Source organism: Ictidomys tridecemlineatus, unplaced genomic scaffold (assembly GCF_052094955.1).
Source record: "Ictidomys tridecemlineatus isolate mIctTri1 unplaced genomic scaffold, mIctTri1.hap1 Scaffold_1223, whole genome shotgun sequence".
Lineage (NCBI taxonomy): Eukaryota > Metazoa > Chordata > Mammalia > Rodentia > Sciuridae > Ictidomys > Ictidomys tridecemlineatus.
In genome coordinates this window covers 24,403-94,529 of record NW_027521117.1, presented here as the reverse complement: position 1 = coordinate 94,529, position 70,127 = coordinate 24,403, and the positions used below count along the sequence as shown (strand labels likewise).

General features: G+C 50.2%; 2 protein-coding genes and 1 pseudogene across 3 annotated transcripts in view; all 3 read left to right on the top strand.

The window, feature by feature from the left end:
* LOC144372540 (small ribosomal subunit protein uS5m-like) overlaps positions 1-4,311 on the top strand; it is a 21,237-nt pseudogene extending 16,926 nt beyond the window's left edge.
* A 17,933-nt stretch (positions 4,312-22,244) lies between these two features.
* LOC144372539 (uncharacterized) lies at positions 22,245-47,135 on the top strand. 2 transcript variants are annotated; one of them, XM_078035872.1, is made up of 11 exons: positions 22,245-22,793; positions 23,760-23,965; positions 24,202-24,407; positions 25,481-25,595; positions 26,974-27,089; positions 27,256-27,486; positions 28,569-28,683; positions 30,970-31,070; positions 31,237-31,353; positions 32,327-32,441; positions 45,203-47,135. In XM_078035872.1, exons 1-11 carry the CDS (start codon positions 22,732-22,734, stop codon positions 45,352-45,354), a joined length of 1,536 nt encoding a protein of 511 aa, XP_077891998.1. In that variant the 5' UTR covers positions 22,245-22,731; the 3' UTR covers positions 45,355-47,135. The 2 variants fall into 2 exon arrangements, with proteins under 2 accessions (XP_077891998.1, XP_077891997.1); XM_078035871.1 differs by lacking the exon at positions 45,203-47,135 and adding an exon at positions 34,322-34,693.
* A 16,558-nt stretch (positions 47,136-63,693) lies between these two features.
* Positions 63,694-70,127, top strand: part of LOC144372538 (uncharacterized) — a 26,316-nt gene continuing 19,882 nt past the window's right edge. The window contains exon 1 of the mRNA XM_078035870.1: positions 63,694-70,127. This exon is cut by the window's right edge and continues 2,956 nt beyond it. The gene's annotated coding sequence lies outside the window, so the exon portion shown is untranslated.

The window sequence follows — 70,127 nt, the reverse complement described above, 5'->3', positions numbered from 1 at the left end:
ATTAAAATTGAAATTCTACTGAAATCATAGTTTTACTCTATAACAATGTATTTTTCCCCTATCCCTTCTTGTCATTTTAATCTCTTTGCACAAGTGCCCCAAAACATTTGCCTTTTATAAATATAGAGCATACTTAATTTTAAAAATTGAGTATATTTCATTTTATTAGAGATTTATAAAAGGTAATGTTATGTATCTCAATGTCAAGTCTGTCCAATGCCTCAGAACAGATGAGCACATCTCTGGCTTTCTTCATGGCTGGTTGTGCAGAGCAGGTGTTCTGTGGGCAGTTGAAAGAAGGGCGTGAAATGCTGTAGAGCCCAAACTGGGAGCTGGGGAGAGGCACAGGCTGGGTCAGAGTAGCTTTCCTTTTCATAAGTTTTGCTTTTTCTTTTGAAGGTTTTGCCATTGGGAAGGCCACTGAGCGGGTGGATGCTTTCAGGAAAGTACGTGCATGTTTTTCTTTGTTAACATTTAGTAGAAGATGAAAAGCTCTGTGTTCACATGGGGGCACTGCAGGCACACAGTCACGTATCACGAAGGAATCGTCAGTGTATGTGTGATAATGATATTGTAGCTAAGTCCTTATGTTTTAAGGTGCATAGGTGGAATTTTTTATAATAAAATACTTTATAAAATAGTTTTGAAACCCAGCGAGAGATTTAGGAGAATTTGTTCCTTCCTTTCTTCAGGCAAAGAACAAAGCCATCCACTATTTGCATTACATAGAGCGGTATGAAGACCATACAAGTGAGTGTGGGTCTTTTCTTGTAAGATTTGCAGAATGCCACTGTGTCCTGGTGTGTCTGTGACATGCCCAATGGGTGTCTTTGTGTTGCTCTGACTGCATTCTTACAAATGTGCAAAATGAGGAAACAGCCTGGCCTCGGGGGGTGGCAGGAGAATGAGTGGGGTCAGCGTCTGTGTGTCCTGTGGGCTGGCTTCTTAGGGCAGCACCCAGTGCTCTGTGGCTTTTGCAGACATTAAAGCCACATGCCTGACCCTCCTGTGTCTGCTTTACCCCCCAGTATTCCATGACATCTCCTTGAGATATAAGAGGACACACACATCAAGATGAAGAAATAGCCCAGAGGTAACTGGAAAGCTCTGACTCTCTGTTGAACATAAAGCAGAGAAAGCACCACAGTCCCACCCTCCCCCCTGGGGTTGTTCGCCTCTCCTTGAACTCATCCTGAGAGTGACAGATGGAAGTCCTGAATTAGGCTGAGGAAGGCCAGGCTCCTGGGGAAGAAGCCAAGGTCGGGCTGCACAGGCCCAGGCCTGTTCCTGGAGTGGCTGAGGCATGCAGAGCAGGTGGTGGTGGTCCGGTTGGATGAGTGGGCACGTGGTTCCTCCTGGAGCCTTCACCCAGCTGGACGGTGTGTTTTCCTGCCAGTCACGTGCTGTTCCTCTACAAGTGTCGTGGTGTTAGGCTTGTTATTTGGTGCTGGGGATTAAAGCAGAGCCCCACACCTGTGAAGCACGCGCTGTCACGGAGCTCCCCCAGCCCCTCACCATTGAGTACTGTTGAACTTCTATGATCTCTATTCATTGAGGCACTGGGTGAGCAGAAATGGCCTTTCTTGTCTTGTGGACAGGCCACAGGCAGTGTTGGTTATGGGGACAGTCACACCCAGTGCACTCTTGGTGCAGAATTCTTAAACATTTGGATTTGCATTTTGCTTGCAGTTCTGTAGTAAGAACCTGTTTCATTTGACTGTAGTTTTTTAAATCTCAGGAGTTCAGGTCAGGAGCTGGGCGCAGTGGTGCACACCTGTAATCCCAGTGACACTCAGAAGGCTGAGATAGGAGGATTGCAAGTTCCAGGCCAGCCTCAGCAACTTAGTGAGGCCCTAAGCAACTGAGCTACTGCCTTGTGCCTTCCTCAGTGCTGTCAAGAGGAGGAGGAGGGCCACCTTCATCAGGGTGGCCAGAGGTGGCCTCTGAGCAGGGGCAGTGTGAGTGAGATCCTGAAGGAAGAGGAGCAGAGGGGCAGGTCTGGGAGAACGTTCCAGGCTGGTGCGTGCCCCAGGTAGTGTGCCCTCCTGCACAGGCCATGTGAGGACAGTGCAGTAAGTGGGGTCGGGCACGGGGTGTGTGTGTGTGTGTGTGTGTGTGTGTGATAATGATATTGTGGGGGGAAGATCCTGCAGATGTCTTTGTTTAATTCAGAGAGCAATGGCCAGTGAGAGGTTGTGCCCCGGAGCCTTGATTTGCTGAGGATCAAACCCAGTGCCTCACACATGCCGGGCAAGCGCTCTGCTCTATAGCCCCAGCCCTGGCTTGTGTTTTTGATGCTCTTCTGGAGGAGGGATTGCCGGTGGCCAAGAGCAGGGCACGTGGCTAGAGGGGAGGAGACCACCCCAGCACTGAAGGCCATCAGGGAGGTGAGAAAGCACTCCAGGAGCCACCAATTCAGGAGACGCTGCCACTTAGGCCAGAAGGTGTTCCCAGGAGAGGGAAGTGGTGTCGCTGCCAGGGCAGCTGAGTGGTCTAGGAGGGTGAGGACAGGCGTCTCCCTTGATGGTAACCAGGCATGGACACGGGAGCTGGCCTGGGCAGAGGGCCAAGAGTTTTCAGGCACTAAAGTTTTAATGTAAGTAACATCGTGGTTTCCCCCCCCACTACGTTTAAGGTAGATATTCTGTTTAATTTTTGTACATACCATTGAATAAATGTCGTCCTAGAAGTCACACTAGCTGGGGGTGGTGAAGCCAAAATGTCATTCCCTAAACCCAGAGCCACACGAAAGACAGCATGCTGGCAGGTGCTCAGTCCATTTCCTGTCTCCTAGGATACGGCCTGCGCTGCCACAGGGCCATCATTACCATCTGCCGGCTCATTGGCATCAAGGACATGTATGCCGAGGTCTCTGGGTCCGTCAACATGCTCAACCTCACCCGGGGCCTCTTCCATGGGCTCTCCCGCCAGGTAACCTTCCCTGGGGTTTGAGCAGGTCTGGCTATGCTGCAGACCAAGGTGCTGAGGGTCTCCTAGGGGCTCCCACGGCCACCTGCTGCAGTGACCCCAGGGCTCTGCTGCCCAACCAGAGCTAATCTTGTTTCTCAACATCACCTCACCGAGTCGTTTTGAACCAAATCTCAGGTCCCATTTTATTTCATTCGTAAATATTTCAGTGTATTTCTAAAGGATCAGAATCAGAAACCTGAGAAGTGGTTTCTGATTCTGATCCTTTAGAGGATCTAAAGGATCCGTTTACTTCTATGGTAGAGCGCTTGCTAGGAACACTTAAGGCCCAGGTTTGATCCCCAGCACTGGGGAAAAAAAAATGTCATGGTACCCTTACCATTCCTAAATATCATGACTCAGTATTATCAAGTATCGAATCTGTTCATTCAAATCTATCCATTCGTCTGATTTAAAAACTTTTTTTTTTACACAGTTTTTGATTCAATCCCATTGATTTGATTCAATCCAGTTGAGAAGATGTCAGCACTTCTAAAGTTTCTCCTGTGTCTTTTAAGTCTCTCTTGGTCTGTCCCTCTCTCTTCCCCCCTTGCTGCTGTTATGTTGAAGAAGTCAGGTGTTTTGTCCCATAGTGTTTCCAGGGTTGAGCACCCGTGGAGTCCTTGATGTCCTTTCCCCCCTGGACCTCCTGTGATTTGGTTGTTAGATCTCAGGGCTCCACCAGGTTCAGGCTTGGTGCTTGGCCCGGCAAGCACGTGCTTAGGGAGTTTGGAAGGCGAGGCCTGGCGTACCCCAGTTTGGGGTGGGAAGGTGGGCTGAGGCATCCCCCTGTGACAGCCACTGTGGTTTAACCACCCAGAATCAGCTGGCACTGCTCTTTCCCCCAAGCTCTCTGGTGGGTTCTGCACTCCCACCCCCACCCCACCCCTGTGGTGGTGCCTCTCACTCCTATAGCCACAGGGACCCTCGGAGACCTAACTGCTGTTCTCACTTTGGTCTTGCCCAGGAAACCCACCAACAGCTGGCCGACAAGAAAGGTCTCCATGTGGTGGAATTCCGGGAGGAATGTGGCCCCCTGCCCATCCTGGTCGCCTCCCCCCGGGGGGCCTTGAGGAAGGATCCTGAGCCAGAAGAGGAGGTTCCCGACATCAGGCTGGACTGGGAAGAGGTGAAGGCTGCACAGGGAATGAAGCGCTCTATTTGGTCAGGTCTCAAGAGGGCCTCCACCTGACCTTCCTGCCACCTGGCTCCCCTACTGCAACACCGTGCCTGCTGCCCTAGGCGCCTGGGACTCCCCCGTCACATCTTGCTGTGTCACCTCTTTTTTCTTTTTTGAGGTAATTTCAACCTTCTTTATTTACAAATAAATAATTCTAGTTTTGATTTATTGATCACGTGATCTGTGCCAGGCAGTGTGACAGGGACATTATGTACTGACCTCAGTTCAAGACTACTTTAAATACTCCATGAAACCAGCAAAAGCAAATGGAGCAGGGAGACAGGAAAAGACCCACCCAGGGGTAATGTGCACAGGGACATGAAGGGCTGTGGTGGCTGTGCCCGACGCCCGCTCGGGCTGACCCATCCCTGGGAGGTGACCTCCTGCCCTGTCCCTCACAGCTGCACCCACCTCCAGCAGGGCCCAGGCTGCCCTGGTGGCAGGAAGTGCCTCATTGTTCCAACTTGAACATCAAGTGCCAGCAGCAGGAACCTCTTGTCACACGCTTGACACCTCTTGTGTGGTGTCTGGAGAAATGTCTCTTCACCTCTTTTTGCCCATTTGAAAAATTGAGTTATTTGTGTTTTTATCATTGAGTTGTAAAGATGCTTTAGTATTGTGGACACAGGCCCCTGTAAGGGGTGTGACCCACCATGTTCCTCCTCCGTGGGCAGATCATCATTTCCTGTTTCTTTGAATACTTTCTCTGCCCCCATCCTCCCCCAATCCTCTGCCTACCCAGGTAGGCCCTTGTCACAGTCCCCCAGTTTATTGCCTTTAAGACAATAGAGTAGTTAAAGCACAATTAATGCCAACATTTTTTTTACACATGTAGATGTGCAATGTATGATAACAACACAGAGACCAGGCAGGAGTCCTGGAAATATGCTGTCACCTGGTTCTCTCAAGGGGTCATTTGAAGGTGGACTGGTTAAGGTAAAGATGTGCACTTAAACCCTATTGTAAAGGAGTCACTAGCGTGACACAGAGCTGTAGCTATTAAGCCAGCAAAGAGAATGAGGTGCAATCTTAAAAATAACTCATTGTGCTGTTGCAGTGGCACACACCTGTAATCCTAGCTGCTCAGGAGGCTGTGCAGGAGTTTCCCAAGTTCAAGTGCAGCCTCAGCAACTTAGCAGGACCCTGTCTCAGAAAGGGCTGGGCAAACATACAATGCTCTTGATTTGTTGATTATACATATCCTTTGATTAAAGTCCAAACATAACGAGTCTTTAGAGACATTTTGTATCAGAAAAAAATAAACTTTTCTTTTGCAAGTTGCTAGATAATGTAGAAATTTGGTACAAAAAAAACAAAATGCAAAAAAATGTGTATGTATTTATAGTGAATAGGATTGCCTGAGGCGCGTAATACTTGTTTATTTAATGTGTGCCCTTGCAGACAATTTTACATGTTTGTATGACAGGACATACATGTATGTGTGAGTGTGTGTGTGTGTGTGTGTGTGTGAGAGAGAGAGAGAGAGAGAGTGTGTGAGAGTGTGTGTGTGTGTGTGAGTGAGAGAGAGAGAGAGAGAGGGGAGAGAGAGAGAGAGAGAGAGAGAGAGAGAGAGAGAGAGAGAGAGAGAGAGTATGTGTGTGTCTTTTATATACAAAAGAGGCTGAAATATCTATCCAGGCAGAATATGTGATCAGACCCAAGCCTGTGCAGGGAGTTGGGTGACCATTAACTTATGCTGATCTGATGGGTCACAAGTCCCAATGTGTATCACCCACACTTCAGTCAGCAACAGCAGCCAATCTCCCAACTGTAGCAGCATTAGTTAGTTTCCCTGCACACTCTGTGTTCCTGACATCACAGTGCTGTAAGTTGGTGGCCCTCGTTAAGCAAAGTCATATTTGCAAAATAGCATTATTTGTTTTTAAAGCTTTTAAAGACATGGTTTTCTTGGGGGGAAAAAAAAAGGCTTGGGACCCAGCTCAGTGGTGGATTGCTTGCATCGATGTGGGAAGCTATGGGTTCCATCCCCCGCACCACAGAACAAACTCAAAAAACCCTCAATCCAAGAGAAGGCAGAAAAAGAGGAGAAGGGGAACAAGGAACAGGCGGCCCCAAAGAGAAGCCTGGGAAGTTCAAAGCAGCCGTTCCTAGACCGCACTAAGTGCAAGCCCTCTGAACACCTGTGCACATCCTGTCAGCGCACTGTGCTGTGTTCTGTTGAGCTTAACTTTGTCCTCCTGGTGTTCCCCTTCAGGGTCTGTCCACTTCTGGCAGCAGGCTGGTCCCGTCTCCACCTCTCCCCGCAGTTCTCAAGTATTTTAATGTTCTGCCGTACAGTGCGTGCTCCCTGAGTATGGTACATCTTGGAGAACTGTCCCATCATCATTCAGGTGGTGTCCCTCTATATGATTGGCAGTTTTCCTTGCACGTAGTTAATATAGTCTGAGCTTCATACAGTGACTACTGCTTTCCTTCACTAGAGTTGGCCCCGTGTTTCCCTCTTCAACACTTCACTCTTAATCTACGGTGGTCCCCTCGTACCCACGGTTCAGCTCGCCAAGGTTTCAGGTACTTGTGGTCAACTGCAGTCCCAAACTGTTAAGTGGAAAATTCCAGAAATAAAAAAATTTCCTAAGTTTTAAATTATATTTCATTGTGTGTAATGCTATGAAGTCTCGCACTGTCCCCCTGAGGTATGAATCGTCCCTTTGTCCAGTGTGTCAACACTGTATACGCTCCCTGCCTGTTACTCACTCTTGGTAGCCATCTTGGTTATCAGATGGACTGTTGCAGTATTACTGCTGACACTCACATACCCCTGATTTTACTTAAAGCTTAAGGGGAGCGATGGTGGGAAGTTTATTGAATTATGTTAAAATTATTCTATTTTACTATTAGTTACCATTGTCAATCTCCTCCTGTGCCTAATTTATAACAGTCATAAGAATGTAGATATAGGGGGAAACAGTGTATATAGGGCTCAGTGCCATCTGCAGCTCAGGCATCCACTGGGAGTCTCGGGATGTATCCCTGGGTGGGGGTACTACTGTATATTTTAAGTGGACTTCTAGACACCAAAGGGTTGGAACCTGTTTTTTGAACCCCTCTGATAATCTCTGATAATTGGTACGTTTAGGCCCCTGACATATAATGTGATTATTGATCCAGTTGAAATAGCATCTGCTGTGCTTGGTACCGTTCTGTGTAATTGCCCTGGTTCTTTGTGCCTGTTTTTGTCTGTCTCTTCTTTTCCTGCCTTTTGATTCCATCTACTCACATTTCTCAGCACACCTGTTATACTTCTTTTTAAAAACCTTTTTTAGTGGTTGTAGTGTATACTGATAACTAACCCAGGTCCACTTTCGGATGACACTGCCGGGTCAAGACTGGTGTCAGTACCTCACAGCAACAAAGCATTCCTGGTGCTTCTGCCACCCCGCGTCACACTGTCATCTCACATGTACATATACAGTTCTCATCGAGGACATTTGTTAATTTTGTTCTGAACAAACTTATCCAAGAAAACTTAAGTTGTTATTCTTTTCTATGTAAGTCTCTTTCTGGCCGGGATCATGGTCCTTTTCTTTTAAAGGACTTCTTTTATCATTTCTTGCCAGGCAGCTTCCTGGTGACACAGTCCCTCCGTGGTGTGTCTGAGAGTCTCTATTTCTCTTCACTCTGAGGCTGAGTTTTCAGGACATGGCTGTAGGTTGGGGGGCTTTCACCTCAACACTTCTAAGTGTTTTGCTCCACGCTCTTCCTTGAATACTTTCTGAGCAGTTGGATATATTGTGTCTCTGTTCCCAGAGGCAGGGCTTCTTCCACTGGCCCCTTTAGGGTGTGTGTGTTTGATGGTGGTTCTGTTTTGGTGTTGGCTTGGCTTTCTCTTGGTGCTGCAGTTTGGATTCCTGGAGGCTGAGGCTGGGTGGAGTTGTTTTGTTGTTCCTTCTGCTTGAAGTTCTCTGAGCCACTTTGATTTGGTACTAATTTGGGAAGTTCTCCTCTTCCGTGGATTCCCATCTTGTCTACATGACACCTCTTATCTTCCCACAGTTCTTAGATGTTGGTTCTTTCTCTCCCTGTCTCCCTCCCCCTCAGCCTCTCGCCCTCTCCCTCTCCCTCTCCTCCTTTCCCTCTCCATCTCCCCCTCTCCCCCTCTACCTCTCCCTTCTCCTCCCCCACTCCTCTGCTTGTCTCCCTTTCTCTCTCCCTGTCTCCCTCTCCCTTGTTGCCCCCTCCTTGTCTCTCTCTCTTTCCCTCTCCCTCTCCATCTCCCTCTCCCTGTCTCCCTCATCTCCCTCTCCCTCTCCCTCTCCCTCTTCTCCCTCTCCCTCTCCCTATCTTGCTTTGCTTTCGTGTTTTGGAAGCTGAGACATTCTTTGCTCAGTGGAGTCCAGTATGTTAATGAGCTCATCAAAGCTCTTCCTCATTTGTGTCCCACCATTTTGTGTCTCCATCTCTTTCTGCCTTGTCCCCTCTGCTGGTGCCTGTTCTCTGTCTTTCCATGAGAGCCCTTGGCAGGTTAGTCGTGGTTGTTTGAGGGGTTCCTGGTCTGAGTGTCCCAGCATCCCTCCTGGTGGGAGTCTAGTGTCCGTGCTTGCTCCTCTCTCAGGCCTTTGCCTTTTAGTCTGCCTTGTAACTCTAGCACTGGGGAAGGGAGCTCGTGGAAATAGGCCTTGAGGAGTGTCCAGGAGTGGGAGGCAAGCTTTCTGTGGCCCCTCCAGCGGGTCCCTGTCTCCTGAGCCTGCATCCTGGGCTGGGAATGTCCCTAGTGCTTCTCCCTGTTGCCCTCTTAGGTGGAACAGCAGGACTCAGGGTGCTGGAGCTGGTTGCCTGCCTTCCCCCAGGTGACACAGGCTCTGGTGATTCCCAGTTGTTCAGACTCTGATAAAGCAGTTTCTCTAGAGGGCAGCCTTGTTAGGAACAGAATGCTCTGGCATATGTCAGAAAGGTCCAGAAACATGAGGAACCTGGAGACAGTCTCAGTGGGAACACTGAACTCCTGCAGCTGAAACCCACAAAGGTGGAGGGCCCCTGTGATCTGGCGGTGGTTCTGAGTTTTTCTTTTTCTTTTTTCTGTTTCTTTCTTTTTTCTTTTCTTTTTTTTTTTTTTTTTTTTTTGGTACTGGGGGTTAAACTCAGGACATCACTCTGCAGAACAAGCTCTGCCCACTGGGTTCCCTCCCTGGAGTTTTCAATATTCAACTTGCCTACTGAGCCTCCAGAAATCCATCAATTACAACCTGCCTTTGCCAAGACTAGTATACACATTTTCATAGCAGCTTTGTTTATAGACAAGAACTGGAAACAGTGTAGATGTCTATCAGCAGGTGAGTGGATGCAGACTCCCCAGGCCCACCTTATGAGACAGTTGATCACTCAAAAATAGGAAAGGGTGAGCTATTGGCACTTAACCTTGATGATGCTCAAAATAATTATGTTGAAAGAAGCCAGATTTAAAAAAAAAAATAAAACATGCTGTATGATTCCGTTTATTGAAACTTCTAGAAAGTATATAGTAACAAAAAGCAGATCAGGGGTCACCTGGAGATGTGAGGGGGGATGGTGGAGGTGTGAAGGGATTGCAGAGAGGCAGGAGGAAACTTTTAGGGTGATAGACATGTTGTTTACATTGATTGTGGTGCCCTCACAGCTGATGCATAGTATTGGAACTCAGCAGAGTGTGCTTGAAATGTGCAGGTTGCTGCCCTTCATTGAAACTGTTTTTTGAAATTAGCTACAACCAACAGGGGACAGAGAAGCCCCCAAGTGGTCTCTTCCTTTACTGAAGACTATGATGTAGAAATTGATTGCAGAAGAAATCTCTTTCCTGTCCATGCAATGTTTTGAGCTTATCAGTGCTTAACTCCTGCGTGGCTAAATCGATCCTGCTTCAAATGCTGGGCGAGATCTTCAGGGGTGTAAGTACCACGTAGGCAACATGATGCCAAAGCGAGGTCTGTGCCCCCAGATGCAGGTCCCTTCCCTCATGCATCAATCCTTTGGGGATTCCAAGGCCTTTGGAAAGAAAGTTGAGGGGTCCTGGGAGCAAAGAGGGTTGGGGATGTGCCAAGGGATGAGTAGGAGGTGCGCACTGGGAGGAGGACACTCCACACGGGCCTCCACTGTGCACCCAGTGTTCCACGAGGCTGGTTCAGAGCCAGGGCTGCAGGCCAGGCACATCTGGGAACATTGCAGGTTCAGGGGACTCTGCCGAGCCTAGAGAAGGGGATACTGGTGCTGAGCAGCATATATCAGGGAAATCGGTCGCTCCCACCTGACTGATCCCTTTCCAGGGCAGTCTTGGGGCCCTGCTGCAGGGACACCCAGTGAGGATGCTCGAGGAAACCTTTCTGTCCAGGAACGGGGTGGGGCTGGTGAGGGCTGGGGTCCTAGGGCGAGCTGGCTGCAGCTTTTTACCTGAAGTCCCCCTGTCCCGCCCCTTGATGATCCTCCTGGAGTCGGGCCCCAAGTGACTTCTCCCTTGGCAGCCTTTGGGAGGCACCGAGGAACTGTCTGGGGCCCTGTCCCTGAGGGCCACAGGGCTTTCAGTGTTTGCTGACTTGAGTCTTGGGGAGTTTGTAAGGAGGACTCCAGCCCTCCACCTCTACCCACCGACATCCAATGGATGGCTAAAGGCAGAATTAGAAGGGCAGCATCTCTGCCTCAATATATGGCCCATCCATCCCCTTTGCCTGAGTCACCTTGGATTTGTTACTGGACCCTGCTGGCTTCATCAGTGCCCACCAGCACAAGGAACAGGAAAAAAAAAAAAAAAGAAAGAAAAAGGAAAAAATCAAGAACTTTGATCAAACTGGAGAGAAGCAGCCAGAAGGCTTGGAAGAAGCCCCTGACCCACAGAAGTGGTTACAGTTTATAGAAACAAAACCCAAGTGATCTACATACGTGAATTTCCTTGGCCTGAAGAAAAGCAAAAATGGGAAAAACACAGAAAATGCCTAGGCAGATGGCCTGTGCCCAGGCCTGAGGAAGGGCAGGACCCATCTTAGCTTTCCTGGCTCCTGAGGTGGGAGTAGGGTTGCAGCCCGTCTCTATTTTCAGCAGAAGAAAGTTGCTCTTAATTCAGAATCCAGACCCCCATCCCCATGCAGTCTGTTTCATGTCCCAGGAACAAGGTCTGATTGATGTGCATCTGAGAGCCAAAGCAGGTGACACAGCTCTCCTGACAAGGCACCACCTGGCCAATCCTGGGAAGATGGACAGACCTCAACTGGTCAGGACCACCTGCTTTGGCAGCTGTGCAAAGCCCAAGCCCTTGCCCTCATTCCCCTCTCTATAAAAGCTCCAAGTCATTGTCACCCCCTGAAAACAGGCTAAGATGTGGGTCCCCTGCCTTCCCCGTGTGGCTGCACTGATAAAAGTTCCTTTCCTGCTGGGCATGGTGGTGCATGCCTGCAATCCCAGAGATTCTCGGGAGGCTGAGGCAGGAAGATCACTTGAGGTCAACCTTGGTGATTTTGTGAGACCCTCAGCAATGTAGCAAGACCCCTTCTCAAAACAAGAATAAAAAGGATTGGGGTGTGCTCAGTGGTAAGGCACCCGGGTTCAATTCCTAGTCCTTTACCTGGAGCTGAAGCTCCCTTCCTCCTTTTCTTTTGCGGGTTAAAGCTTCCCCTATGCATTCAGTGTCATTGGACTTGGAGTTATCATTGACCCAACTCAGAAGTTCCCATCTCTGGTATCTCCACCTCCTCTTGGTACTGGGGATTGGACCAGGGGCTCTGCCACTGAGCTACATCCTCAGCCCTTTTAATTCTTTATCTTAAGACAGTGCCTCAATAAGTTGCTAAACCTGGCCTCAAACCCACAATCCTCCTGCCTCAGCCTCCTGAGTCACTCTATCACAGGTGGGTGCCACTGTGCTCGGCCTGTGGTTGCATTTGGATGCAGTCCAAGCTGCTGCAGGTTTGAGGAATGTTCTGTGGGCATCTATATAACAGTACCTGGACGGGGGTGCTTTCTGCAGGGGGCGCCAGACCCTCTCGCTGTTTTTTTCTGTGGATGTCTGTCTGGCCTGTAGTGGGTTGGTCACAGGACATTCAGGAGAGATCTAGGGCACTGGGCAGTGCCCTCCATCCAGCAGGTGACCTGGCAGGAAGAGCCCTTGCAGCAGGGAAGTGGGGTGGCACTCTGTAGGTGAAAGCACAGAGCTCTCTGATGACTAGTGACTAACAATGTGAAGCAGAAACATCCCATGAACTTCATGTTCAAGTACAAAGCTGGCTAGGATGACTGGGTGGCATTGCAATCTCCTGAAGGTCCTTCTTGGATTCATACAAAAAGAGAGAGCGAGGGACTAAGGGGCAGGAAGGAAACACAACTTTTTCAAACACTGAGATCTGGAGTCCAGCTCCTGCCATGTAGTCAGTGAATGAATGGATAATAATTGTTTTTACGGGACCATGTGACCTGGGGCTGCTCGGCTTCCTGTGGGCCCTCAGCATCCCTATGTATAAAGCAGGGGCACAGACCAAGGGTGCTGTCAGCTTTCTGTTGCTGTGACAAAGCATCTGAGAGAATCCCCTTAAAAGGAAACAGGGTTTCTTTTGGCTCACGGCTGCATAGGTCTCAGTCCATGGCACCTTAGCCCTGTTGCTTTGGGCCTGTGGCAGCACAGTAGGACATCCTGGCAGCTGGAGCACATGACAGAGGAGGCTGCTCATCTCTGGGTAACTGGGAAGAGGGTGGGTAGGACTGGGCTGGGTCCCAATATCCCCCTCAAGGTCACACCCCTAATGATCTCATTCCTTCCAGGAGGCCCCACCTACTAAAGTTTCCATTATGTCCCAAGGGCCACAGGCTGGTGACCAAGCCTTTAGCACATGGGCAATGGGGACATTTGACATCCAAACCACAATACCAAGTGATCATTAGCTGGGGGCTAACCCCTGGTCTCCGGGCCAACCCCTCCCCACAGCCCAGGCCTGGGGAGATTGACTGCATTCTGCAGGACACCCACTGCAGGCAGCTGCCTCAGCCCAGGGAAGTCCTTAGCAGAGGCTCTTTTATTTCACGGGGGGTGGTACCAGTGATTGATCTCAGGGATGCTTGACCACTGAACCCCATCCCCAGCCCAATTTTGAATTTGATTTAGGCTCAGGGTCTCACTGATTTGCTTAGTGCCTTGCCATTGCTAAGGCTGATTTTGAAATTTTTGATCCTCCTGCCTCAGCCTCCCGAGGTGCAGGGATTCCAGGAGTGCACCACTGCGTTGGCCAAGGGGCTCCTTTTGGGCAGTGGGGTTTCCTTGGAGAGAAAGCTGACCCTGTCCTGGGGTCATCCCTGATTTGCCCACACAGCAAAGCTTTGTTACTTTTTCTTTTCTCTGGAGGGCAACTCAATTCATACCTAGTAAACATAGCCCCACAGGTTCTCTGATTAAGAATAGTGCAGAGCTGGGGGGCAGTGGTACATGCTTGTAATCCCAGACACTCTGGAGGCTGAGGCTGGAGGATGGCATGTTTGAAGCCAACCTTAGCCATTTAGTGAGGCTCTGAGCAACTCAGTGAGACTCTGTCTGTAATGAAGTATTTTAAAAAGGGCTGGGGATGTGGCTCAGTGGTAAAGCACCCCTTGGTTCAACCCCTGGTACCAAAAGAGAGAGAGAGAGAGAAGTGAAGAAATAAGGGAAATCAAAACTCAAGCTAAGATCTTAACCCTGCAAACGCAGCTGGTAGAGAAACGTGTTGACTTCAGGGCTATGAGGATTCACCTCACCAAGACTCAGGTAGCAAATGCTCTCCAAACCTGTCACCCTCAGGGCTGGGTGAGCTCTGCGGTAGAGCACTTGCCTAGCATGTGCAAGGCCCTGGGTTCAATGCCCGGTGCGGCAACAAAAAGAATTTCAAAACCCCATGTGATCTTCAGGTTTAGGGAGAGCAGTCAGAGCAGCTGTCTGCCCCAGAGACTGGGCCTGGGAGGATGCCAGGGGGCTCATCAAAGGTCCGGGGAATTGCCACCAGTGCGGCCAAGGTCACTCCTAGATGGCAAAATGAAACCTGTGAGCCACGTTTTCTGTGACTCTCAGGAATCCCTTCCACACCTCTGTCCTTAAAACAGGGAAGAGTAATAATGTCACTCAGTCCCTTTGTAGTGCTGGGACCACAGTGGTCTTTAGAGGAGATCTCATGGCTGCCCTGGGTCACCCCCTGCTTCACATCCCCTTGGTGACCAGTGGTCTCTTCCCACCTGAATGCTGTCCAGACCCGACTCCTGGGGTGCAAGCCTTCCCCTCCACCCTTTACCAGTGCTCACCAGCTGCCCTGGGGCATGGGAGGCTGTGACCCAGGCTTGGGTAGGGCTTCCCCCTTAGCCAGAGCCGTCCTGAGAGCCCCAGGCTGCAGCCCCAGCCTGGAAGTGGCTGCCTGGAACAGAGCAGGAGGTTGCTCCCTGTGGCCCCTCTGGCCCCTCTCTTCCTCCTGTGGAAGGAGCATGTGAGGAATGGCTTGTCCTTAACCCTGTGCAGAAGCTTCCAAAGAAACCGCTTCAAAGCCCTGGAGCAGGGGAGGGTTTTGAAAGGTTTGTGGAGCCATCTGAGAAGAAATGGCAGAACTTCAGAGATGAACAAGAGAGCAGGAGTTCCAAGCCTCTTTCGATGGAGTTTCTAGCAAAACAGGATGTTGGTTGCAGGAGCCAGATGCAAGCCAGGCTCAGATGACCCCATGGAGTACCATCAGGCGACCAATGGCCACTTGAAAACTGTATCGTAAAAGAGCTTCCAGTCCTGAAGCGCAAACTATGCCAGGGGCCTCCAGGCTAAATGACAGAAGCAGGCCCACAATGACACATGGCCTGTGACCTCACTCATGGAGAGTATAATACAGATGTACCATAGAAGTAGAAAACATTATTGTGACCAATATTTTCATAATGATGATTGTTAGGATGGCCTTTCATGTTGGTTGTGATAATTGACAGCTGTCATTTTACAAATAATGTTGATCAAACGCTCCCTCTGGGCCATGCTCTAGGCCAGCCACTCTACCTGCCTTGCCTACCTGATCCTCACAGTGTCCCCAAGAAGCCAACACAACAAACCAGAAAGCACAATGTCCCTGCTAGCAAGTGCAGGACCTAAGTCTTGAACCCAGACACAGAGACCAACCAAATTCAATGAAATATTTACTGGAATACTGGTAGAAATCTAGGAGAAGAGGCTGTGGCCTAGAAATGGGGAGGGTTGGCTTCAATCCTCAAAACCCAAAGCTGTCAAGATGGTTCAATTGACCATCCACGTTAGAAACTACTCTCCAACGAAATATGCCCCAAACATTGTCAAAACAGAGGGACCGATTGGGAGGAAATGGCAACCCAGTAGAACAGGAGGCACGAGGAGAAACACAGATGAGCACTATGCACGGGAGGAGGTCACTGGAACACAGCTGGCAAGAAGATGAACACAGGCTCAAATGATGTGTTTTATTTATTTATTTTTTACCCAAATTAAGGATGTTGATAATATGTGCTGGGAGGGGATAGGAAGATAAGCTTTTTTCATACACTTTGGAGGCACATTTAACATTATCCATGAAACTTAAAAAATGCACGAATGCTATGCTCCCTACAACACAGAAATTCAGGTCTTGGGACGTGCCCTGGGAAGCTCCCAGAAGGAAGTTCATTTCAATGCCGTGTTAAATTATAAGACGTGTACAATGCAATGGCCATTGGCAGGAAGTCTGTGGCCACAGTGAATAAGGAGGCACGTGCTGACTGCAAGTTCTTAGGACCTGTGGGTGGAAAGAAGACCCTGGACCACATGTTTCAGCTGTGGGACACAGACACAGCCCTGAACATAGGCTGGTCCAGCGGCACTGTGCATCTCTCCAGATCCACACGGTGTGGAAACCGCAGCCATCACTTGGCTTTAGGGACAGTAGCTGAGGTGATTTTCTTTTCTGAGAGATAGGGGACCACGGGTGACTCCCTAATAGACAGATGACCAGAGCCACCTCTGGGGAGAGTCTGGGCCAGGAGGTGATGGGAGAAGAGGAATTCGATCATCTGTTTCCATTTTTCTGTGATTTGGTTCAAGTGGTAAAGCCCTGCTATATATTAATTAATGGATCAAATAGGTTCATCATTGTTTTAGAGTACAATTAGGTGCCTTCAAACTTTAGGCTACATGGGCACATTTGAGAACGGTTCCAGCCATTCTCTCATCCTTTGGGTCATTCCCCTCCTATGTCCTGTGAGACATTTTCTATGTGAGGCTTGAAGAAGAAGAAGAAGAGAATATTCTGTAAAGAAAACCTTATGATCTGTGCATTATAAAATTGAATGGGTTCATTCAGAAATCAGAAGTTCTATTGAAAGCTCTTTGCATGAGGCAAATAAAACTTATTTTTAGGCATCCTGGTGAAGACAAGGTTTTATCTTTTTGTCTCATGTCTGTGTTTTTCTTTTTATTTGTTAGAATGAAATCCATAGGTTGGCAGACCATTCTATCAGATGTGTACCTAGATGACATTTCAATTACCCACTTTTACATGGTAGACATTTTGTACATGAACACTGCCTGTCTGCAACTTTTTTTAAAACAGGACTGGGCTCAGGAGCCCAAATACCAATGTTAGCTGGAACATGTTCTCCAGTTTGGCCTATCTGTCAGTATTCCCTGAGGTCATCTGTTCCATGAGCTTCGTTACTCCTGCTCCCTCACCAGCTTTCATAGAAACCACATGCTGTCTATGAGTCAGAGACACCAATCTCACAACATAGCATTCTTTGAGTATCCAAAGTCCCACTTTTCACTTCGCCATGCCTGACATTGTCGGTAATATTTATCGGCAAATGTGAGATTTTCAAAGATCCAATTCTATGTGCTCCTTTCTCAAAGAGCCTTAGGCAGGGCTATAGCATACATAAATATGAAGGAAAGGCCTAGTTTTTAAAATGTCATCCATCGAATAGTTGACACATATCTGAGATATTTTTTTATTTTGGAGGAGGTATTATTTAATAGGGAAATCCAACAGCTACATGATAGTGAAATGAGAAGTCTTGCATCCATTTTATTCTTTGTGATGATTTTGATGAGTAAGGATAAGATACTTCCTTGTTCCAATGAAGATGTTGCCCACTTCTGTGAATGGATGCACCGTGTCACCCACTACTTGCATATCTGCATGTTGTGCTTGACATTACCATCGTACTCGGCAGGTGGCAGAAAGTCAATACTGAAGTTCAGCTCTGGTGTTCTAGCAGCTGTGCTGCAGATCCTTGGTGTGCCACCTTGTGCAATCCATGCTGCTCTGTTCATGTTCCTATTGACTTCCTGGTGATGAGCATCATGGTCTCCTGGTCTTGAGAATGGCCAAGCATTTCTCTGTGAATGTGGAAGGTGGGCATGTGGAAGGCTTCAGGGAGGAGGGATCATTGATCATGTACTCTAATCCATGTGCCTGTTTAATGACCTGTTTTTCTTCTTGGGTTTTAAGGGAGACACTGCCCTCAAACACTTCTGTGCAGCTGGGAATGCAGGCTTCTGCTTCACCTTGAAGGAAGCATTCATGAATCCTTTCCAGAAGACATGAGAAGAGAGAGTGAGCCTCTGGTAACATGCAGGTTCCTTGCATTGCCCATGGGCTAGAGGAGAGAAGAGTTGCTTCATGAGATTTGATCCCCTTTTTCCTGAAAAGTTCCACACGGAGGTGAGTCCCCAGCATGTTTAGACATCATTTCAGACATCTTTGTTGATGGAAATGAATCACACCCCCTGATGATGTGGAAGAGCTGAAGATGGGTTTGCTATGAATTTTCTATTTCATTTCTCAGGGCCTGAGTCAAGCCAGCCATTGTGCTGTCAGCACATGAGCTGCTGGTCAAATGTGAGGAAGTGGTCTTGCTTTATGAAAACACCATCCTGAGTCAGTGAGCCAGAGGCAGCCTGCAGTCCCTGTTTTCCTGTAAAGGCAGATTGCTGTGGATGGCCTCTGGCCTCATAATGCAGCCCTGCTCAGAGTAGGGGATTGAGGGTCCAGGCAGATCCCAGTTCCTTTTGACCTTTATTGCCATTGGGCCACCCCAGGGTCCTTGGACTCTACCTGGTCTTCTGGCCTGGGTCAGGGGATGTGAGGTTTGGAATCCCCCTCTGTGGCAGGATCCCAGGCCCCCCAGCCACTTGAGGGCAGCACATCCTTCCCTAATTGTGTTAGAGGGGGAGGATTCTCCCGCCCATCCTCATCCATGCTCATCCCTCATTTTGTAGCTTCGCACCTTAGGACCTTTATTCATTGACTTACGCTAAGATGAGTCAATCAGCAGTCTCCCAAGGGTTTACATTGTGGTAATTGACACCGAACATCTGTTTTGTAATTAAACCATTTTGGAGGACACAGTTGAGTGGCATTAAGCATGTTCATGTTGGTGTATAGGCGTCACCACCATGCATCTCCAGAAGTCACGTGGACATACTCTTGCCATCAATGCAGAATTCTAGTGCCCTTGAGGCCCAGGAAAAGAACATTGTACTTTATCTTTTTATGAACCTGATAATTGAGAATCTGAGATAAGTGAAATCCTACAAAATTTGCCTTTCTCTGGACACGATCATTTTCAAGGGATGCAGTTCACCCCCACTCGTGGGCATATCACGTCCACTGCTAACTCTGCGGGTGTTTCAATTGCACTCTCGGTGACGGTGGTGACTGTGTGCACATGAGCTGTGTGTCCAGCTCAGATCCCAGGATCTAGGGTCTCTGGTTCCACGCAGCCTATAGGTTGCCTGTTCCTCCAGGTGTCTGCAGGCCAGTGGCACGAAGGCCCTGGGCCTGGTGGTTTCTTTAGGTGAGTGCAATACGTGTCCACAGTGTGGTGGGACATGATGGACTATAAATAGAAGCAATGCCTGGATACTCCTGGGATCTCAGTAGGCTCAGCCTGTGTGCTGAGAATTGTTGTGACCTCCTAATTAATGGAACCCCAGAATCCCAGAGAAAAGGGCAAGTCCAGAGCAGTGGAACCTCACTGTCTCTGAGAGAACTTTTGGGGTGGGGGGCCGGGATACATTGATGTGAGGACGCTGATGCAGAGTCACGTGCTCCGAATCCAGGTAGAGGTGCTCAGGAACAGCCTGGGCTGGCACGTGGGTTCCCCACCTGCACACCTGTGGAACATCTCGGGGCTCTGATTAGCACAGCAGCCTGACCACGTGAGGGCATCTGCTGTCTCTGCGTACAGTGAGCTGGGTTTTCTTCACGTCCCTCAACAATTCCACATAACACCAGCTCTGAACCCAGAGTCCTGGGCACTTAGTTGAGGCTCCATCAGCTCCCACCTCTCTCTACCTGACAGAGCCCTCCTGGCTCCCTCTGCACTCATTACATTGAAGATGAAACCCTGGAGGGTGGGACTTCCCGTCATCCAGAAGTTCCCAAACACATTCCACTGTTCCTGGAACTCAAATGTTTGGGGGGGCCACAAGCACCCTGGCATCCATGTGTGGGAACCATGGTAGTATAATCAAGAAACAGGAAGGAGAGGGGTTGGACTGATCAGTACAGATGGCAGGGCCTAGTACAGAGTGGAACGGAGAGTTCTCACCCGGGGTGATTGTTGTGATGTGCACAAATGCTCTGCTGGTGCTGGGGTGCCCGCATGGTTTCTGGGGTCTTGAAAGGCTACAGATGCCCACAGAGTGTTCTCAGATGCACAGTGGGAGGCCCGTTGCAATATGTACATGTGGAAGAAGTAGGAGACCCCCTTAGTGTGGAGGTGCCATCTAGAAGGCAGCCTCACTTCTCTGAAAAAGTTGATTGGAAAAAAAGGGTCCGTACCTGTGCCCAAAGGGCCATATATGCTCCTGGAAGTTGGTGGTGGAAATAGTTCTCCATCCATTAATCACTCCCTCACTCACTAATGTCCTTGTGTCCTTGAGAAAGGCTCTCCCTGTCCTGGTTTTCCTGAATAGAAATCCTCTTGCCTCTTGGGTGAATAGGGTTATGGGTTGTGCAGAGGGTGGTGGTTTACTGAGCATCTTAGAGACTGTCCTTTATGGAGCCTAATGATCCCAACTGGGGAATGAGGCCAGGGTCCTAACTGTGGTTAGTGTGAGGACACCATGGGTTCAGAGAGGGAAAGAAGGACAAGGGAATCTCAGATGTCCCTTCATGGCCCCTGGAGTTAGAGGACTTACCCCTTTGCACCTGGGATCAGGAGACCTCATTTCCTCGAGGACACGCACACTCAGACGTTAATCTTGAGTGTGGGTTCCTTTCTGGGGTCCAGGGCTGTTGTTAGCCACCAGGAATGACAGTGCTCTCCATGCTGAGTGGAGCCAGTTTTTGCCAGGAAAGAGCCCGTGGTCACGCCTTGTGCAAAGCACCCCACGCCAGGGGCTCCCATCCCTACATTCCTGTCCTGAAAGGAAACCACTCAGAGGCAAGGTGGGTCCAACCACCTCCCATGTGTTCACTCATCACTGTGTTCCAGCATCACCCCAGTTCACAGTCCTGATGGGATTGGATGTGGCTCAGAATGTCACCTTCATGAGCTCTACCCTGCCACAGCTGCAGTTCTGCAGTGGGAGAAACTCAAAACCTCAAAACACATGCACATGAAAGAAAAGAGCAAGAGCCAGAGCCCAAACAGGGCCACATGTGGCAAGGACAGCTGGAGTGCCTAGGTTGGGACTCAGAATTATGTCAGTGGGGTGGCATTGCTGCTGACACCAGCGTGATAACAGAGAGCCAGCCCTGCTCATTTTGCGGAGCAGTGTGTTGGGGAAGGCAGAAGAAATTGAGAGGCAGGATTGAGTTTGGCCCTAGGAGGAGGTTGGGTAAAAGGCCAGTGTGAGTTGGAGGGCCTGGGCAGATAGAGAGAGGCCAGGGCACACCCCAAAGCCTGGAGACTGCACTTGATGTCCAGGGTTGTGAAACACCACCTCCCCTCTTACTCACAACTGAGAGCAAGGGGCATTGATGAGTTCAGTTTGTGTGTGGCTGCATCCAAGGTGGCTCGGCTAGGCACCTCTGTTTCCTTGACTCAGGAGGCTGGGAGTCCAGGCTCCACTGAGGCTGGGCTGGGAGGATCGGACTCTGAGTTTATGCCTGTGTTCCTGGTAGGATCCATGTTGGCTGAGCCTCAGTGTTTTTGCAATGAGAGGATGGGTGACTGTCATGTCTTTATCACAGGACACACTTGCTAAATGGATTTGTTTGCTCTGGGGAGGAAAGAGAGAGAAGGGAGTGATGCTGGAGACAGGGATGCAGACAGGGGTCATAGACTTGGCATAACTCAGTCTTGGAGGTGATATCCCATCACCTGTACCCACTTCAATTCCCATGAATGCAGAGGCTGAGCCCCCTTGAGGTGAGGGGTGAACCGGTTCTGGGCAGCAGGATGCTGTGGTACCTCGGAGTCTCTGTGAGACCCCAACACTAGACACACTTGGCCCTTTTGAAATCTTAGGAGAAGCCTTGGGAAGTTGTATGGCAGAGGGGAGCAGCCTCTGCATCTCAGTCCCCTCCAACTTGCCATGGTGTAGAGAGGGAACTGCAGCCACGATGGGACGGACATTGGCCACGTCCCTGTGTGGGACACAGGCCTGATTGAGTTGGGGTGCATTCTTTGTCTCTGCCCTTCTTGTGATTGTCCCATCTCTACATTTGTGCTTTAGCCACCTGTGAGTCCCATCTCTGGTTTCAGAGAGAATAGAGGGTGTTATGGGCCAATAGACACAATAAACCCTAGAGATTAGATGCTACCCTACTTTCCAGAAAAGACTGGGCACACCATGAGTTGCACAATGATGGGACCAGGGTCCAAAAGCTGCTGAGAGGGAAGGACTGGTTGTGAATGCATTTTTGAAGGCTCCAAGCTGGAACTCTAGTGGCACCAAGCAGGGCAGATGCTGGTGGGGATGTTTGGGTAGTTGTTGGTGAACACCTGCGCACCTGAGATGTTTAGGCATGGAGGAGAAATCAGCAGCTCATAGGGCTTTTGAAAGTGGTCTTATGTGAAAAGAGGCTCAGGTATGGGCACAGGAAATGACATCATTGCCTTGACAATGGATCAAACAGAACATGGAACCCTGGTATCCAGGCACCCACTTAACTGACCAAGCCATCCGAGCTCATTTGGTTGGAGAAACTGGAGGGAGAAGGATGTTCTCCTGTGGTTGCAAACAATGCCGAGCCTCAGGCTCCCAGGAATCTCAGGGGGGCCAACTAGCCCTTTTGTGGATGCACTGGGTGAGGCTTCATCTTAGACGCCAGAGCCTCTGGCGATTGTCGCAGAGGAGCTCAAGAGTAACAGTGAGTAGCACAGGGCAGGTGAGCCCAGCAGGCCCTCTAGTCTGATCCCTGATGAATGGCCCAGGACTCCTATTCTGACTGTGTGTGTGTGGGTGTGTGTGGGTGTGTGTTTGTACTGATGGGAACTGTCCCATTGTGCTTTGACTCTAGTGTATTGGCACAAGTCATTTTTCTGTTTGTCACCATTTCCATTTTAAACCAACATTCTTGGTCCCAACACAGGGTGAAAATGATGAGAACACGGAGGAGCCCTTCAGGGTACAGAGCCTTGAACCTTACAGGCAGGACCAGCTTAGGAATGAGCTCCTGCCTGTCATTTGTGGGAGGAACCTACATTGCAGCGGCAACATGGGGTTAATCTCCTGGGATTCCATCCCCACCCATCAGGTGCTGGATCTCTTGTTCCCAAGGTAAGCACCAGACCACCAAGCCCAAGTGTGTAGCCCCCTCATGCCTGGGTCTTGGGGCTGCCATGTACCTCTCAGGGACCCAAAGGTTTGTGATACCTAATGAGATAGAGGACCACACTCATAGTGGAATGTCAGTCCCGAATGGGACGAGTCCTGGAGGTGCCTGCCACAGCCTTGCAAGGGGAGTGAACTCCGCTCTCAGGCAGAGAAACCATCCTGACTCCAGCTGATCCACAGAGGTCCGTGGAGCAGTCCCCACACACTGGGCACCACAGCTCAATGGTGTGCACTGAGCTCATTCCCAGGTGGACTCAGCGAGGCCAGGTGGTCTTTCTGGTGTGATATTGGCTTTGTGAAGAACGTAGATCTGTGCCAGAGGCGTCTCAAAACTCAGGCCTTGGGAAAAGCACTTTTGGGTTAATAAAGACATGTTAATTTCCATAGTGGGACAGAGCATCCTAGCTGGGACATAGCTGGACAGGGGCTTTGGACATGGCGGCTCCCACACCCAGAGATATGTGGGAATCAGCAGTTTGGGCTCATTCACTGATGAACATGGAGAAAGCACCCACTGTGTGAAGACACGTTTCCAGTCACATTTCATAATTCATTGAAAAATAGGGTGCAAATGACTGCCATTGTGTCCCTTTTCATGGGGGTCAGCCTCAAACCGCAGGTGCCATGAGTACATATCCTACATGTGACTGCATCCCTGACTCCATGGGGCATAAGTGCACGTTGTCCTCTTCAGTGACTATGGTGGACCCCTGGACCAACTTCAACATGGAATGGGCTTGGGGTCAAGAGGGTGGGCTCCTGTTTCCAGAATAGGGACCTGCAAGGTGATTTGACTTGGGAAGGCTGAGGAAAGACTGCTCTCCCCAGTGTAGGGTCAGAGGTTTTCTCTGGAGGCCGTGGTGAAGGCAAGGCCAGGGTTTTGCTGACTCCACACCTTCCTCCCCACAGTGCCTCACCTTCCTTCCTGGGGACCTGGGTGAACCTCTACTCCGAGGCTTCCCATCAGCCTCCAGGCTTTCTGAGTCTGCAGCAGCTGCTATCCATGTGGCTCCTGCTGGGAGGCTTGAACCTGGAACACCAAGCACACCACCTCCTGGCCGCAATTGAAGATGGCAAATCAAGCCAGGCAAAGCCTGAGAGCCAGGCGGACTGTGGTGAGTACCTAAGGGTATATGAGGAAAGGTCCGACTGTTGTCCCACTGCAGGGAGTCTGTATGCCTGGTGTTGGGCTGGAAATTAGGACAAGCCTTTGTCCATTCAGGAAGTGACCCCAGTCTGCAAAGAGGTCCTGTGTGGGCCAAGGGCCTGAGTTCTTCCTGGCAGCAGAGGTATTGTCTGTCTGTGGGAAGGTCAGGGCAAGGCAGTCATGTTGGCATCTTTTCTCCTCTAGCTACAAGCTCAGTTCCTGTCACGGCTCCTCAGCCAACCCCAGAGCCAGAGCCTTCTCCCAGGGAAGGGGCAGAGCCGGAGTCCAGGACATCAGGGGTCTCTACTCGATCCTCCCCAAGGCCCCAATATAACAAGCGGATGAGAGGCAGGTGCCTCATTCACGTCTACCTGGAAAAGGAAAGGACAACACAGTATAGGAGCATCCTGGTGAGTCTTCGAGCAGGGGAGTCTCCTGGGAGCCCACAGTGGGGAAGACCGAGTCCACAGCAAACACTTTGGACTAGGCCTGTCTTCTTGAACTGGAGCTTCTGGAAGGTCAGGAAGGAGAGCAGAAAGTGAGCAAGAGAGAGGCGGGAGAGCAGCAGCATGCCAGGTCTGGGTGCGAGTGGGCCTGCGTGTTTTGGGATGTGCAGGTCAGAAGTGCAGGAGTGAGTGCTGGGTTCAGAGGAGGTCAGAGAAATATTGAGGGTACAGGCCATCCTCTACTGACCTTGGTATTGAGGAGGAGTATATTGAACCGTGGAGGTTGAAGCACAGGAGTTGGCAGTCATTTTCTTGTGTGTGGGAGGGGATATGTTGCTGGTTGAAGGGAAGGGAGCCATTGTAGAATGATTAGGGTGGGTAGGTGTGGGTCACAGAGAACTGGGGGCCTTGGAGGGGCCCATTAGTGTCCTAGTTTGCATGTATGTGAATAGAGATTTAGCGGCTCTCTCTGCAGAATTTTCCTGGGTGTGGAGTATCCATCATGAGACTCTGGTGTCCACCTCCAGGGGAGCTATGTTGAACCACTGCACCTGCTGGGTCCGAACCTCCTGACACCCTAGCAAGCACTGACACTCTCGAGCCCAGCAGCTTCCATGCCTATCATTAAAGAGTCCTAGTGTGTGTTGTGCCCTGGCTGTCAGGACCAAAGCACCTAGGGTTTGTGCCTGGTCCACACAAAAATGCAGCTGCATCCCAGACCAGAGCAGGGATATGGAAGTGCACTGGACCATTCCTCCCATCTTGATGGGACTAGAGTGTGTCTGTACAAAGTCTTTTGGTCCTTATTCCCTTGTCCCTGTAGGGCATAGCAGGTTGAAGCAAACTCTTGTACCAAGATTGGACTAGAGGCTCATAGGAAGACCCCCACATGATCACATGAAGGCCTCAGGTAGCAGGGTATCAAGATGGTGCCCTTGTGTTGAGAGCTCACTTGTCTCTGATTGTCCTTGAGCACTGTCCTCTGGGTAGCTACTCCCAAATTCCCTCTCTGATGAGCTTTCTCCAACCCTGCTCAGGTGACCTGCCAGGACAGGGCTCCAGTCATCATCCGCAGGGCCTTAGATGCACACTTGCTCCAGCAGGAGGACCCAGAAAACTACGAGCTTCTGCAAATTCTCTCGAACCATCAGAGTAAGTGGAACCATCAGAGGGTAGGGAGCAGTGAGTCACAGTGGGCTCACGATAACTGGGAGCCAGAACACAGTGTGCATTGACCCAGTGCCCAGGATGAGTATGGTGGGACTTGTGCATAAAACAAAGTGTAATGATGGGGCATAAATCTGCAGGTTCTTCATGTTCCCCAGGGGCTGTGGACCTGCCTATCATGTGTTCTTTCCTTGGCCTGAGGAGGCATTGCAAAGCTATTATCCACAAGGGGCCAAGAAGAGAGGCTTCTTTGTCTTGTGTCAAAGAAGACAGACAACCACAGGGTGCCTACTTTGGTGGCCTTTCCTGACCTAGATGAGTACATGAGAAAAGCAGTTCAATGAAGAATCATTTCTGGCTTCCAATCTTTCTATTCATTGCAAACTGAGTTTACTTAGGACCAGAGGCCATTTCTAGAGAGAAGAGTGTGGTAGAATAGAACCCTTCACAGCTTGTAAACTCTTCTTGGAGAGAGAGAGAGAGAGAGAGAGAGAGAGAGAGAGAGAGAGAGAGAGAGAGAGAGAGAGAGAGAAAGAAGAAGAAGAAAGAGGAGGAGGAGGACGAGGAGGAGGAGGACGAGGAGGAGGAGGACAAGGATGAGGAGGACGAGGAGAAGGAGGACATGGAGGAGGAGAAGGAGAAGTAGAAAAATGAAAATAAGTTGAAGGAGGAGACCATGAATAAGAAGGTCAAGATGACTTTAAGAAGAAGCATGAGGAGAAGATGAAGAAGAACAAGAACAAGAAGGAGAAACACAAGCCGAACAAGAAGTATAACAATAAATTGATTAAAAATGTGAATGAGAATTAGACTCATGAGGAGAAAATGCAGAAGTGGGGAACTCAAGAGAAATATATATCTCTGGATGGCACAGCCCTGCTGTGGACATCCTCCACCTACGCTCAACACACCTCCAAACCATACCCCTCCAATTAGTGTAGCCCTGTATGAGTGGATGAATCCACTGGCAAGGTGGAGGCACCCACCATCAAGTGCTTTTCCATAAACCGACCTGTGATCATTGCTGCAGTGGGGAGAAAAATTTGAACACATGAGTCTTTGGGGACCAATCCAGATACAAACTCTAGCTGTTTGTCTTTGGTGGGTCCAACGTGAACTAAGAAGGTCTGGGGTACAAGGGGCTATTTCCTTGAAAGGTGTTCCTGTAGGGGACCTCCTGTGCATAGAGGGTCCTCAGGGAGGAATCAGTCTTTGGTGAGTCTTTGGTGCAACAGTAGCTGGATTCGGGGGCTCTCAGGTCTGTGTGTGAGACCTGAGCTGGCAGAGGCTCTCAGTTGTGGGGGATGTTGGGTAGTGTATTACTTGAGTGTCACCTACCACGCCTCTGCCCCTGCCTCTCCAGAGCTGAGGATCCCTGCTGATGGAAACGTATATTACGCCCTGGATGGCAGAGTGGATTATAACTTTCTTCTTCAGGAAACAGCTGCCAGCAAGTTGTTTAAAGTCAAGCCAAAGGAGGTAAACAGCCACCTTCTTCAGTCTTTACTCCTGGTGCCACTCCACATCCTCCAAGGGGACAAGAACCTCAGGTTCTGGATGGATGTTTTAGAATGCCCACAGAGCCAACTGCCAGGCTGGGTGGGGTGCAGGTGCTGGGCTTTGCTGATGTTGTCATCCCCCACAGTTCTTGGAGCCTTCTGTGGCAGTGGCATCCAGGATCCCAGCAGCTGTGAGCAGCAGCTCTGCGGTGGCTGCAGGACCATTGCCCCAGGCCACCCAAACCAATGAGTGGTGCGTGAGAAAAGTCACCAGTAGCAGCTCCTCACTGCTTCACTCCAGCGACCAGGTGGAAGACAGCCGCTTTGTCCACGTCCTCCTAGAGGGACAGAGCCTGAGGGAGACAAAGCGCATCCTGGTAAGCCCGACAGCAGGGCTGCCTCCTGGGTGTCCCCACAGTGGAAGGCAGGAGACACAGCTAACCCTGGGGCTGTGGTGGGAAATTAAGAAGAGAGAGGTCAGTCTTAAGGGCTTGACCTGAGTGGGGAGAGCCTCAGCATGCCCAGCTGCAGCGGTGAGTGGGCCTGTGTATTGTGGGTTTGGCAGGCCAGAAGTGCAGACGGAAGTGCTGTGGACAGATGAAGGCAGAGATATGTCCAGGGTGCAGGCTGCAGTGCCTAGAACTTGGTATTCTCAATGAGTGAGGTTGGAGCAGCGGAGCTGGCAGTGACTTGTCACATGTGTAGGAGGGGGTGTGTTCCTGGTGGCAGGGAAGAGAACCTCCTTAGCATGACTAGGTGTGAAAATTTGGGGTCGGGATCACCTGGGGGGTCATGCCAAACTTCGGAATGTCAGTCTTTGCATGTATGTAAATACGGAGCTAAAGGGGTTCTTGGCAGAATTTCTATGGATGTGCAGTAGACATGCTAATGCTGCAGGTGTCCAGCTGCAGAGGAGACATGTTCAGTGACTGCCAGTGCTGAGTCAAGTACATCATTAGAACCAGACCCGCACCGAGCTTCCAGAGCCCAGGGCCTCTCCAGGCTATCATGAAGCACTCAAGTGCACACTCTTGTATCTGAGTCTGTTTTGTGTAGTGGCAGTCAGGACCAAAATTTTCAGTGCATCTGCCTCTTCCACCCACAAAGGCAGCCTGCATCCCAGAGCACACTTGGTGCGCAGATCCCTGGCCCATTGCTGTCATCTCAGTGAGATGAGAGTGTGTCTGTGCATAGGCAGTTTGGTCCTTTGACCTGAGTGGAATGTGGCTCCCCAGGGGGAGGGGAGATGGCAGGTACAGGCAGATATTTGTACCAGGATTGTTCTAGTAGCACGTTGCAAGAACCCAGGGGGTATATGGAGGCCACACTCAGGTAGCAGGATAACAAGATTGTGCCCTTGTATATGTAGCTAACATTTCTCCTGAATGTTTGACCACAGTCTTCTGGGTAGCTCCTCTAAAAGCCATTCTCTGATGACATTTGTCCCACCCTGATCTAGGTGACGTGTCAGGAGAGGGTGACAAGCCTCATCCGCAGGGCCTTGGACCAAAATTTGTTGCAGCATGAGGATGTGGACAACTTTGAGCTGCTGAGAATGATGTCTCTGCATGACAGTAAGTAGGACAATCAGACAGTGGGGAGACATGATCCACAGTGGGCTCAGGATAACTCACAGCCAAGAGAAAGTGGGCCTTGGCCCTAAAATAGCCAGAGTGTGGTGGGCCTGGTGCAGGAAACCAAGTGCAGTGATGGGCGTGTCCAGTGTGGACGAGTTCAATGAGGCCCCAGGCGGCTGCTGGACCTCTCTAAATGTGTTCTCCCCTGGACCTGGTCTGGCAATGCAAAGCTAATATCGATGAGGGCAAGGCAGAGAGAGGCTCAATCTATCATCAGTTTGGTTTATGGCTCACTGATAAGGATGCCTTCAAATGAAGAGGAGCAGAGCATGGGTCCTGATTGGATCAGCATTGCTATGGACGGAAGCCGCACAGGTCCCAATCCATGGCCAGGATATGAGAAGTCCTGCCTACTCAAGAATGTCAGGATTGCAGCAACTGGGAACAGGACTCAGTGAAGAGGAAGTCAAGGCCAGGGGACAGCCTGTTTGGGTTCTTTTTGGAACAATTCCAAGTCCTCTGTGCCTGGGTGCCCATCTCCTGAAGATATCAGAATGGCCAGGTTATTATTCCTTCCAGCAACAAAGAAGGGCATCTGAAGAACAGAGGCCACAATGCTGAGCTGTCCACAATGCCAGTGCTCTTTCCTTTCTTGTGAGCCCGACACTCCTAGCCTCCACCATCCCAGCCTGTCCACAGTAGAACCCACCATCTGTCGAGCACGTAAGTGAGTTTTCCCATTTTCACACACTGCCTCATTTGAGTTGGCTCTGTCTCACACATGAGGAAGACTGAGGTGCAAGGAGCTGGGCAAGGGGCAGTGTCTGCGAATCTCAGGGACTTGGGAGGCAGTGCAGGGGGAAGGGGATTTCCAAACAGCCTCAGAAACTTAGGGAGACCCTGTACCCAAGTCAAAAGGCCTGGGAATGGTCTCAGTGCTTAAGTGCCTCTGGCTTTATCCCTAGTAAAAAAATAAGCCAGTCAAAAGGAATTACCAAACCGAGAATCTACAAAGGTGATTTCAGAAACAGACTTTCAACCCAAGCATCAGTTGAGAGCAGGCTCCAGACCAGGGGAGGTTTGTGTGTAAAAGACGTCAAAAGGGAGGACTACGGGGGGCCTGGAACCCACTAGGTGTGATGGCATCTATGCCTTATGGCAGGAGGGTGGCAGTGATGCTGGCCCTCTCCTAGATTTTGGAGACCTTGTTTTCATTGGGGAAGCTTTATGGAGGTGGAATCTATTTTAGCAATCCTGGTCCAGATGAGGTGCTGACTACCACAGGTAGAAGCCTATCCAGAATGCGGTGTCTGTTATTCAGTCTTTCCTGACTGTGACAATGACAAAGAAAGGAAGTCACTTGTCTTTGGTCTTGGTTTCACTCCTGGCCATTGATTGAGAACTGATTTCATCTTGGACTACTGAACAGAGGCTGCATCTGGGCAGAAGAGTGTGATAGATTTGAACTCCTCAGGACGCCCCACCATTGCCAGAGAAAGAAGGAGAAGGAGGAGGAGGAGAAAGAGACACTCCTGAGTGGGGAGAGGATCACACGATAAAGAGCAGGAGGCAGAAGAAGAAAAAGAAGGAGGTGAACAGAAGGAAGGGTGGAGGGAGATACACAAGAAGAAGAACAAGAAGGAATCATGTAAGAACAGGAAAAAGACCCAGAAAGAACTACAAGAAGATGCAGGACAGAAAGAAGAGCCAGAAGTAGAACAAGAACCAGAATAAAAGTACCAAGCAGACAGCTCCTGATGAGAAACAAGGGGAAGGAGAGCGATCCTAGAAAACAATAGAGTTCTCCAGGGCACCACCCTGCTCAAGTCCTCCCATGTCCATGCCCAACACACCTCCCCTCCGTGTATTCATCCATGAGTGGATTCATCCAGGGCAAGGGGATGAATTCCCCCACCATCCAACGCTTCCCTGAATGCCCATGTGTGAGCATGGCTGCCCTGGGGAGAAAGGCCTAAGCACAGGAGCCTTTGCCAATCCTGATGCAGATCCTAGCAGTGTCCCTTTGGCAGATCCAACCTGCACTGAGAAGTTCTGGGCCCAAGGTGCTGTTTCCATTGCCAGGTGCTCTTTTGGTTTAGAATCCTGTACATCATCTTCTCCAGGGAAGAATCACTGAGGGAGTCTTTGGTGGCACTGTAGCTGGATAGGAGGGCTCTCAATTCTGGTGCAGGCTCGCCCTGGCGGAGACTCTCAGGGGTTGTGGGTGTTTTGTGGTCTAATCCTTGAGTGCCACCTAACAATTCTCTCCACTTTGCTCTGCAGAAATCAAGGTCCCTGACCACTCACTGATGTATCTGTCCATGAATCCACAAATCAAATATTATTTCATCGTGAGGAAACGCCGCGAGGTCAAGGGAAAGGAGGTAAACACCTACCTTATTCAAGCTGTACTTGTGCTGCCATTCCACTCCCACCTGGGGAAATGAGAAGCCTGAGCACCTGGACATATGTGCTAGAAGCCCATAGAGCCAACTGACAGGCTGGGGTGGCTTTCTGTTTCTGGGTTTGCTGATGTTCCATCCCCCACAGTTCTCAGAATCAACCTGCAAGTCCTCCAGGCCGCTTTCCCACAGGCAGGTGGGAGACACCTGCTTAATTCGTGTCCACTTAGAAACACAAAGTCCAAAGATGGCCAAGACTGTTTTGGTAAGCCTGGGAGCAGGAATGTCCCCTGGTGCTTACACCTGGGTGGGGAGCAGACACTGGTCCAATACCATGGACTACTCATGCCCTCTTGATTTGGAGCTTCTGGATGATCAGGAGGATAGATGGGAATCAAGAAGGAAGAGGTCAGTGTGAAGGGCTGGAGCTCAGATGAGGGAGAACAGCAGCTTGTCCACCGCCATGTCTGAGGGAGTCTGTGTGTCAGGTGGCAGCATGCAGTCCAGAAGGGCAGAGGCAGGTATGGGTGACAGATGAGAACAGGCCAGGACCTAGGTTGCAGCTTCCTCTGTATGGGATGCTGGCCTCTATGGAGCAGGACACCAGTATGAGGTTCTGCATGTTCCTTGAACAAGGAGCTGAGAGGGTCTCTCTGCAGAGTCAGTATGGATGTGGAGCAAGCACACTAAATGTCCAGGTAACCCAATGACCACCCTTGGCGGAACAGGTGCCCTCGTACACCCCAGCCAGCACTGAGCCTCTGGAAGCCAGGAGCTCTCATGGCTATCTTTCGTCACTCCTGTGTGTGGTCATGTTCCTGGGTCTGATTTGGGCCCTGGCAATCCAGACCAAAGCCTCTAGGTTTTGTGCCTAGGCCATTCCCAATGCCGCCTGCATCCTCGGGCAGACCTAGGATCTTGGAGGCTATTGTCCCATTCCTCCCAACTTGTGGGATGAGATTGCATCTGTATGCAGGTAGTGGGGTCCTTTCACTTGGAGAGAAGTGCAGCTCCACAAAGAGCAATGGCAGGTCCAGGAAGTCCTATGTACAAGGATTGGGCTAGTAGCCTATGGGAAGAGCCCACGCGATGAGCAGGAGGTCAGCCTCAGGTAGTAGGGTCATGGATGTTGCCCTTGTATTTAGAGTGGAGGTGCCTCCAGAATGCCCCTGCCCACTGTCCTTGAGTAGTCACTTCAAGGCCCATTTCCTGAAGGCCTGTCTTCCATGCTGCTCCAGGTGACCTGCCACGATCGGGCTCCTGTCGTCATCCGCAGGGCCCTCGAGCTACACTTGCTTACTCAGGAGAAGCCGGAGGAATATGAGCTGGGCCAAATCATCTCTCACCGTCAGAGTAAGTGGGACAATCAGATGACAGAGAGCAAGGGTCAGGATGTGGACTCAGGTCGACTCTTAGCACCAAAGAGCAGTCTCTGACCCCCAAGAACACTCCAACAGGGTGTGTTGGGCTCGTGCACAAAGCCAACTGCACTTCTGCTGGTGTAAGCTCTCCAGGTGTTTTGGTATACCCCAGTGGCTAGTGCGGCTCCCCACCAGGTGCCCTGCCCAGGACATGAAGACGCGTGCAAAGCTGACATCATTGAGGAGTGAGGAGGAAAGCCTCTTTCCAGGAGCAGTATGGTTCTGTGGTCTGAGATAGGAATGGTTTCAGAGGAACATGGGAATGCATGGGCTAAAGATGGAACGGGCATTTTGTGGACTGAAGCAGTAGGATTGAAAGCCTTCTGTGTGACCAGAAAACCACTTCCTGGGCAGAGCATTGCCAAGATTCTAGCAAGCAGTAACAGGATGAAATTGGGAAGAAAACACAGCCTGGGAGACAGCTTGAATCATCTGTTTTTGCATCAATTCCATGGTCTTCCGCACCTGAGTCCACTAGCCAAGGAGTGATCCCAATAGCCAGGTTATGATCCCTAACTAGAGTCAGATGAGGGCTTCCTGAGCACGTAGCCACAGAGCTCATCTGATAATAATGTCAGCGCTTTTTCATTGGTTGGTTGGTTGGCTTTTGTGAGCCAAACACCTCAGCAGCCATTATCCCAGCCTATGTACGCTGAAGACCACCATCCCAATGAGTTCTAGGATCACTTGTCTCCTATCTTAACCTTCTGTTAGGTTAGTAGAGTCTATGGAAGAGGAAGTCTGTCTGGGGCCTTGGTAGCCTAAGAAATTCATAGCAGAGATCCCCACATCCAACCCAGAAGGGATGGAGAAAGGAGGGCGACAGGAAAGAGGTGTTCAGAGGAAGGAGAAGCTGGCTGTTGTATTCCCCCACTCGGGGTCATGGCACCACTGGGCCATACACCATGTCGGAGGGAAGCAGTCCCTTTGCTGGTCTTTGGAATCATTGTTCTCAGGAGGGCAGCATTTGGAATGTGGCCTCCATTCTCAGAAGCCTGGTTCACATGGAAGCAGGCTCCACCAACGCAGAAGCGTGGCTCTAATGTGGTATCCGTGCTGGTCAGCCTGTCCTCACCGTGGCCATACTTGAGAATCCTAGGCCTTTTCTCTGGGTTTCACAACTTTCTCTTTGGTTGTGCACTGAGGCTGTCCATAAAGCTCTAGTGTGTGGCAGTGGAGAGCTCCTCAGCCCTTGCCACAAAGGCATAGACTGGGAGAGAGAGAACAAGGCTGGGAGAGAGGGAGAGAGAGAAAGACGGAGAGGAGAAGGAGGACCTCTACTTGGAGAATTGAGGATTCAGTGGAGCCAACAGGGACAAGGTACTGGTGCCCAGGGCGCACTCCTGTTTAGGTCTTCCTCCAAGCATGCTCCACCTTTCTTCCAGTCCCTCCCACCTCCCAGTAGTGTATTCATCTTGAATGAGAATTTCATGTTGACATCAGAGCACTCACCATCCAATGCTTCCTTCCAAACCCACCTGTGAAGATGGCTCATGTGGGGTCTGAATCTTCGGCACTTTTGTGGGAGATTTCAGATGCAAACCCTAGTGGTGTGCTTTGGCAGACACAAGAGGACCTGGGATGTTTTGGAGTCCAAAGCCTTTGGTAGGAACAGACATTAGGTCTGTTGAAGTGCTCTGCCTAATTCTTCCTCAGGGAGGACTGTGGAGGCTGTCTTGTTGGTATTGGTGCTGAATTGGAGAGCTCTCAGGTGTGTGGCTCAGTTCGTTTCTGGCACAGGCTCTCAGATGTTGGGGTGTCCCAGGGAGCACCTCCTGAGCCACCTTATTTTGTACACCCCTCTCTCCCCAGAGCTGAGGATTCCAGCGCAGGCCAACGTATTTTACGCAAAGAACCCTCACACGAAACCCAACTTCGTGCTGAGGAAAAGGAGCCTCTCCCAAAAGAATGATGAGTGGATCCAGCCTCAACCTCCCTCTCATCCTGCAAAGAAGGCTCCAGCCCTCCTGAGGATGCTTGCAAAACCATTCTGCTGCTGTGTGCCTGGGCGGGGCTGAGGCAGCCCAGGAATATTTACATTGATTACTATTTGCTTCAAAGTTTGAATCTATAGTTTGCCATTGTCTTTGACCTTGTTTAGTAACACAGTTGTTACTCTATCCTATATTTGTTGTTCCCATTAATATATTATTATTTTAAAATATATATGTTTTTGTTACCTGATCTACTGTGATGATTTGTTACCTGATCTACTGTGATGGTTTTTGATCAAAATTGTGCATTTGATGATAATGAATGCCATGCATTTAGGAACCTGTAGACTCTAGACAATGAATGAATGTCTACTGTTGCATGGACTGGTCTGCAGAGTCCTGTAGCATTTGAGCTTGTGTGAGGGCTTCATAGGGCTTGCAAAAAGTCCGGGTCAGATGGTCCTGCATGAAGCTTAGCTCCTAGTGGTCTCCTCCACAGCATAAGGGCCAAGGAGAAACCCACTTCCACACAGAAGATGGGAAGCTACCTTATGAAGGTGATCGTAGGTGTGGGACCCTCTTGCTAGGACCCTTTTTCTATTGGGCCAAAACTGTGCTCTGAATGTGATTGCTGAGAAGAGCTTGGAATTTCCTGATTGAAACAGTTCATGCAAGCTGCTTCCACTTGCAGGAACAAAGTGTGTTCTCGTTGAGCACTTTGGGGTGTCCCAGGTTGCACTAGAGTGTGTCAGAAGCACTTGTAATGATTGGCATTCACGGTTTCACATTGAAGCCTCTGTGCCATCTGTCAACCACTGATGGCTGCAAGTGGGTACCCTGCCTTTCAATGAGTTTTCTGAAAAAGTAGGAGTTTTGAAGAACTGATCTTCTCAGCATTCCCCTTGCCTCCCCAAGTTGGGTGATGTCAATTATACAGGCTTCCTTGGGAGCACACATTTTATATTGAGCTGGAATTGGACTCTGGATGCGATTGCTGAAAATAGCTGGGGAATGGGAGAATGGAAGCTGTTTGCTGCAAGCAGTTTCAATTTGCTTTGTTGATTAACTTTGTTGTAAGTGAGCACATGCTATTTTTTTTTCCTGTGGACCTAGAAGAATTCAAAACTGCTTCTTACAGGTGACAGGCATGCTTACACATTGAAGCCTCTGTGCCATTGATAAAAAAAAACAATTCACTCATGTGGGCACCTGCACTTCAAGTGAATGTTGTAAATGAGTGTGACAAATGGATGTCAGTGAGACTTTGGAGAACTGATCTTCTCAGCTGGTCCTCTTTTTCACTGCACGTTGGTGATGCTAGATTCAAGAGATCTCTTTCTGGAACCCTTTGTGTTTCATGCCTGAACTGTGCTCTGAAAGTTCTTGAGGAGAACAGCTTAGAAGTGCAGAAGTGAAGCTGTTTGTTGAAGCAGCTTCAAGTGGCACAAGCTAACTTGTTCTCAGTGAGCACATGGGGATTTTCCCTGGTTGAAGCAGTGTGAATGAGAATGGCTTCTCAGAGCTGGTAGGCATGCTTGCATTTGGCAAACTTTGCCATCTGTCACCCAGAGTTCCTTGCATGAAACCTACATTTCCAGTGTTTTCAGAAAGGTGTGATGAGTGGGTTTCCATGGAATTTTGTGGAATTGATCTTTTCAGGCAGTCCTCATTGCCTTCTCAAAATTGTTGATCCTGGTGCAAGGGCTCTCTTGTCAGCCAACATTGTATTTTGGGCCTGACCTCGGCTCTGAATGTACTTGCTGTACTTCCCATCTTTCCTCTCTCTGGTCCACTCCTCAGATCCCATCCTTCTTTCAATAGGGCCTCATCCAGGAAGCCTGCCCATGTGCCTCCCACTTGATTTCAACTTCTCCAGTGCACTTATTGTCAAAGCAGAGACTCCCAGGAGAGAGGGCTCTCCATTCTGCACACTGAAATTTCTCAGCAGGGAGGACTCCTCCATGCTTGGATGGCGGGGCTGCAATCACCTGGAAGGTGGAAATAGGAGGCTGGTGGTGTTCCTAGCCAGGATGCTGGTGACTGCAGTGCATTTAATCTATGGCCCTCAAGGAGGTTTATGCTGCAGATTTGTGTACTTCTGCATCTGTATGCACACAGTTCTTCATGTGGGGAAAAAAGCAATGTTCTCAATGTTTGCTTTATATTATACTCAACTGGTAATTTACAAACCCCAGTGTCCCATCTTAGCCCAGAGCCATTCCATCAGCCCAGGGCCAGTGGGTGGTCCAGCGGTCAGTACTATGCACAGCTCCCAGGTGGCTCCAGTGTGTAGCTGAATTTGAGAGCCAGTGTACTGTAGGATTTGCCCTTGAGGTTAGAATTCATTGACTTCCTCTTATGTCATTTCACTGGTTCAGGATATTCCTTGTCTCATGGACTATTCTGTGAAATCTTCAAGTTAGCCATCTCTGGTCATTTCTTCCCTTTGATGGCACCTGGTTCAACAGCTTGTTTTTGGGTGGGGTCAGTTATGGGCAGTCCTGGGTCACAGAGAGGGACAGGAAGACCCTAATGTGGAATGGTGGTGTAGAGAGTAAGGGTGGGGCCAGAGCCCACACTGTGGTTAGGGTAGGGAAGGGATCTGAAGAGACTACCTTGAAAGCGAGCTCTGGCTGCAGTTAACCAGGAATCAGGGCCTGGAAATGGAAGCCATGACAGGGCTTCTGACTAGAAAGGACACATCTTTCTGGGCTCAGTTGGAGGTCCATCGAGGCAGAGGAAAAGAGAGAGGATGCAGGAGAGGGGGATGGTCTAGATCACAGAGCAGCTCCGTCATCGTATCTTAGAGAATGGATTTTTTTCTTCTAGTTGTTGGTAAATGCTAATTCCTTCACGTGTTACATTCACATCCACCTCGTCCATTGGAAAGGCTGCTCAACCACCACAGGCAGTGGTATCTTGGTGGATGTGTGCATTCTAAAAGGAGGTGAGGTTGGCGCCAATAGAGTGTGTGGGCGCTCAGGCATTGGCAAGCTTGCTTTGGAGAGTGAATCCTCTAAATGTTATTGGGCTGTTTTTGAAAGATCGTGTGGTTTGGCTAGACCTAGAATGCTTCCACACAATTTAGCATGGTGTATATTTTAGAGAGCATGATCACTGAGGGGCAGGTTGCTGGTGTGAAGCCGTGAGCATTAACATCTATCAAGTTTCTCACCTGGAGTTGGCTACCTACAACTGGTGACAGTTTTGCTCCTACGGAGCAATACTGAACAAGTCTCTGGGCCAGTAATCTATTGCTGAACTCCATCACCAACAAAAAGACCCTGAGTGAAGGTGAGGACCAGAAGAGCCCGGGAACCACCTGACAGCAGCCCTGAAGTCCTGAGCTCTGGCACATCATATGCCAACTCAACTGGGTATCAACCTCTTCCTGGGCTCATTAGAACTGTGTGCTTCAACTTTCAGAAACAAATGCAGAATGACAGAATCTTCTGTGAGGACACTTTTCTAAGTCTGGTTTGCAGCACGTGTTCTAAGTATTATTTGCAGCATGTCTTCACTGGAATGAGTAGTCATTTGGCATTCTGTTGTACTTAAAATTTCATGAGATTCTGTCGCTCCCACCTGACAGATCCCTTTCTAGAACAATCTTGGGGCCCTGCTGCAGGGACACCCAGTGAGGATGCTCGAGGAAACCTTTCTGTCCAGGAACGCGGTGGGGCTGGTGAGGGCTGGGGTCCTAGGGCGAGCTGGCTGCGGCTTTTTACCTGAAGTCCCCCTGTCCCGCCCCTTGATGATCCTCCTGGAGTCGGGCCCCAAGTGACTTCTCCCTTGGCAGCCTTTGGGAGGCACCGAGGAACTGTCTGGGGCCCTGTCCCTGAGGGCAACAGGGCTTTCAGTGTTTGCTGACTTGAGTTGTAAGGATTTTGTAAGGAGGACTCCAGCCCTCCACCTCTACCCGCAGACATCCAATGGATGGCTAAAGGCAGAATTAGAAGGGCAGCATCTCTGCCTCAATATATGGCCCATCCATCCCCTTTGCCTGAGTCACCTTGGATTTGTTACTGGACCCTGCTGGCTGCATCAGTGCCCACCAGCACAAGGAACAGGCAAAAAAAAAGAAAGAAAAAAAAATAAAGAACTTTGATCAAACTGGGGAGAAGCAGCCACAAGGCTTGGAAGAAGCCCCTGACCCACAGAAGTGGTTACAGTTTATAGAAACAAAACCCAAGTGATCTACATCCGTGAATTTCCTTGGCCTGAAGAAAAGCAAAAATGGGAAAAACACAGAAAATGCCTAGGCAGATGGCCTGTGCCCAGGCTTGAGGAAGGGCGGGACCCATCTTAGCTTTCCTGGCTCCTGAGGTGGGCGTGGGGTTGCAGCCCGTCTCTATTTTCAGCAGAAGAAAGTTGCTCTTAATTCAGAATCCAGACCCCCACCCCCATGCAGTCTGTTTCATGTCCCAGGAACAAGGTCTGATTGATGTGCATCTGAGAGCCAAAGCAGGTGACACAGCTCTCCTGACAAGGCACCACCTGGCCAATCCAGGGAAGATGGACAGACCTCAACTGGTCAGGACCACCTGCTTTGGCAGCTGTGCAAAGCCCAAGCCCTTGCCCTCATTCCCCTCTCTATAAAAGCTCCAAGTCATTGTCACCCCCTGAAGACAGGCTAAGATGTGGGTCCCCTGCCTTCCCCGTGTGGCTGCACTGATAAAAGTTCCTTTCTTGCTGGGCATGGTGGTGCATGCCTGTAATCCCAGAGATTCTCGGGAGGCTGAGGCAGGAGGATCACTTGAGGTCAACCTTGGTGATTTTGTGAGACCCTCAGCAACGTAGCAAGACCCCTTCTCAAAACAAGAATAAAAAGGATTGGGGTGTACTCAGTGGTAAGGCACCCGGGTTCAATTCCTAGTCCTTTACCTGGAGCTGAAGCTCCCTGCCTCCTTTTCTTTTGCGGGTTAAAGCTTCCCCTGTGCATTCAGTCTCATTGGGCTTGGAGTTACCATTGACCCAACTCATAAGTTCCCATCTCTGGTATCTCCACCTCCTCTTGGTACTGGGGATTGGACCAGGGGCTCTGCCACTGAGCTACATCCTCAGCCCTTTTAATTCTTTATCTTAAGACAGTGCCTCAATAAGTTGCTAAACCTGGCCTCAAACCCACAATCCTCCTGCCTCAGCCTCCTGAGTCACTCTATCACAGGTGGGTGCCACTGTGCTCGGCCTGTGGTTGCATTTGGATGCAGTCCAAGCTGCTGCAGGTTTGAGGAATGTTCTGTGGGCATCTATATAACAGTACCTGAAGGGGGCGCCAGACCCTCTCGCTGTTTTTTTCTGTGGATGTCTGCCTGGCCTGCAGTGGGTTGGTCACAGGACATTCAGGAGAGATCTAGGGCACTGGGCAGTGCCCTCCATCCAGCAGGTGACCTGGCAGGAAGAGCCCTTGCAGCAGGGAAGTGGGGTGGCACTCTGTAGGTGAAAGCACAGAGCTCTCTGATGACTAGTGACTAACACAATGTGAAGCAGAAACATCCCATGAATTTCATGTTCAAGTACAAATCTGGCTAGGATGACTGGATGGCATTGCAATCTCCTGAAGGTCCTTCTTGGATTCATACAAAAAGAGAGAGCGAGGGACTAAGGGGCAGGAAGGAAACACAACTTTTTCAAACACTGAGATCTGGAGTCCAGCTCCTGCCATGTAGTCAGTGAATGAATAGATAATAATTGTTTTTATGGGACCATGTGACCTGGGGCTGCTCGGCTTCCTGTGGGCCCTCAGCATCCCTATGTATAAAGCAGGGGCACAGACCAAGGGTGCTGTCAGCTTTCTGTTGCTGTGACAAAGCATCTGAGAGAATCCCCTTAAAAGGAAACAGGGTTTCTTTTGGCTCATGGCTGCATAGGTCTCAGTCCATGGCACCTTAGCCCTGTTGCTTTGGGCCTGTGACAGCACAGTAGGACATCCTGGCAGCTGGAGCACATGACAGAGGAGGCTGCTCATCTCTGGGTAACTGGGAAGAGGGTGGGTAGGACTGGGCTGGGTCCCAATATCCCCCTCAAGGTCACACCCCTAATGATCTCATTCCTTCCAGGAGGCCCCACCTACTAAAGTTTCCATTATGTCCCAAGGGCCACAGGCTGGTGACCAAGCCTTTAGCACATGGGCAATGGGGACATTTGACATCCAAACCACAATACCAAGTGATCATTAGCTGGGGGCTAACCCCCGGTCTCCGGGCCAACCCCTCCCCACAGGCCAGGCCTGGGGAGATTGACTGCATTCTGCAGGACACCCACTGTAGGCAGCTGCCTCAGCCAACATGGAAGTCCTTAGCAGAGGCTCTTTTATTTCACGGGGGGTGGTACCAGTGATTGATCTCAGGGATTCTTGACCACTGAACCCCATCCCCAGCCCAATTTTGAATTTGATTTAGGCTCAGGGTCTCACTGATTTGCTTAGTGCCTTGCCATTGCTAAGGCTGATTTTGAAATTTTTGATCCTCCTGCCTCAGCCTCCCGAGGTGCAGGGATTCCAGGAGTGCACCACTGCGTTGGCCAAGGGGCTCCTTTTGGGCAGTGGGGTTTCCTTGGAGAGAAAGCTGACCCTGTCCTGGGGTCATCCCTGATTTGCCCACACAGCAGTGCTTTGTTACTTTTTCTTTTCTCTGGAGGGCAACTCAATTCATACCTAGTAAACATAGCCCCACAGGTTCTCTGATTAAGAATAGTGCAGAGCTGGGGGGCAGTGGTACATGCCTGTAATCCCAGACACTCTGGAGGCTGAGGCTGGAGGATGGCATGTTTGAAGCCAACCTTAGCCATTTAGTGAGGCTCTGAGCAACTCAGTGAGACTCTGTCTGTAATGAAGTATTTTAAAAAGGGCTGGGGATGTGGCTCAGTGGTAAAGCACCCCTTGGTTCAACCCCTGGTACCAAAAGAGAGAGAGAGAGAGAAGTGAAGAAATAAGGGAAAACAAAACTCAAGCTAAGATCTTAACCCTGCAAACGCAGCTGGTAGAGAAACGTGCTGACTTCAGGGCTATGAGGATTCACCTCACCAAGACTCAGGTAGCAAATGCTCTCCAAACCTGTCACCCTCAGGGCTGGGTGAGCTCCGCGGTAGAGCACTTGCCTAGCATGTGCAAGGCCCTGGGTTCAATGCCCAGTGCGGCAACAAAAAGAATTTCAAAACCCCATGTGATCCTCAGGTCCAGGGAGAGCAGTCAGAGCAGCTGTCTGCCCCTGAGACTGGGCCTGGGAGGACTCACTGGGAGGATGCCAGGGGGCTCATCAAAGGTCCGGGGAATTGCCACCAGTGCGGCCAAGGTCACTCCTAGATGGCAAAATGAAACCTGTGAGCCACGTTTTCTGTGACTCTCAGGAATCCCTTCCACACCTCTGTCCTTAAAACAGGGAAGAGTAATAATGTCACTCAGTCCCTTTGTAGTGCTGGGACCACAGTGGTCTTTAGAGGAGATCTCATGGCTGCCCTGGGTCACCCCCTGCTTCACATCCCCTTGGTGACCAGTGGTCTCTTCCCACCTGAATGCTGTCCAGACCCGACTCCTGGGGTGCAAGCCTTCCCCTCCACCCTTTACCAGTGCTCACCAGCTGCCCTGGGGCATGGGAGGCTGTGACCCAGGCTTGGGTAGGGCTTCCCCCTTAGCCAGAGCCGTCCTGAGAGCCCCAGGCTGCAGCCCCAGCCTGGAAGTGGCTGCCTGGAACAGAGCAGGAGGTTGCTCCCTGTGGCCCCTCTGGCCCCTCTCTTCCTCCTGTGGAAGGAGCATGTGAGGAATGGCTTGTCCTTAACCCTGTGCAGAAGCTTCCAAAGAAACCGCTTCAAAGCCCTGGAGCAGGGGAGGGTTTTGAAAGGTTTGTGGAGCCATCTGAGAAGAAATGGCAGAACTTCAGAGATGAACAAGAGAGCAGGAGTTCCAAGCCTCTTTCGATGGAGTTTCTAGCAAAACAGGATGTTGGTTGCAGGAGCCAGATGCAAGCCAGGCTCAGATGACCCCATGGAGTACCATCAGGCGACCAATGGCCACTTGAAAACTGTATCGTAAAAGAGCTTCCAGTCCTGAAGCGCAAACTATGCCAGGGGCCTCCAGGCTAAATGACAGAAGCAGGCCCACAATGACACATGGCCTGTGACCTCACTCATGGAGAGTATAATACAGATGTACCATAGAAGTAGAAAACATTATTGTGACCAATATTTTCATAATGATGATTGTTAGGATGGCCTTTCATGTTGGTTGTGATAATTGACAGCTGTCATTTTACAAATAATGTTGATCAAACGCTCCCTCTGGGCCATGCTCTAGGCCAGCCACTCTACCTGCCTTGCCTACCTGATCCTCACAGTGTCCCCAAGAAGCCAACACAACAAACCAGAAAGCACAATGTCCCTGCTAGCAAGTGCAGGACCTAAGTCTTGAACCCAGACACAGAGACCAACCAAATTCAATGAAATATTTACTGGAATACTGGTAGAAATCTAGGAGAAGAGGCTGTGGCCTAGAAATGGGGAGGGTTGGCTTCAATCCTCAAAACCCAAAGCTGTCAAGATGGTTCAATTGACCATCCACGTTAGAAACTACTCTCCAACGAAATATGCCCCAAACATTGTCAAAACAGAGGGACCGATTGGGAGGAAATGGCAACCCAGTAGAATAGGAGGCACGAGGAGAAACACAGATGAGCACTATGCACGGGAGGAGGTCACTGGAACACAGCTGGCAAGAAGATGAACACAGGCTCAAATGATGTGTTTTATTTATTTATTTTTTACCCAAATTAAGGATGTTGATAATATGTGCTGGGAGGGGATAGGAAGATAAGCTTTTTTCATACACTTTGGAGGCACATTTAACATTATCCATGAAACTTAAAAAATGCACGAATGCTATGCTCCCTACAACACAGAAATTCAGGTCTTGGGACGTGCCCTGGGAAGCTCCCAGAAGGAAGTTCATTTCAATGCCGTGTTAAATTATAAGACGTGTACAATGCAATGGCCATTGGCAGGAAGTCTGTGGCCACAGTGAATAAGGAGGCACGTGCTGACTGCAAGTTCTTAGGACCTGTGGGTGGAAAGAAGACCCTGGACCACATGTTTCAGCTGTGGGACACAGACACAGCCCTGAACATAGGCTGGTCCAGCGGCACTGTGCATCTCTCCAGATCCACACGGTGTGGAAACCGCAGCCATCACTTGGCTTTAGGGACAGTAGCTGAGGTGATTTTCTTTTCTGAGAGATAGGGGACCACGGGTGACTCCCTAATAGACAGATGACCAGAGCCACCTCTGGGGAGAGTCTGGGCCAGGAGGTGATGGGAGAAGAGGAATTCGATCATCTGTTTCCATTTTTCTGTGATTTGGTTCAAGTGGTAAAGCCCTGCTATTTATTAATTAATGGATCAAATAGGTTCATCATTGTTTTAGAGTACAATTAGGTGCCTTCAAACTTTAGGCTACATGGGCACATTTGAGAACGGTTCCAGCCATTCTCTCATCCTTTGGGTCATTCCCCTCCTATGTCCTGTGAGACATTTTCTATGTGAGGCTTGAAGAAGAAGAAGAAGAGAATATTCTGTAAAGAAAACCTTATGATCTGTGCATTATAAAATTGAATGGGTTCATTCAGAAATCAGAAGTTCTATTGAAAGCTCTTTGCATGAGGCAAATAAAACTTATTTTTAGGCATCCTGGTGAAGACAAGGTTTTATCTTTTTGTCTCATGTCTGTGTTTTTCTTTTTATTTGTTAGAATGAAATCCATAGGTTGGCAGACCATTCTATCAGATGTGTACCTAGATGACATTTCAATTACCCACTTTTACATGGTAGACATTTTGTACATGAACACTGCCTGTCTGCAACTTTTTTTAAAACAGGACTGGGCTCAGGAGCCCAAATACCAATGTTAGCTGGAACATGTTCTCCAGTTTGGCCTATCTGTCAGTATTCCCTGAGGTCATCTGTTCCATGAGCTTCGTTACTCCTGCTCCCTCACCAGCTTTCATAGAAACCACATGCTGTCTATGAGTCAGAGACACCAATCTCACAACATAGCATTCTTTGAGTATCCAAAGTCCCACTTTTCACTTCGCCATGCCTGACATTGTCGGTAATATTTACCGGCAAATGTGAGATTTTCAAAGATCCAATTCTATGTGCTCCTTTCTCAAAGAGCCTTAGGCAGGGCTATAGCATACATAAATATGAAGGAAAGGCCTAGTTTTTAAAATGTCATCCATCGAATAGTTGACACATATCTGAGATATTTTTTTATTTTGGAGGAGGTATTATTTAATAGGGAAATCCAACAGCTACATGATAGTGAAATGAGAAGTCTTGCATCCATTTTATTCTTTGTGATGATTTTGATGAGTAAGGATAAGATACTTCCTTGTTCCAATGAAGATGTTGCCCACTTCTGTGAATGGATGCACCGTGTCACCCACTACTTGCATATCTGCATGTTGTGCTTGACATTACCATCGTACTCGGCAGGTGGCAGAAAGTCAATACTGAAGTTCAGCTCTGGTGTTCTAGCAGCTGTGCTGCAGATCCTTGGTGTGCCACCTTGTGCAATCCATGCTGCTCTGTTCATGTTCCTATTGACTTCCTGGTGATGAGCATCATGGTCTCCTGGTCTTGAGAATGGCCAAGCATTTCTCTGTGAATGTGGAAGGTGGGCATGTGGAAGGCTTCAGGGAGGAGGGATCATTGATCATGTACTCTAATCCATGTGCCTGTTTAATGACCTGTTTTTCTTCTTGGGTTTTAAGGGAGACACTGCCCTCAAACACTTCTGTGCAGCTGGGAATGCAGGCTTCTGCTTCACCTTGAAGGAAGCATTCATGAATCCTTTCCAGAAGACATGAGAAGAGAGAGTGAGCCTCTGGTAACATGCAGGTTCCTTGCATTGCCCATGGGCTAGAGGAGAGAAGAGTTGCTTCATGAGATTTGATCCCCTTTTTCCTGAAAAGTTCCACACGGAGGTGAGTCCCCAGCATGTTTAGACATCATTTCAGACATCTTTGTTGATGGAAATGAATCACACCCCCTGATGATGTGGAAGAGCTGAAGATGGGTTTGCTATGAATTTTCTATTTCATTTCTCAGGGCCTGAGTCAAGCCAGCCATTGTGCTGTCAGCGCATGAGCTGCTGGTCAAATGTGAGGAAGTGGTCTTGCTTTATGAAAACACCATCCTGAGTCAGTGAGCCAGAGGCAGCCTGCAGTCCCTGTTTTCCTGTAAAGGCAGATTGCTGTGGATGGCCTCTGGCCTCATAATGCAGCCCTGCTCAGAGTAGGGGATTGAGGGTCCAGGCAGATCCCAGTTCCTTTTGACCTTTATTGCCATTGGGCCACCCCAGGGTCCTTGGACTCTACCTGGTCTTCTGGCCTGGGTCAGGGCATGTGAGGTTTGGAATCCCCCTCTGTGGCAGGATCCCAGGCCCCCCAGCCACTTGAGGGCAGCACATCCTTCCCTAATTGTGTTAGAGGGGGAGGATTCTCCCGCCCATCCTCATCCATGCTCATCCCTCATTTTGTAGCTTCGCACCTTAGGACCTTTATTCATTGACTTACGCTAAGATGAGTCAATCAGCAGTCTCCCAAGGGTTTACATTGTGGTAATTGACACCGAACATCTGTTTTGTAATTAAACCATTTTGGAGGACACAGTTGAGTGGCATTAAGCATGTTCATGTTGGTGTATAGGCGTCACCACCATGCATCTCCAGAAGTCACGTGGACATACTCTTGCCATCAATGCAGAATTCTAGTGCCCTTGAGGCCCAGGAAAAGAACATTGTACTTTATCTTTTTATGAACCTGATAATTGAGAATCTGAGATAAGTGAAATCCTACAAAATTTGCCTTTCTCTGGACACGATCATTTTCAAGGGATGCAGTTCACCCCCACTCGTGGGCATATCAGGTCCACTGCTAACTCGGCGGGTGTTTCAATTGCACTCTCGGTGACGGTGGTGACTGTGTGCACATGAGCTGTGTGTCCAGCTCAGATCCCAGGATCTAGGGTCTTTGGTTCCACGCAGCCTATAGGTTGCCTGTTCCTCCAGGTGTCTGCAGGCCAGTGGCACGAAGGCCCTGGGCCTGGTGGTTTCTTTAGGTGAGTGCAATACGTGTCCACAGTGTGGTGGGACATGATGGACTATAAATAGAAGCAATGCCTGGATACTCCTGGGATCTCAGTAGGCTCAGCCTGTGTGCTGAGAATTGTTGTGACCTCCTAATTAATGGAACCCCAGAATCCCAGAGAAAAGGGCAAGTCCAGAGCAGTGGAACCTCACTGTCTCTGAGAGAACTTTTGGGGTGGGGGGCCGGGATACATTGATGTGAGGACGCTGATGCAGAGTCACGTGCTCCGAATCCAGGTAGAGGTGCTCAGGAACAGCCTGGGCTGGCACGTGGGTTCCCCACCTGCACACCTGTGGAACATCTCGGGGCTCTGATTAGCACAGCAGCCTGACCACGTGAGGGCATCTGCTGTCTCTGCGTACAGTGAGCTGGGTTTTCTTCACGTCCCTCAACAATTCCACATAACACCAGCTCTGAACCCAGAGTCCTGGGCACTTAGTTGAGGCTCCATCAGCTCCCACCTCTCTCTACCTGACAGAGCCCTCCTGGCTCCCTCTGCACTCATTACATTGAAGATGAAACCCTGGAGGGTGGGACTTCCCGTCATCCAGAAGTTCCCAAACACATTCCACTGTTCCTGGAACTCAAATGGTTGGGGGGGCCACAAGCACCCTGGAATCCATGTGTGGGAACCATGGTAGTATAATCAAGAAACAGGAAGGAGAGGGGTTGGACTGATCAGTACAGATGGCAGGGCCTAGTACAGAGTGGAACGGAGAGTTCTCACCCGGGGTGATTGTTGTGATGTGCACAAATGCTCTGCTGGTGCTGGGGTGCCCGCATGGTTTCTGGGGTCTTGAAAGGCTACAGATGCCCACAGAGTGTTCTCAGATGCACAGTGGGAGGCCCGTTGCAATATGTACATGTGGAAGAAGTAGGAGACCCCCTTAGTGTGGAGGTGCCATCTAGAAGGCAGCCTCACTTCTCTGAAAAAGTTGATTGGAAAAAAAGGGTCCGTACCTGTGCCCAAAGGGCCATATATGCTCCTGGAAGTTGGTGGTGGAAATAGTTCTCCATCCATTAATCACTCCCTCACTCACTAATGTCCTTGTGTCCTTGAGAAAGGCTCTCCCTGTCCTGGTTTTCCTGAATAGAAATCCTCTTGCCTCTTGGGTGAATAGGGTTATGGGTTGTGCAGAGGGTGGTGGTTTACTGAGCATCTTAGAGACTGTCCTTTATGGAGCCTAATGATCCCAACTGGGGAATGAGGCCAGGGTCCTAACTGTGGTTAGTGTGAGGACACCATGGGTTCAGAGAGGGAAAGAAGGACAAGGGAATCTCAGATGTCCCTTCATGGCCCCTGGAGTTAGAGGACTTACCCCTTTGCACCTGGGATCAGGAGACCTCATTTCCTCCAGGACACGCACACTCAGACGTTAATCTTGAGTGTGGGTTCCTTTCTGGGGTCCAGGGCTGTTGTTAGCCACCAGGAATGACAGTGCTCTCCATGCTGAGTGGAGCCAGTTTTTGCCAGGAAAGAGCCCGTGGTCACGCCTTGTGCAAAGCACCCCACGCCAGGGGCTCCCATCCCTACATTCCTGTCCTGAAAGGAAACCACTCAGAGGCAAGGTGGGTCCAACCACCTCCCATGTGTTCACTCATCACTGTGTTCCAGCATCACCCCAGTTCACAGTCCTGATGGGATTGGATGTGGCTCAGAATGTCACCTTCATGAGCTCTACCCTGCCACAGCTGCAGTTCTGCAGTGGGAGAAACTCAAAACCTCAAAACACATGCACATGAAAGAAAAGAGCAAGAGCCAGAGCCCAAACAGGGCCACATGTGGCAAGGACAGCTGGAGTGCCTAGGTTGGGACTCAGAATTATGTCAGTGGGGTGGCATTGCTGCTGACACCAGCATGATAACAGAGAGCCAGCCCTGCTCATTTTGCAGAGCAGTGTGTTGGGGAAGGCAGAAGAAATTGAGAGGCAGGATTGAGTTTGGCCCTAGGAGGAGGTTGGGTAAAAGGCCAGTGTGAGTTGGAGGGCCTGGGCAGATAGAGAGAGGCCAGGGCACACCCCAAAGCCTGGAGACTGCACTTGATGTCCAGGGTTGTGAAACACCACCTCCCCTCTTACTCACAACTGAGAGCAAGGGGCATTGATGAGTTCAGTTTGTGTGTGGCTGCATCCAAGGTGGCTCGGCTAGGCACCTCTGTTTCCTTGACTCAGGAGGCTGGGAGTCCAGGCTCCACTGAGGCTGGGCTGGGAGGATCGGACTCTGAGTTTATGCCTGTGTTCCTGGTAGGATCCATGTTGGCTGAGCCTCAGTGTTTTTGCAATGAGAGGATGGGTGACTGTCATGTCTTTATCACAGGACACACTTGCTAAATGGATTTGTTTGCTCTGGGGAGGAAAGAGAGAGAAGGGAGTGATGCTGGAGACAGGGATGCAGACAGGGGTCATAGACTTGGCATAACTCAGTCTTGGAGGTGATATCCCATCACCTGTACCCACTTCAATTCCCATGAATGCAGAGGCTGAGCCCCCTTGAGGTGAGGGGTGAACCGGTTCTGGGCAGCAGGATGCTGTGGTACCTCGGAGTCTCTGTGAGACCCCAACACTAGACACACTTGGCCCTTTTGAAATCTTAGGAGAAGCCTTGGGAAGTTGTATGGCAGAGGGGAGCAGCCTCTGCATCTCAGTCCCCTCCAACTTGCCATGGTGTAGAGAGGGAACTGCAGCCACGATGGGACGGACATTGGCCACGTCCCTGTGTGGGACACAGGCCTGATTGAGTTGGGGTGCATTCTTTGTCTCTGCCCTTCTTGTGATTGTCCCATCTCTACATTTGTGCTTTAGCCACCTGTGAGTCCCATCTCTGGTTTCAGAGAGAATAGAGGGTGTTATGGGCCAATAGACACAATAAACCCTAGAGATTAGATGCTACCCTACTTTCCAGAAAAGACTGGGCACACCATGAGTTGCACAATGATGGGACCAGGGTCCAAAAGCTGCTGAGAGGGAAGGACTGGTTGTGAATGCATTTTTGAAGGCTCCAAGCTGGAACTCTAGTGGCACCAAGCAGGGCAGATGCTGGTGGGGATGTTTGGGTAGTTGTTGGTGAACACCTGCGCACCTGAGATGTTTAGGCATGGAGGAGAAATCAGCAGCTCATAGGGCTTTTGAAAGTGGTCTTATGTGAAAAGAGGCTCAGGTATGGGCACAGGAAATGACATCATTGCCTTGACAATGGATCAAACAGAACATGGAACCCTGGTATCCAGGCACCCACTTAACTGACCAAGCCATCCGAGCTCATTTGGTTGGAGAAACTGGAGGGAGAAGGATGTTCTCCTGTGGTTGCAAACAATGCCGAGCCTCAGGCTCCCAGGAATCTCAGGGGGGCCAACTAGCCCTTTTGTGGATGCACTGGGTGAGGCTTCATCTTAGACGCCAGAGCCTCTGGCGATTGTCGCAGAGGAGCTCAAGAGTAACAGTGAGTAGCACAGGGCAGGTGAGCCCAGCAGGCCCTCTAGTCTGATCCCTGATGAATGGCCCAGGACTCCTATTCTGACTGTGTGTGTGTGGGTGTGTGTGGGTGTGTGTTTGTACTGATGGGAACTGTCCCATTGTGCTTTGACTCTAGTGTATTGGCACAAGTCATTTTTCTGTTTGTCACCATTTCCATTTTAAACCAACATTCTTGGTCCCAACACAGGGTGAAAATGATGAGAACACGGAGGAGCCCTTCAGGGTACAGAGCCTTGAACCTTACAGGCAGGACCAGCTTAGGAATGAGCTCCTGCCTGTCATTTGTGGGAGGAACCTACATTGCAGCGGCAACATGGGGTTAATCTCCTGGGATTCCATCCCCACCCATCAGGTGCTGGATCTCTTGTTCCCAAGGTAAGCACCAGACCACCAAGCCCAAGTGTGTAGCCCCCTCATGCCTGGGTCTTGGGGCTGCCATGTACCTCTCAGGGACCCAAAGGTTTGTGATACCTAATGAGATAGAGGACCACACTCATAGTGGAATGTCAGTCCCGAATGGGACGAGTCCTGGAGGTGCCTGCCACAGCCTTGCAAGGGGAGTGAACTCCGCTCTCAGGCAGAGAAACCATCCTGACTCCAGCTGATCCACAGAGGTCCGTGGAGCAGTCCCCACACACTGGGCACCACAGCTCAATGGTGTGCACTGAGCTCATTCCCAGGTGGACTCAGCGAGGCCAGGTGGTCTTTCTGGTGTGATATTGGCTTTGTGAAGAACGTAGATCTGTGCCAGAGGCGTCTCAAAACTCAGGCCTTGGGAAAAGCACTTTTGGGTTAATAAAGACATGTTAATTTCCATAGTGGGACAGAGCATCCTAGCTGGGACATAGCTGGACAGGGGCTTTGGACATGGCGGCTCCCACACCCAGAGATATGTGGGAATCAGCAGTTTGGGCTCATTCACTGATGAACATGGAGAAAGCACCCACTGTGTGAAGACACGTTTCCAGTCACATTTCATAATTCATTGAAAAATAGGGTGCAAATGACTGCCATTGTGTCCCTTTTCATGGGGGTCAGCCTCAAACCGCAGGTGCCATGAGTACATATCCTACATGTGACTGCATCCCTGACTCCATGGGGCATAAGTGCACGTTGTCCTCTTCAGTGACTATGGTGGACCCCTGGACCAACTTCAACATGGAATGGGCTTGGGGTCAAGAGGGTGGGCTCCTGTTTCCAGAATAGGGACCTGCAAGGTGATTTGACTTGGGAAGGCTGAGGAAAGACTGCTCTCCCCAGTGTAGGGTCAGAGGTTTTCTCTGGAGGCCGTGGTGAAGGCAAGGCCAGGGTTTTGCTGACTCCACACCTTCCTCCCCACAGTGCCTCACCTTCCTTCCTGGGGACCTGGGTGAACCTCTACTCCGAGGCTTCCCATCAGCCTCCAGGCTTTCTGAGTCTGCAGCAGCTGCTATCCATGTGGCTCCTGCTGGGAGGCTTGAACCTGGAACACCAAGCACACCACCTCCTGGCCGCAATTGAAGATGGCAAATCAAGCCAGGCAAAGCCTGAGAGCCAGGCGGACTGTGGTGAGTACCTAAGGGTATATGAGGAAAGGTCCGACTGTTGTCCCACTGCAGGAAGTCTGTATGCCTGGTGTTGGGCTGGAAATTAGGACAAGCCTTTGTCCATTCAGGAAGTGACCCCAGTCTGCAAAGAGGTCCTGTGTGGGCCAAGGGCCTGAGTTCTTCCTGGCAGCAGAGGTATTGTCTGTCTGTGGGAAGGTCAGGGCAAGGCAGTCATGTTGGCATCTTTTCTCCTCTAGCTACAAGCTCAGTTCCTGTCACGGCTCCTCAGCCAACCCCAGAGCCAGAGCCTTCTCCCAGGGAAGGGGCAGAGCCGGAGTCCAGGACATCAGGGGTCTCTACTCGGTCCTCCCCAAGGCCCCAATATAACAAGCGGATGAGAGGCAGGTGCCTCATTCACGTCTACCTGGAAAAGGAAAGGACAACACAGTATAGGAGCATCCTGGTGAGTCTTCGAGCAGGGGAGTCTCCTGGGAGCCCACAGTGGGGAAGACCGAGTCCACAGCAAACACTTTGGACTAGGCCTGTCTTCTTGAACTGGAGCTTCTGGAAGGTCAGGAAGGAGAGCAGAAAGTGAGCAAGAGAGAGGCGGGAGAGCAGCAGCATGCCAGGTCTGGGTGCGAGTGGGCCTGCGTGTTTTGGGATGTGCAGGTCAGAAGTGCAGGAGTGAGTGCTGGGTTCAGAGGAGGTCAGAGAAATATCGAGGGTACAGGCCATCCTCTACTGACCTTGGTATTGAGGAGGAGTATATTGAACCGTGGAGGTTGAAGCACAGGAGTTGGCAGTCATTTTCTTGTGTGTGGGAGGGGATATGTTGCTGGTTGAAGGGAAGGGAGCCATTGTAGAATGATTAGGGTGGGTAGGTGTGGGTCACAGAGAACTGGGGGCCTTGGAGGGGCCCATTAGTGTCCTAGTTTGCATGTATGTGAATAGAGATTTAGCGGCTCTCTCTGCAGAATTTTCCTGGGTGTGGAGTATCCATCATGAGACTCTGGTGTCCACCTCCAGGGGAGCTATGTTGAACCACTGTACCTGCTGGGTCCGAACCTCCTGACACCCTAGCAAGCACTGACACTCTCGAGCCCAGCAGCTTCCATGCCTATCATTAAAGAGTCCTAGTGTGTGTTGTGCCCTGGCTGTCAGGACCAAAGCACCTAGGGTTTGTGCCTGGTCCACACAAAAATGCAGCTGCATCCCAGACCAGAGCAGGGATATGGAAGTGCACTGGACCATTCCTCCCATCTTGATGGGACTAGAGTGTGTCTGTACAAAGTCTTTTGGTCCTTATTCCCTTGTCCCTGTAGGGCATAGCAGGTTGAAGCAAACTCTTGTACTAAGATTGGACTAGAGGCTCATAGGAAGACCCCCACATGATCACATGAAGGCCTCAGGTAGCAGGGTATCAAGATGGTGCCCTTGTGTTGAGAGCTCACTTGTCTCTGATTGTCCTTGAGCACTGTCCTCTGGGTAGCTACTCCCAAATTCCCTCTCTGATGAGCTTTCTCCAACCCTGCTCAGGTGACCTGCCAGGACAGGGCTCCAGTCATCATCCGCAGGGCCTTAGATGCACACTTGCTCCAGCAGGAGGACCCAGAAAACTACGAGCTTCTGCAAATTCTCTCGAACCATCAGAGTAAGTGGAACCATCAGAGGGTAGGGAGCAGTGAGTCACAGTGGGCTCACGATAACTGGGAGCCAGAACACAGTGTGCATTGACCCAGTGCCCAGGATGAGTATGGTGGGACTTGTGCATAAAACAAAGTGTAATGATGGGGCATAAATCTGCAGGTTCTTCATGTTCCCCAGGGGCTGTGGACCTGCCTATCATGTGTTCTTTCCTTGGCCTGAGGAGGCATTGCAAAGCTATTATCCACAAGGGGCCAAGAAGAGAGGCTTCTTTGTCTTGTGTCAAAGAAGACAGACAACCACAGGGTGCCTACTTTGGTGGCCTTTCCTGACCTAGATGAGTACATGAGAAAAGCAGTTCAATGAAGAATCATTTCTGGCTTCCAATCTTTCTATTCATTGCAAACTGAGTTTACTTAGGACCAGAGGCCATTTCTAGAGAGAAGAGTGTGGTAGAATAGAACCCTTCACAGCTTGTAAACTCTTCTTGGAGAGAGAGAGAGAGAGAGAGAGAGAGAGAGAGAGAGAGAGAGAGAGAGAGAGAGAGAGAGAAGAGAGAGAGAGAGAAAGAAGAAGAAGAAAGAGGAGGAGGAGGACGAGGAGGAGGAGGACAAGGATGAGGAGGACGAGGAGAAGGAGGACATGGAGGAGGAGAAGGAGAAGTAGAAAAATGAAAATAAGTTGAAGGAGGAGACCATGAATAAGAAGGTCAAGATGACTTTAAGAAGAAGCATGAGGAGAAGATGAAGAAGAACAAGAACAAGAAGGAGAAACACAAGCCGAACAAGAAGTATAACAATAAATTGATTAAAAATGTGAATGAGAATTAGACTCATGAGGAGAAAATGCAGAAGTGGGGAACTCAAGAGAAATATATATCTCTGGATGGCACAGCCCTGCTGTGGACATCCTCCACCTACGCTCAACACACCTCCAAACCATACCCCTCCAATTAGTGTAGCCCTGTATGAGTGGATGAATCCACTGGCAAGGTGGAGGCACCCACCATCAAGTGCTTTTCCATAAACTGACCTGTGATCATTGCTGCAGTGGGGAGAAAAATTTGAACACATGAGTCTTTGGGGACCAATCCAGATACAAACTCTAGCTGTTTGTCTTTGGTGGGTCCAACGTGAACTAAGAAGGTCTGGGGTACAAGGGGCTATTTCCTTGAAAGGTGTTCCTGTAGGGGACCTCCTGTGCATAGAGGGTCCTCAGGGAGGAATCAGTGGGGAGTCTTTGGTGCAACAGTAGCTGGATTCGGGGGCTCTCAGGTCTGTGTGTGAGACCTGAGCTGGCAGAGGCTCTCAGATGTGGGGGATGTTGGGTAGTGTATTACTTGAGTGTCACCTACCACGCCTCTGCCCCTGCCTCTCCAGAGCTGAGGATCCCTGCTGATGGAAACGTATATTACGCCCTGGATGGCAGAGTGGATTATAACTTTCTTCTTCAGGAAACAGCTGCCAGCAAGTTGTTTAAAGTCAAGCCAAAGGAGGTAAACAGCCACCTTCTTCAGTCTTTACTCCTGGTGCCACTCCACATCCTCCAAGGGGACAAGAACCTCAGGTTCTGGATGGATGTTTTAGAATGCCCACAGAGCCAACTACCAGGCTGGGTGGGGTGCAGGTGCTGGGCTTTGCTGATGTTGTCATCCCCCACAGTTCTTGGAGCCTTCTGTGGCAGTGGCATCCAGGATCCCAGCAGCTGTGAGCAGCAGCTCTGTGGTGGCTGCAGGACCATTGCCCCAGGCCACCCAAACCAATGAGTGGTGCGTGAGAAAAGTCACCAGTAACAGCTCCTCACTGCTTCACTCCAGCGAGCAGGTGGAAGACAGCCGCTTTGTCCACGTCCTCCTAGAGGGACAGAGCCTGAGGGAGACAAAGCGCATCCTGGTAAGCCCGACAGCAGGGCTGCCTCCTGGGTGTCCCCACAGTGGAAGGCAGGAGACACAGCTAACCCTGGGGCTGTGGTGGGAAATTAAGAAGAGAGAGGTCAGTCTTAAGGGCTTGACCTGAGTGGGGAGAGCCTCAGCATGCCCAGCTGCAGCGGTGAGTGGGCCTGTGTATTGTGGGTTTGGCAGGCCAGAAGTGCAGACGGAAGTGCTGTGGACAGATGAAGGCAGAGATATGTCCAGGGTGCAGGCTGCAGTGCCTAGAACTTGGTATTCTCAATGAGTGAGGTTGGAGCAGCGGAGCTGGCAGTGACTTGTCACATGTGTAGGAGGGGGTGTGTTCCTGGTGGCAGGGAAGAGAACCTCCTTAGCATGACTAGGTGTGAAAATTTGGGGTCGGGATCACCTGGGGGGTCATGCCAAACTTCGGAATGTCAGTCTTTGCATGTATGTAAATACGGAGCTAAAGGGGTTCTTGGCAGAATTTCTATGGATGTGCAGTAGACACGCTAATGCTGCAGGTGTCCAGCTGCAGAGGAGACATGTTCAGTGACTGCCAGTGCTGAGTCAAGTACATCATTAGAACCAGACCCACACCGAGCTTCCAGAGCCCAGGGCCTCTCCAGGCTATCATGAAGCACTCAAGTGCACACTCTTGCATCTGAGTCTGTTTTGTGTAGTGGCAGTCAGGACCAAAATTTTCAGTGCATCTGCCTCTTCCACCCACAAAGGCAGCCTGCATCCCAGAGCACACTTGGTGCGCAGATCCCTGGCCCATTGCTGTCATCTCAGTGAGATGAGAGTGTGTCTGTGCATAGGCAGTTTGGTCCTTTGACCTGAGTGGAATGTGGCTCCCCAGGGGGAGGGGAGATGGCAGGTACAGGCAGATATTTGTACCAGGATTGTTCTAGTAGCACGTTGCAAGAACCCAGGCGGTATATGGAGGCCACACTCAGGTAGCAGGATAACAAGATTGTGCCCTTGTATATGTAGCTAACATTTCTCCTGAATGTTTGACCACAGTCTTCTGGGTAGCTCCTCTAAAAGCCATTCTCTGATGACATTTGTCCCACCCTGATCTAGGTGACGTGTCAGGAGAGGGTGACAAGCCTCATCCGCAGGGCCTTGGACCAAAATTTGTTGCAGCATGAGGATGTGGACAACTTTGAGCTGCTGAGAATGATGTCTCTGCATGACAGTAAGTAGGACAATCAGACAGTGGGGAGACATGATCCACAGTGGGCTCAGGATAACTCACAGCCAAGAGAAAGTGGGCCTTGGCCCTAAAATAGCCAGAGTGTGGTGGGCCTGGTGCAGGAAACCAAGTGCAGTGATGGGCGTGTCCAGTGTGGACGAGTTCAATGAGGCCCCAGGCGGCTGCTGGACCTCTCTAAATGTGTTCTCCCCTGGACCTGGTCTGGCAATGCAAAGCTAATATCGATGAGGGCAAGGCAGAGAGAGGCTCAATCTATCATCAGTTTGGTTTATGGCTCACTGATAAGGATGCCTTCAAATGAAGAGGAGCAGAGCATGGGTCCTGATTGGATCAGCATTGCTATGGACGGAAGCCGCACAGGTCCCAATCCATGGCCAGGATATGAGAAGTCCTGCCTACTCAAGAATGTCAGGATTGCAGCAACTGGGAACAGGACTCAGTGAAGAGGAAGTCAAGGCCAGGGGACAGCCTGTTTGGGTTCTTTTTGGAACAATTCCAAGTCCTCTGTGCCTGGGTGCCCATCTCCTGAAGATATCAGAATGGCCAGGTTATTATTCCTTCCAGCAACAAAGAAGGGCATCTGAAGAACAGAGGCCACAATGCTGAGCTGTCCACAATGCCAGTGCTCTTTCCTTTCTTGTGAGCCCGACACTCCTAGCCTCCACCATCCCAGCCTGTCCACAGTAGAACCCACCATCTGTCGAGCACGTAAGTGAGTTTTCCCATTTTCACACACCGCCTCATTTGAGTTGGCTCTGTCTCACACATGAGGAAGACTGAGGTGCAAGGAGCTGGGCAAGGGGCAGTGTCTGCGAATCTCAGGGACTTGGGAGGCAGTGCAGGGGGAAGGGGATTTCCAAACAGCCTCAGAAACTTAGGGAGACCCTGTACCCAAGTCAAAAGGCCTGGGAATGGTCTCAGTGCTTAAGTGCCTCTGGCTTTATCCCTAGTAAAAAAATAAGCCAGTCAAAAGGAATTACCAAACCGAGAATCTACAAAGGTGATTTCAGAAACAGACTTTCAACCCAAGCATCAGTTGAGAGCAGGCTCCAGACCAGGGGAGGTTTGTGTGTAAAAGACGTCAAAAGGGAGGACTACGGGGGGCCTGGAACCCACTAGGTGTGATGGCATCTATGCCTTATGGCAGGAGGGTGGCAGTGATGCTGGCCCTCTCCTAGATTTTGGAGACCTTGTTTTCATTGGGGAAGCTTTATGGAGGTGGAATCTATTTTAGCAATCCTGGTCCAGATGAGGTGCTGACTACCACAGGTAGAAGCCTATCCAGAATGCGGTGTCTGTTATTCAGTCTTTCCTGACTGTGACAATGACAAAGAAAGGAAGTCACTTGTCTTTGGTCTTGGTTTCACTCCTGGCCATTGATTGAGAACTGATTTCATCTTGGACTACTGAACAGAGGCTGCATCTGGGCAGAAGAGTGTGATAGATTTGAACTCCTCAGGACGCCCCACCATTGCCAGAGAAAGAAGGAGAAGGAGGAGGAGGAGAAAGAGACACTCCTGAGTGGGGAGAGGATCACACGATAAAGAGCAGGAGGCAGAAGAAGAAAAAGAAGGAGGTGAACAGAAGGAAGGGTGGAGGGAGATACACAAGAAGAAGAACAAGAAGGAATCATGTAAGAACAGGAAAAAGACCCAGAAAGAACTACAAGAAGATGCAGGACAGAAAGAAGAGCCAGAAGTAGAACAAGAACCAGAATAAAAGTACCAAGCAGACAGCTCCTGATGAGAAACAAGGGGAAGGAGAGCGATCCTAGAAAACAATAGAGTTCTCCAGGGCACCACCCTGCTCAAGTCCTCCCATGTCCATGCCCAACACACCTCTGATGGATACCACCTCCCCTCCGTGTATTCATCCATGAGTGGATTCATCCAGGGCAAGGGGATGAATTCCCCCACCATCCAACGCTTCCCTGAATGCCCATGTGTGAGCATGGCTGCCCTGGGGAGAAAGGCCTAAGCACAGGAGCCTTTGCCAATCCTGATGCAGATCCTGGCAGTGTCCCTTTGGCAGATCCAACCTGCACTGAGAAGTTCTGGGCCCAAGGTGCTGTTTCCATTGCCAGGTGCTCTTTTGGTTTAGAATCCTGTACATCATCTTCTCCAGGGAAGAATCACTGAGGGAGTCTTTGGTGGCACTGTAGCTGGATAGGAGGGCTCTCAATTCTGGTGCAGGCTCGCCCTGGCGGAGACTCTCAGGGGTTGTGGGTGTTTTGTGGTCTAATCCTTGAGTGCCACCTAACAATTCTCTCCACTTTGCTCTGCAGAAATCAAGGTCCCTGACCACTCACTGATGTATCTGTCCATGAATCCACAAATCAAATATTATTTCATCGTGAGGAAACGCCGCGAGGTCAAGGGAAAGGAGGTAAACACCTACCTTATTCAAGCTGTACTTGTGCTGCCATTCCACTCCCACCTGGGGAAATGAGAAGCCTGAGCACCTGGACATATGTGCTAGAAGCCCATAGAGCCAACTGACAGGCTGGGGTGGCTTTCTGTTTCTGGGTTTGCTGATGTTCCATCCCCCACAGTTCTCAGAATCAACCTGCAAGTCCTCCAGGCCGCTTTCCCACAAGCAGGTGGGAGACACCTGCTTAATTCGTGTCCACTTAGAAACACAAAGTCCAAAGATGGCCAAGACTGTTTTGGTAAGCCTGGGAGCAGGGGTGTCCCCTGGTGCTTACACCTGGGTGGGGAGCAGACACTGGTCCAATACCATGGACTACTCATGCCCTCTTGAATTTGGAGCTTCTGGATGATCAGGAGGATAGATGGGAATCAAGAAGGAAGAGGTCAGTGTGAAGGGCTGGAGCTGAGATGAGGGAGAGCAGCAGCTTGTCCACCGCCATGTCTGAGGGAGTCTGTGTGTCAGGTGGCAGCATGCAGTCCAGAAGGGCAGAGGCAGGTATGGGTGACAGATGAGAACAGGCCAGGACCTAGGTTGCAGGTTCCTCTGTATGGGATGCTGGCCTCTATGGAGCAGGACACCAGTATGAGGTTCTGCATGTTCCTTGAACAAGGAGCTGAGAGGGTCTCTCTGCAGAGTCAGTATGGATGTGGAGCAAGCACACTAAATGTCCAGGTAACCCAATGTTTACCCTTGTTGGAACAGGTGCCCTCGTACACCCCAGCCAGCACTGAGCCTCTGGAGGCCAGGAGCTCTCATGGCTCTCTTTCGTCACTCCTGTGTGTGGTCACGTTCCTGGGTCTGATTTGGGCCCTGGCAATCCAGACCAAAGCCTCTAGGTTTTGTGCCTAGGCCATTCCCAATGCCGCCTGCATCCTCGGGCAGACCTAGGATCTTGGAGGCTATTGTCCCATTCCTCCCAACTTGTGGGATGAGATTGCATCTGTATGCAGGTAGTGGGGTCCTTTCACTTGGAGAGGAGTGCAGCTCCACAAAGAGCAATGGCAGGTCCAGGAAGTCCTATGTACAAGGATTGGGCTAGTAGCCTATGGGAAGAGCCCACGCGATGAGCAGGAGGTCAGCCTCAGGTAGTAGGGTCATGGATGTTGCCCTTGTATTTAGAGTGGAGGTGCCTCCAGAATGCCCCTGCCCACTGTCCTTGAGTAGTCACTTCAAGGCCCATTTCCTGAAGGCCTGTCTTCCATGCTGCTCCAGGTGACCTGCCACGATCGGGCTCCTGTCGTCATCCGCAGGGCCCTCGAGCTACACTTGCTTACTCAGGAGAAGCCGGAGGAATATGAGCTGGGCCAAATCATCTTTCACCGTCAGAGTAAGTGGGACAATCAGATGACAGAGAGCAAGGGTCAGGATGTGGACTCAGGTCAACTCTTAGCACCAAAGAGCATTCTCTGACCCCCAAGAACACTCTAACAGGGTGTGTTGGGCTCGTGCACAAAGCCAACTGCACTTCTGCTGGTGTAAGCTCTCCAGGTGTTTTGGTATACCCCAGTGGCTAGTGCGGCTCCCCACCAGGTGCCCTGCCCAGGACATGAAGACGCATGCAAAGCTGACATCATTGAGGAGTGAGGAGGAAAGCCTCTTTCCAGGAGCAGTATGGTTCTGTGGTCTGAGATAGGAGTGGTTTCAGAGGAACATGGGAATGCATGGGCTAAAGATGGAACTGGCATTTTGTGGGCTGAAGCAGTAGGATTAAAAGCCTTCTGTGTGACCAGAAAACCACTGCCTGGGCAGAGCATTGCCAAGATTCTAGCAAGCAGTAACAGGATGAAATTGGGAAGAAAACACAGCCTGGGAGACAGCTTGAATCATCTGTTTTTGCATCAATTCCATGGTCTTCCGCACCTGAGTCCACTAGCCAAGGAGTGATCCCAATAGCCAGGTTATGATCCCTAACTAGAGTCAGATGAGGGCTTCCTGAGCACGTAGCCACAGAGCTCATCTGATAATAATGTCAGCGCTTTTTCATTGGTTGGTTGGTTGGCTTTTGTGAGCCAAACACCTCAGCAGCCATTATCCCAGCCTATGTACGCTGAAGACCACCATCCCAATGAGTTCTAGGATCACTTGTCTCCTATCTTAACCTTCTGTTAGGTTAGTAGAGTCTATGGAAGAGGAAGTCTGTCTGGGGCCTTGGTAGCCTAAGAAATTCATAGCAGAGATCCCCACATCCAACCCAGAAGGGATGGAGAACAGGCTCTAGGTTAGAGGAGGGCAACAGGAAAGAGGTGTTCAGAGGAAGGAGAAGCTGGCTGTTGTATTCCCCCACTCGGGGTCATGGCACCACTGGGCCATACACCATGTTGGAGGGAAGCAGTCCCTTTGCTGGTCTTTGGAATCATTGTTCTCAGGAGGGCAGCATTTGGAATGTGGCCTCCATTCTCAGAAGCCTGGTTCACATGGAAGCAGGCTCCACCAACGCAGAAGCGTGGCTCTAATGTGGTATCCGTGCAGGTCAGCCTGTCCTCACCGTGGCCATACTTGAGGAATCCTAGGCCTTTTCTCTGGGTTTCACAACTTTCTCTTTGGTTGTGCACTGAGGCTGTCCATAAAGCTCTAGTGTGTGGCAGTGGAGAGCTTCTCAGCCCTTGCCACAAAGGCATAGACTGGGAGAGAGAGAACAAGGCTGGGAGAGAGGGAGAGAGAGAAAGACGGAGAGGAGAAGGAGGACCTCTACTTGGAGAATGAGGATTCAGTGGAGCCAACAGGGACAAGGTACTGGTGCCCAGGGCGCACTCCTGTTTAGGTCTTCCTCCAAGCATGCTCAACCTTTCTTCCAGTTCCTCCCACCCCCCAGTAGTGTATTTATCTTGAATGAGAATTGCATGTTGACATCAGAGCACTCACCATCCAATGCTTCCTTCCAAACCCACCTGTGAAGATGGCTCATGTGGGGTCTGAATCTTCGGCACTTTTGTGGGAGATTTCAGATGCAAACCCTAGTGGTGTGCTTTGGCAGACGCAAGAGGACCTGGGATGTTTTGGAGTCCAAAGCCTTTGGTAGGAACAGACATTAGGTCTGTTGAAGTGCTCTGCCTAGTTCTTCCTCAGGGAGGACTGTGGAGGCTGTCTTGTTGGTATTGGTGCTGAATTGGAGAGCTCTCAGGTGTGTGGCTCAGTTCGTTTCTGGCACAGGCTCTCAGATGTTGGGGTGTCCCAGGGAGCACCTCCTGAGCCACCTTATTTTGTACACCCCTCTCTCCCCAGAGCTGAGGATTCCAGCGCAGGCCAACGTATTTTACGCAAAGAACCCTCACACGAAACCCAACTTCGTGCTGAGGAAAAGGAGCCTCTCCCAAAAGAATGATGAGTGGATCCAGCCTCAACCTCCCTCTCGTCCTGCAAAGAAGAAGGCTGCAGCCCTCCTGAGGATGCTTGCAAAACCATTCTGCTGCTGTGTGCCTGGGCGGGGCTGAGGCAGCCCAGGAATATTTACATTGATTACTATCTGCTTCAAAGTTTGAATCTATAGTTTGCCATTGTCTTTGACCTTGTTTAGTAACACAGTTGTTACTCTATCCTGTATTTGTTGTTCCCATTAATATATTATTATTTGAAAATATATATGTTTTTGTTACCTGATCTATTGTGATGATTTGTCACCTGATCTACTGTGATGGTTTTTGATCAAAATTGTGCATTTGATGATAATGAATGCCATGCATTTAGGAACCTGTAGACTCTAGACAATGAATGAATGTCTACTGTTGCATGGACTGGTCTGCAGAGTCCTGTAGCATTTAAGCTTGTGTGAGGGCTTCATAGGGCTTGCAAAAAGTCCGGGTCAGATGGTCCTGCATGAAGCTTAGCTCCTAGTGGTCTCCTCTACAGCATAAGGGCCAAGGAGAAACCCACTTCCACACAGAAGATGGGAAGCTACCTTATGAAGGTGATCGTAGGTGTGGGACCCTCTTGCTAGGACCCTTTTTCTATTGGGCCAAAACTGTGCTCTGAATGTGATTGCTGAGAAGAGCTTGGAATTTCCTGATTGAAACAGTTCATGCAAGCTGCTTCCACTTGCAGGAACAAAGTGTGTTCTCGTTGAGCACTTTGGGGTGTCCCAGGTTGCACTAGAGTGTGTCAGAAGCACTTGTAATGATTGGCATTCACGGTTTCACATTGAAGCCTCTGTGCCATCTGTCAACCACTGATGGCTGCAAGTGGGTACCCTGCCTTTCAATGAGTTTTCTGAAAAAGTAGGAGTTTTGAAGAACTGATCTTCTCAGCATTCCCCTTGCCTCCCCAAGTTGGGTGATGTCAATTATACAGGCTTCCTTGGGAGCACACATTTTATATTGAGCTGGAATTGGACTCTGGATGCGATTGCTGAAAATAGCTGGGGAATGGGAGAATGGAAGCTGTTTGCTGCAAGCAGTTTCAATTTGCTTTGTTGATTAACTTTGTTGTAAGTGAGCACATGCTATTTTTTTTTTCCTGTGGACCTAGAAGAATTCAAAACTGCTTCTTACAGGTGACAGGCATGCTTACACATTGAAGCCTCTGTGCCATTGATAAAAAAAAACAGTTCACTCATGTGGGCACCTGCACTTCAAGTGAATGTTGTAAATGAGTGTGACAAATGGATGTCAGTGAGACTTTGGAGAACTGATCTTCTCAGCTGGTCCTCTTTTTCACTGCACGTTGGTGATGCTAGATTCAAGAGATCTCTTTCTGGCACCCTTTGTGTTTCATGCCTGAACTGTGCTCTGAAAGTTCTTGAGGAGAACAGCTTAGAAGTGCAGAAGTGAAGCTGTTTGTTGAAGCAGCTTCAAGTGGCACAAGCTAACTTGTTCTCAGTGAGCACATGGGGATTTTCCCTGGTTGAAGCAGTGTGAATGAGAATGGCTTCTCAGAGCTGGTAGGCATGTTTGCATTTGGCAAACTTTGCCATCTGTCACCCAGAGTTCCTTGCATGAAACCTACATTTCCAGTGTTTTCAGAAAGGTGTGATGAGTGGGTTTCCATGGAATTTTGTGGAATTGATCTTTTCAGGCAGTCCTCATTGCCTTCTCAAAATTGTTGATCCTGGTGCAAGGGCTCTCTTGTCAGCCAACATTGTATTTTGGGCCTGACCTCGGCTCTGAATGTACTTGCTGTACTTCCCATCTTTCCTCTCTCTGGTCCACTCCTCAGATCCCATCCTCCTTTCAATAGGGCCTCATCCAAGAAGCCTCCCCATGTGCCTCCCACTTGATTTCAACTTCTCCAGTGCACTTATTGTCTAAGCAGGGATTCCCAGGAGAGAGGGCTCTCCATTCTGCACACTGAAATTTCTCAGCAGGGAGGACTCCTCCATGCTTGGATGGCGGGGCTGCAATCACCTGGAAGGTGGAAATAGGAGGCTGGTGGTGTTCCTAGCCAGGATGCTGGTGATTGCAGTGCATTTAATCTATGGCCCTCAAGGAGGTTTATGCTGCAGATTTGTGTACTTCTGCATCTGTATGCACACAGTTCTTCATGTGGGGAAAAAAGCAATGTTCTCAAAGTTTGCTTTATATTATACTCAACTGGTAATTTACAAACCCCAGTGTCCCATCTTAGCCCAGAGCCATTCCATCAGCCCAGGGCCAGTGGGTGGTCCAGCGGTCAGTACTATGCACAGCTCCCAGGTGGCTCCAGTGTGTAGCTGAATTTGAGAGCCAGTGTACTGTAGGATTTGCCCTTGAGGTTAGAATTCATTGACTTCCTCTTATGTCATTTCACTGGTTCACGATATTCCTTGTCTCATGGACTATTCTGTGAAATCTTCAAGTTAGCCATCTCTGGTCATTTCTTCCATTTGATGGCACCTGGTTCAACAGCTTGTTGTTGGGTGGGGTCGGTCATGGGCAGTCCTGGGTCACAGAGAGGGACAGGAAGACCCTAATGTGGAATGGTGGTGTAGAGAGTAAGGGTGGGGCCAGAGCCCACACTGTGGTTAGGGTAGGGAAGGGATCTGAAGAGAGTACCTTGAAAGCGAGCTCTGGCTGCAGTTAACCAGGAATCAGGGCCTGGAAATGGAAGCCATGACAGGGCTTCTGACTAGAAAGGACACATCTTTCTGGGCTCAGTTGGAGGTCCATCGAGGCAGAGGAAAAGAGAGAGGATGCAGGAGAGGGGGATGGTCTAGATCACAGAGCCGCTCCGTCATCATATCTTAGAGAATGGATTTTTTTCTTCCAGTTGTTGGTAAATGCTAATTCCTTCACGTGTTACATTCACATCCACCTCGTCCATTGGAAAGGCTGCTCAACCACCACAGGCAGTGGTATCTTGGTGGATGTGTGCATTCTAAAAGGAGGTGAGGTTGGCGCCAATAGAGTGTGTGGGCGCTCAGGCATTGGCAAGCTTGCTTTGGAGAGTGAATCCTCTAAATGTTATTGGGCTGTTTTTGAAAGATCGTGTGGTTTGGCTAGACCTAGAATGCTTCCACACAATTTAGCATGGTGTATATTTTAGAGAGCATGATCACTGAGGGGCAGGTTGCTGGTGTGAAGCCGTGAGCATTAACATCTATCAAGTTTCTCACCTGGAGTTGGCTACCTACAACTGGTGACAGTGTTTTGCTCCTACGGAGCAATACTGAACAAGTCTCTGGGCCAGTAATCCATTGCTGAACTCCATCACTAACAAAAAGTCCCTGAGTGAAGGTGAGGACCAGAAGAGCCCGGGAACCACCTGACAGCAGCCCTGAAGTCCTGACCTCTGGCACATCATATGCCAACTCAACTGGGTATCAACCTCTTCCTGGGCTCATTAGAACTGTGTGCTTCAACTTTCAGAAACAAATGCAGAATGACAGAATCTTCTCTGAGGACACTTTTCTAAGTCTTGTTTGCAGCACGTGTTCTAAGTCTTATTTGCAGCATGTCTTCACTGGAATGAGTAGTCATTTGGCATTCTGTTGTACTTAAAATTTCATGAGATTCTGTCGCTCCCACCTGACAGATCCCTTTCTAGAACAATCTTGGGGCCCTGCTGCAGGGACACCCAGTGAGGATGCTCGAGGAAACCTTTCTGTCCAGGAAAGCGGTGGGGCTGGTGAGGGCTGGGGTCCTAGGGCGAGCTGGCTGCGGCTTTTTACCTGAAGTCCCCCTGTCCCGCCCCTTGATGATCCTCCTGGAGTCGGGCCCCAAGTGACTTCTCCCTTGGCAGCCTTTGGGAGGCACCGAGGAACTGTCTGGTGCCCTGTCCCTGAGGGCGACAGGGCTTTCAGTGTTTGCTGACTTGAGTTGTAAGGATTTTGTAAGGAGGACTCCAGCCCTCCACCTCTACCCGCAGACATCCAATGGATGGCTAAAGGCAGAATTAGAAGGGCAGCATCTCTGCCTCAATATATGGCCCATCCATCCCCTTTGCCTGAGTCACCTTGGATTTGTTACTGGACCCTGCTGGCTGCATCAGTGCCCACCAGCACAAGGAACAGGCAAAAAAAAGAAATAAAAAGGAAAAAATGAAGAACTTTGATCAAACTGGGGAGAAGCAGCCAGAAGGCTTGGAAGAAGCCCCTGACCCACAGAAGTGGTTACAGTTTATAGAAACAAAACCCAAGTGATCTACATCCGTGAATTTCCTTGGCCTGAAGAAAAGCAAAAATGGGAAAAACACAGAAAATGCCTAGGCAGATGGCCTGTGCCCAGGCTTGAGGAAGGGCGGGACCCATCTTAGCTTTCCTGGCTCCTGAGGTGGGCGTGGGGTTGCAGCCCGTCTCTATTTTCAGCAGAAGAAAGTTGCTCTTAATTCAGAATCCAGACCCCCACCCCCATGCAGTCTGTTTCATGTCCCAGGAACAAGGTCTGATTGATGTGCATCTGAGAGCCAAAGCAGGTGACACAGCTCTCCTGACAAGGCACCACCTGGCCAATCCAGGGAAGATGGACAGACCTCAACTGGTCAGGACCACCTGCTTTGGCAGCTGTGCAAAGCCCAAGCCCTTGCCCTCATTCCCCTCTCTATAAAAGCTCCAAGTCATTGTCACCCCCTGAAGACAGGCTAAGATGTGGGTCCCCGGCCTTCCCCGTGTGGCTGCACTGATAAAAGTTCCTTTCTTGCTGGGCATGGTGGTGCATGCCTGTAATCCCAGAGATTCTCGGGAGGCTGAGGCAGGAGGATCACTTGAGGTCAACCTTGGTGATTTTGTGAGACCCTCAGCAACGTAGCAAGACCCCTTCTCAAAACAAGAATAAAAAGGATTGGGGTGTACTCAGTGGTAAGGCACCCGGGTTCAATTCCTAGTCCTTTACCTGGAGCTGAAGCTCCCTGCCTCCTTTTCTTTTGCGGGTTAAAGCTTCCCCTGTGCATTCAGTCTCATTGGGCTTGGAGTTACCATTGACCCAACTCATAAGTTCCCATCTCTGGTATCTCCACCTCCTCTTGGTACTGGGGATTGGACCAGGGGCTCTGCCACTGAGCTACATCCTCAGCCCTTTTAATTCTTTATCTTAAGACAGTGCCTCAATAAGTTGCTAAACCTGGCCTCAAACCCACAATCCTCCTGCCTCAGCCTCCTGAGTCACTCTATCACAGGTGGGTGGCACTGTGCTCGGCCTGTGGTTGCATTTGGATGCAGTCCAAGCTGCTGCAGGTTTGAGGAATGTTCTGTGGGCATCTATATAACAGTACCTGAAGGGGGCGCCAGACCCTCTCGCTGTTTTTTTCTGTGGATGTCTGCCTGGCCTGCAGTGGGTTGGTCACAGGACATTCAGGAGAGATCTAGGGCACTGGGCAGTGCCCTCCATCCAGCAGGTGACCTGGCAGGAAGAGCCCTTGCAGCAGGGAAGTGGGGTGGCACTCTGTAGGTGAAAGCACAGAGCTCTCTGATGACTAGTGACTAACACAATGTGAAGCAGAAACATCCCATGAATTTCATGTTCAAGTACAAATCTGGCTAGGATGACTGGATGGCATTGCAATCTCCTGAAGGTCCTTCTTGGATTCATACAAAAAGAGAGAGCGAGGGACTAAGGGGCAGGAAGGAAACACAACTTTTTCAAACACTGAGATCTGGAGTCCAGCTCCTGCCATGTAGTCAGTGAATGAATAGATAATAATTGTTTTTATGGGACCATGTGACCTGGGGCTGCTCGGCTTCCTGTGGGCCCTCAGCATCCCTATGTATAAAGCAGGGGCACAGACCAAGGGTGCTGTCAGCTTTCTGTTGCTGTGACAAAGCATCTGAGAGAATCCCCTTAAAAGGAAACAGGGTTTCTTTTGGCTCATGGCTGCATAGGTCTCAGTCCATGGCACCTTAGCCCTGTTGCTTTGGGCCTGTGACAGCACAGTAGGACATCCTGGCAGCTGGAGCACATGACAGAGGAGGCTGCTCATCTCTGGGTAACTGGGAAGAGGGTGGGTAGGACTGGGCTGGGTCCCAATATCCCCCTCAAGGTCACACCCCTAATGATCTCATTCCTTCCAGGAGGCCCCACCTACTAAAGTTTCCATTATGTCCCAAGGGCCACAGGCTGGTGACCAAGCCTTTAGCACATGGGTAATGGGGACATTTGACATCCAAACCACAATACCAAGTGATCATTAGCTGGGGGCTAACCCCCGGTCTCCGGGCCAACCCCTCCCCACAGGCCAGGCCTGGGGAGATTGACTGCATTCTGCAGGACACCCACTGTAGGCAGCTGCCTCAGCCAACATGGAAGTCCTTAGCAGAGGCTCTTTTATTTCACGGGGGGTGGTACCAGTGATTGATCTCAGGGATTCTTGACCACTGAACCCCATCCCCAGCCCAATTTTGAATTTGATTTAGGCTCAGGGTCTCACTGATTTGCTTAGTGCCTTGCCATTGCTAAGGCTGATTTTGAAATTTTTGATCCTCCTGCCTCAGCCTCCCGAGGTGCAGGGATTCCAGGAGTGCACCACTGCGTTGGCCAAGGGGCTCCTTTTGGGCAGTGGGGTTTCCTTGGAGAGAAAGCTGACCCTGTCCTGGGGTCATTTCTGATTTGCCCACACAGCAGTGCTTTGTTACTTTTTCTTTTCTCTGGAGGGCAACTCAATTCATACCTAGTAAACATAGCCCCACAGGTTCTCTGATTAAGAATAGTGCAGAGCTGGGGGGCAGTGGTACATGCCTGTAATCCCAGACACTCTGGAGGCTGAGGCTGGAGGATGGCATGTTTGAAGCCAACCTTAGCCATTTAGTGAGGCTCTGAGCAACTCAGTGAGACTCTGTCTGTAATGAAGTATTTTAAAAAGGGCTGGGGATGTGGCTCAGTGGTAAAGCACCCCTTGGTTCAACCCCTGGTACCAAAAGAGAGAGAGAGAGAGAAGTGAAGAAATAAGGGAAAACAAAACTCAAGCTAAGATCTTAACCCTGCAAACGCAGCTGGTAGAGAAACGTGTTGACTTCAGGGCTATGAGGATTCACCTCACCAAGACTCAGGTAGCAAATGCTCTCCAAACCTGTCACCCTCAGGGCTGGGTGAGCTCCGCGGTAGAGCACTTGCCTAGCATGTGCAAGGCCCTGGGTTCAATGCCCAGTGCGGCAACAAAAAGAATTTCAAAACCCCATGTGATCCTCAGGTCCAGGGAGAGCAGTCAGAGCAGCTGTCTGCCCCTGAGACTGGGCCTGGGAGGACTCACTGGGAGGATGCCAGGGGGCTCATCAAAGGTCCGGGGAATTGCCACCAGTGCGGCCAAGGTCACTCCTAGATGGCAAAATGAAACCTGTGAGCCACGTTTTCTGTGACTCTCAGGAATCCCTTCCACACCTCTGTCCTTAAAACAGGGAAGAGTAATAATGTCACTCAGTCCCTTTGTACTGCTGGGACCACAGTGGTCTTTAGAGGAGATCTCATGGCTGCCCTGGGTCACCCCCTGCTTCACATCCCCTTGGTGACCAGTGGTCTCTTTCCACCTGAATGCTGTCCAGACCTGACTCCTGGGGTGCAAGCCTTCCCCTCCACCCTTTACCAGTGCTCACCAGCTGCCCTGGGGCATGGGAGGCTGTGACCCAGGCTTGGGTAGGGCTTCCCCCTTAGCCAGAGCCGTCCTGAGAGCCCCAGGCTGCAGCCCCAGCCTGGAAGTGGCTGCCTGGAACAGAGCAGGAGGTTGCTCCCTGTGGCCCCTCTGGCCCCTCTCTTCCTCCTGTGGAAGGAGCATGTGAGGAATGGCTTGTCCTTAACCCTGTGCAGAAGCTTCCAAAGAAACCGCTTCAAAGCCCTGGAGCAGGGGAGGGTTTTGAAAGGTTTGTGGAGCCATCTGAGAAGAAATGGCAGAACTTCAGAGATGAACAAGAGAGCAGGAGTTCCAAGCCTCTTTCGATGGAGTTTCTAGCAAAACAGGATGTTGGTTGCAGGAGCCAGATGCAAGCCAGGCTCAGATGACCCCATGGAGTACCATCAGGCGACCAATGGCCACTTGA

Bases quoted from the DNA above. Each gene is read 5' to 3' on its own strand.
- LOC144372539 (XM_078035871.1), top strand. From the start codon at position 22,732: ATGGGGTTAATCTCCTGGGATTCCATCCCCACCCATCAGGTGCTGGAT. The intron at 22,794-23,759 runs GTAAGCACCAGA...TCCTCCCCACAG, and splicing joins CTGGATCTCTTGTTCCCAAG to TGCCTCACCTTCCTTCCTGG. The intron at 23,966-24,201 runs GTGAGTACCTAA...TTTCTCCTCTAG, and splicing joins TGAGAGCCAGGCGGACTGTG to CTACAAGCTCAGTTCCTGTC.